This window comes from Uloborus diversus, chromosome 2 (assembly GCF_026930045.1).
Source record: "Uloborus diversus isolate 005 chromosome 2, Udiv.v.3.1, whole genome shotgun sequence".
Taxonomy (NCBI): Eukaryota; Metazoa; Arthropoda; class Arachnida; order Araneae; family Uloboridae; genus Uloborus; species Uloborus diversus.
The window spans coordinates 127,655,541-127,727,629 of NC_072732.1; the positions used below are offsets into that span (position 1 = coordinate 127,655,541).

At 32.1% G+C, this 72,089-nt stretch overlaps 1 protein-coding gene across 3 annotated transcripts; it reads right to left on the minus strand.

Moving 5' to 3' along the window:
• Positions 1-2,486: 2,486 nt before the first annotated feature.
• On the minus strand, positions 2,487-40,998 carry LOC129217328 (glutamine--fructose-6-phosphate aminotransferase [isomerizing] 2-like). 3 transcript variants are annotated; one of them, XM_054851608.1, is made up of 19 exons: positions 40,902-40,998; positions 34,936-35,043; positions 29,514-29,603; positions 27,544-27,669; positions 26,415-26,473; positions 25,367-25,495; positions 23,870-23,931; positions 23,665-23,744; positions 23,087-23,110; positions 22,680-22,697; positions 19,231-19,369; positions 19,087-19,157; positions 18,723-19,009; positions 17,926-18,046; positions 15,547-15,704; positions 14,952-15,194; positions 13,612-13,764; positions 13,360-13,536; positions 2,487-2,860 (listed from the first exon to the last, which is right to left on the minus strand). In XM_054851608.1, the coding sequence occupies exons 1-19, from the start codon at positions 40,906-40,908 to the stop codon at positions 2,816-2,818; spliced, it is 2,097 nt and encodes a 698-aa protein (XP_054707583.1). In that variant the 5' UTR covers positions 40,909-40,998; the 3' UTR covers positions 2,487-2,815. The 3 variants fall into 3 exon arrangements, with proteins under 3 accessions (XP_054707583.1, XP_054707584.1, XP_054707585.1); XM_054851609.1 differs by lacking the exon at positions 22,680-22,697 and having other exon boundaries at positions 2,488-2,860; XM_054851610.1 differs by lacking the exons at positions 22,680-22,697; positions 23,087-23,110 and having other exon boundaries at positions 2,488-2,860.
• Positions 40,999-72,089: the final 31,091 nt, after the last annotated feature.

Consider the following 72,089-nt stretch of genomic DNA (forward strand, 5'->3'; position numbering starts at 1 on the left):
TCGTCATTAAGGCAGCAAAGTAATTCTTTTTTGTTTTATATTCATAAAATTATCAGTAATGTTAAAATTTTAATTTTTTTAAAAATGCCTAATTAAATATTACATGTTGGTCGGGAAAAAAAAAAGAAAAGAAATGTCTTATGACTGTGCAGTGACAGATGCATATTTTTATTTCTGAATCATATAACTGCGTAAAAGTAGCTAATAGAAGAAAAATGAGTAAAACAGCTAATGCTAAATTAACTCCATTAAATTTGACAAAAATGTAAAATGAAATACTATACATAAATAATGACAGTTCCCTTAATTTTAAGTTTACATATTGTAATAATAATTTAAGAGTGATTTGAGGATGCATTTACTATTTTAAAGATTTAAGTTTGTGCTGATTGAAAATATCGGATATATGTCAAAATATCTGATCTATATCAAAATATCGGATATTTTCGATATTTTGGAAAATATCATATTTTCGAACCCTGAATAGCAGTTATAAGAACAGAGCTACCTTTAATGGTGTGAAAGGGAGAGATAATGTCCACGCCCCCTCATTGGCATCATATTGATCTTTAACTGATTTTAAGTAAAATGTAATGGGAAATTCAAAAACTTCCTAATTTTTCTCAGCCTAAAGCATTATGCTGTATTGATTTTCCAAAGCAAAGATTTCACTTCACAATGATCACTTGTTCAGTTTAAGAATCAGCTAGGTTCTCTTACTTTAAAATCTTAATTGTCCTTAAAGAGAAAAATAGCAAAGCAGGGGATCGAAGACACTCGGGCAGAGTTTTCAACTGTTTACAATTGCAATAATAATTGACATTGTTACCTAAGAAACTAACTAATAAACTAACAATAATTTTTGGGGTTTTTTTTATATCAGATAACCCAACAATTAGAGTAGTAGCATAATGAAACTTCTTTTGTCTTAAGATGTCTAAGGAGTCGCTGAAAATGGCTTATTCTTCAGAAAGATTAATGAACACTTTATAGAATATTCTTCAACTGTTACTTTATTTTAAAAAATTACAGAAATAAGTATGCATTAACCGTGCTGTTAAAACAAACTATCAAAAGTATGTAACAACAGTAAACAGGGCTGCCACAAAAGTTCAAGAATGAAATTCCCCCACATTTTCAGGTTTTCCATTTGCTTTTAGAAAAAATTTCAGATTAATGAATGCCGACTTATGTTATTAAATACCAATACAACATATTTTTAATGTAACCAAACCTCCTTTATGAATTAAATGATGCTTTAAAAATATATCAATATCACTGTAATCAATATCTAGGTTAAGATAAACTAAAAATTTAATTACATTGATTAAAAATGCTTTAAAAGATCAGCAATTTCCTTTTTTTTTTGAAAAAGGACTGAAATTTCAAACGCACTAAGCAGTTTTCAGCAAAGTCAGTTTCAGTGTCGGCATGTTTCAAAAAAAAAAAAAAAAAACAAGTTTCAACCTATAAAAGCAAAAATGTTGAGACAAAGAAAAAAAATGCAGAATGAAGGCTATTAGATACTAATTAGACAATGCATTGCAGAAAATGCTAGTAATTTTTAGCTCTAAGCATGGCTAGATTTTTTTATTTTTTTTTTCTGAAGAGGCAAAATAAAATGTAATAATATTAAATCAGAACTTTATGACTTTCATATGGATATTTCTTTTTACTTATTTTTATTTTTCAGCCTTATCCAATACAGTCTTCAAAAATGAGCTTGAATTTTCTTTATTTCAACCATCAGGAAAATTTACATGTCCAGAACGCGACATCTACCGTGAAGCAGCGTCTTTGCCTGAATGGCGCATCGGTTTCATCCATCAGATGGAAAAATTGGGAAGGAATTCCCTGATATTTCCAGAAATTCCAACAATTTGTGATATTAACAGACATTTCCCTGACTATTTGAGATGATTTTCATTTTCCCTGACAATTGAGAGTTTTCCTTGTTTTCCAGGTGCACGGCAACCCAGGTAAACAACGTAGGTATATCAAGCACAAAGATATTTATTTCATTATCAGAAATATGGTTTTTCTTTTATATTGAATTTTTACTTCCTGTTTAAATTTATTTTATTTTCCCTCCAGCGTAATTTCTGTATGCCTAAGGAGTAACTATATAACTTAATTCGGCAAGATGTGTACATTGAATATTGTTTTTTCATCAAAATAAAAAAGGGTTTTGAAAATATTTGTTAAAATTTGCACAGTTATACAGTACATGTAAGTGATTTTGCGAGAAAATGTTCGGTGATAGAAGTCAACAGATTCCGTACATCAACATTATATAAAATCATATCTTTTATTTTAGGCAACAAACAAAAAGTTTTACTTGGCAGGCTCATGTAATTAACGTGTGCACCATGCTGTGTATGAACAATTGTTTTAGTGTATATTTATTATGTTAATAAATAAAAAATACAAATGATTCTTAGCAAAAAGATTTCAGTTTTTAATTTACGAATATTTTAATGTTTAAAATTCGACAAGCTTTCAAAAATACAGCTCACATTTTTAAAAATATTTTTAATACATTTTTTGAACAGGCTTTACAAAATTGAAGAATTTAAACTTAAATATAACAATAACATAACAATTTAAAAATATTTTTCCAAACTGTAACATTATAATAAACATTTTAACTTTGTGAAAAATTTAATATTTAGTTAAACAGAAATAGGAAAAAACAGATCAGCTTAAATTCATTTTGATAAAACCATATTCATAAGAAATATTTAGGGTTCTAATATTTTAAGTTAATAATAAAAGTGTGGAATGCATTTTTTGTAAGTAAAATAGCAATGGAGCTTCATTCAACAGTAACAGATTTGGCCAAATTTCTTGGGCAATCAACCTATAAAAGGAAATATAAAAAGATTGAAATTGTTTCTCAAATTAAATTCAAAATATATGCGAAACATTCAATTGAAATAATCAAGAACTCTGAGAAAAAGCTAGCTTCCAAACAAATAAGGTTTCCAACCTTAACTAGGTTCAATGTTTTACGCAAGACAGTATTCTACTAGATGAAATAAATTTGAGCATTAGCAACTCATATAAATTTCATACAGTTAGAGAAAACACAGAAATCTTTGTCTCCTCATTAGTCTTTCTGTTATTTAAAAAAAAGTTTCTAAAGTATTTTGGATTTTTTCATTTTTTTCATAGGTAGATGGCAAGTCCCCTGATCTATCGCCACTGTTCAAAACATTTTCTGAAAAATATTATTAAATCCGTGATGAGTTTTAGAACTGTATACTACAGAAAAATTGCTTTTACTTTAAGTGTACAAGTTATTAATTGTACAAGAATGTGATCAAAATTAAAATATTTGTTGATTGTAAATTCAGACAACACTGAAAATGCTCCGATAACTGAGAAATTCAGCAATTTTTATCCTTTTAAATGTAGCCAAGTCATCTTTACCACAATGAATAAATATGTATCAATGTTTTTCCATATTCACAGAATTAAACAATTATTGAATAAAATTTGAAACAGTTATCTTCAAGTTCTCAAGAACCCAAATGTCCCAGTCGAGTGAGTGAAGGAACAAAAGCAGTCATAGCACATTAATGTGACACTTTCACTGCAAGCACCCATCTTACAGACTCATGCAATCTCCTCTCCATTGCACAGAAATAGGAGAAAATGTGAAAAGTTGTTGTTTTGCATAAAATTTTCTCTATGTTTCTGAAGAGAAATATGTCACTGCTTAGCCAAATGTAGGTGCATAAGATGGCCAGTTGTTGGATTACAATTAAAGTCACCTCACTAGTTTAAATAGATTTTATAAAACGGTGACGAGATTTCAAAAGAGATTGTTTGGGAAGAAAAAGTAAATGGTCTTTCAACAAGTGCTGGTGGATGTTGAAATGAAATAAAACAGGCTATGTGTGAGGTATTCATTATTATTTTTTTTAAGGCCCATGCATGCCATTTTGTATGACATGTAACATCATTACAATATCTACCACGGAATCAGGGTGGCACGAATCCAAGTGGTTCAATCAAAATACGGACTAATGACACAACAGGCCCAAAATCCATACAAAATAGTAAATTTTTGTGGATACATTCTTATCTGGTATAGGGTAACGGCACCAATAACAAGACAGTCATAAGTTTGGATTTAAATAATGAGAAATTTAGGCAGGTAAAACTGATGTAGCTGTGCCTCATGAGTACAATGCAACCATCTAGTGTTATCAGAGTGAATTTTTTGAGCCAGTTGGTATTTACAAGGCAGTGGTGGAAGGTTATGAACAGCAACTATCAGGTCAGCTTTTGTTTCATGTTCACTTGAATTTAACAAGGCTTTAGTTCTAAAAATGAAAAACTTTTGCACATTTTGAAGAGAAAAAGGGAATTTTCTCCATTATTCATCATATCCTCATCCTATCTATTACTGGGTATCATCAGATTTTTCGGTGTCTGTTACTGGGGGTCAGACCTTTTTTCGAAATTGAGCAAATAAAATTAGAATTAACTAATTCAGAGGATCCAGAAGAGTGAAACCTTACAAGAGATGTGACAGAAAAATAGTTTTAAAAGTTTAAATAGGTTAAAAGGCTTAGAAAATTGAGTTAACCTGAGAGTGATGTCTTAAGCATGTCTGTTATTGGTGCCATTACCCTTCCTGATGTCTGTTGCTATCATCCTATATATGGCTGTGAAAGGCTACCGCATCAGCCATAAAATGAGCACAAGATATGTAACACTTGCACAAACAAACACTCATTTTGATAGTAAAGTTTTATCATTTGGAAGTGTTGCTCAATCTTGTAACTTGCCATGGTGATTTGGCATTAGTGACTGAATAATAAACAGCAGAGTAGACAGAGGTCATCCAAACAACATAGCCGCCAACATCTAACTGTTCCAATCGGAAGACCCTTTAAAGTTAAAATTCAATACAGTCAGCTCTAGATAACTTGAAGGCTTATAACTCAAATATTCTTTTATCCCAAAGTTTTCATTGGGTACAAAAGTATTGAAAAGGTTGCAAGAGATTCCCACAACTCGAGTTACCAATAAATTGAAGAATTTAGCCGGTCTCTTGGGGCTTCTAGTTATCTAGTTGACAGCATGTAAAATAAAACTATTTTCAAATAAATGAAAAATAACTTATCTTCTCCTCCTCTTACACTTCGCTGCTGATGTTGAGAGAGAGATTGGAGATATTTACATTTCATAAAGACAATTTTGTACTTACAAATAATTAACTACAAGTAAGCTCTAAGAATATCTTTAAAAATAACTCATGTTAATAGTCTGTAATGTTTGCAAGTGGTTATCAGTCTAGCATTGATGATGCTGGCATATGTCATTTTGACAAACATTAACAGAGTGCAAAAGTAGAAAGAAATGGTGAGTGGGAGTGTAGAATATCTTGGGAGGCAGAGAGGATGGACAGTCTTGTGAGTTTAGCCTAATCAAAAATTTGTGTAAGACTCCCATTATCGGAGGTGTAAATTAAAAACACAAGTAAGTGTAAAGCAGGAGAATTTTTTCTAGCAAAACTGACTCGGTCACTCATTTACAGGCATATGGAGTGTAGGTGAAAAAATCGGGTTTCAAATAGTCAGGTTTCGGTGACTGAGGAGAGTTTGATGTCTTTGGGAAAAAAGGGAAAGAAAGAAATCAGAATGTCTGAAAGTAGATCTTGCACATGTTTAGTTAAAATAAGTATTTTCTATATTCAGCAATATATAAACACAAAAATAAATAAAGAAAAAATAAACAATAAATAAATGCATCAGCAATAATATCCGCCTGCGAGTAATTGGGAGTTCATTGTTATCATTTGCTCTAACCTCGTTAATGGATCGTCAGCAAAGTATCGTATCAGTTATAGTCAAAAATGGTTTTCTGTTATGATTGCAGACTGAACTAGCTATCATAGCTTATTAGCTACAAAAGCTGCTAAATATTTTATTTAATTTTTCTATATTATTCTATTTTTACTATATTTTACTATGTTAATATAGTATAATGTTACTAAGCTTATTAACTGTGCCTTAATATATTTATTTGTGCTTAAAAGGCAATCATTGAGCCTTTAAATACAAATTATCAATGCTAAAATGTAAAATAAGTTTAGTTTGTTTTGAGTTTTAAAAAAAAACATCTGATTATTCGGACAACATTGCTTATTAGCCTTTCAATAAACACTTCTTTTTAATCAACATTTATTTTTTTATCACAAAATATACCATTAACTAATTACTTGTCTCGAAACAATGTTCATGACAAAAGCATCATCGTTAAACATAGTCGTGTCAATATCGGAACAACTTACCCCACCCGCAGAACAACTAGCCCCAAGAAGGAGCAAGTGGTTCCTTCCCGATTTTTGGTACGATAAAATTAATTATAAAAAAATCTTTCGAAATACTGCACAAAAAGCAGCTGTTACATCATAGAAGCACATATTACTATATTTTAATCTAAAAATAATAATTCTAGAACTACATTTTCATAACAAATTTTGAGCTTGCTTGAAAAATGGAACTTCTAGCCCTCAATCTCCCCTATTTAAAACCCACTTCTTCTCTATTGCCATTAAAAATATGGTAAAATATTAAAAATTTCTAATCCAAACGACATATTCACTTATGTAATAAGACATAATTATGTAAGTTCCACAATAACTTTTATTCTCTTAGACCATTTTTAAAGAAATTTCAATGTCATCTTTTCTTTTCAGCCATGCTTTTTAACATCCAGCACCTAATGGCAGGGCCTGACTAAGATATTGTGGGACGCTAGGTCAAATACTTTTTTGTGGCCCCCTGCAGGGCTGGATTTAGGGGAGGGTAGACGGGCCCCCACAATAATTTTTTTACAAAATATCCTAACTTTCACGGGTCAAAAATATCAGATATATACATATATATCAAAATATTCGGATATATATCAAAGTATCGGATATTTTTTCGAAAATATGATGATCTTTTTGAACCCTGATTAGGGGCCTCCACTCCTTCCTTGCTCCGGGGCCTCCACACTTCCAAATCCGGCCCTGGCCCCCTGTATTCAAACTTTGCAATTTTAGCCATAGACAAAAATAGTTTTAGCCATTTGAGAGCCCCTAAGTAGAAGGGGCCCTAAGGCATAGCCTAGTTGTTATATTCAGTAATCAGGCCCTGCCTAATGGAAGATACAGTGAAACCTCTATGAACGATCACCTCTATACAGCGACCACCTCTATTAACGACCAATTTTCCATGGCACCGATTTTCCCCCGTATATACCTAATGTTAAAATACCTCTGGGAAAGACCATCGAAACCTCTCACAACGACCGGCATATCGAAAACTTCAGCTGTAACAAATGCTAGGAATTTTTCGTTAGAAACCAAAAAAGAGAGACAACAAAAAGCAATAGAACATTTAGTTGACACACATATCAGTCTTCTCTTGTTAACAGAAGTGGAAAGAAACCAGAATAAGGGATTAAAATCTATTCTCCCTGTGGTTTCAAACACGTTCCTTTCTTGTCTTCTCTTGTTCTAAACCTCAAAAATGTCACAAAAAGGAGGGCGTAATTTTTCGAACCCTTGGGAAGTTAAAAGGTTGCACAGGTATATCACCAGTCAAGTCAGGTGTGCGTCCCCAATCATTCAGGAAGGGTGATAAGAATAGAAGTTCTCTAAAGGATTGCTTCTTGGAATTTCTTGGTTACTACCGGAGAGGGGTGTTGGAACGGTCCAATCCTAGGTCATTAGAGTGAACAAAATCTACAGCTCATTCGAATAGCTAAAGTATTTTTTTCAGTGTTGCATTGGATCTGCATTTGATCAACATCACAGTAAAAATGTCAAAAAAGCGAGTTGATCTCACGCTCGAGAAATGTATTGATGTTATACATTTAATGAAGGTGATGAAAACGTGGGGTTGACGGATGCTGTACGATCAAGGCTGTCAGCTCAACAAACTAACAGAGATAGATAATCTTATGTTGCACTCAGATTGCACTAATAATTAGGACATTAATAATTTATTTTTACAGCTAAAAGCTAAGTTAGAATCTAAAGTTGTTTCAGACGAAACTAAAAGCCTGAAGCAGGTAAATCTCTTTACATATTTTAACGCTACTAAATAGTGTTTAAATGTAAAAATCATATAAAAATTATGTTTTACATTAAAAATTTCAAAAAAAAAAAGAAGTTTCTTTGTTTAAACGTTCTTATTCTATTGCTTTTGATTATCCTGCAGGAAGAATATGAATAATTTCCATAGGTGCTATATTACCTTTGCATGTTAAAAAATAACCTAACGACCTCTAAGAGCGACCAACCTCCATTAACGACCACTTTTTTCAAGAACGGAGAGTGGTCGCTCCTGAGAGGTTTCACTGTATTCAATACACGATTTCAGCAAAACTGTGCACATTATAGTCCAATAATTAACTGTTTCATTATTGCATAGAAACTCAAAGCAAACAACATATTTAAGTGTTTAGATAAATGTTCCACTGGCTGAATTGCATCTTGCAACTTTTGATGTAAAATTTTTTTTAAAAAAACTAACTTTGAATTGTGACAAAAAATATACAATTCAGTAAAGGCATTAATTGAAAACTAAACATTAACTTTACAATAGCCCTTCGTTTCCCTCTTTGTTATGCGTACTAATATGCAATTTTTTTCTGTTTTTTTAAACTGATAAAAGTTTGTAACAAATGCATGATGATTTTTTTAAGAGCACTAGCTATAATGCAAGAAACATAAATATCAACGCAGTTTTAATATCAATCAATTGCACTAAAATTGCTGATTTTATTTTACTTTATTTTTATTTATTTTACTTTATTTATTTATTTATTTGTGGCAGTTCAAAGTTGTTTTGACTATACACAATTTAGAGTAATGAAATAAAGCAACAGCTAACATTATGAATCTAATTCAATGTAAGTGTTGATAAGAAGTTATTATTCATCACAAATTCAACCTGAATGGTTGATGCATCTTTTAATGAAAGGTTAAAATGAATCAATGCAAAATTAACAGAATTTCAGCCTCTACCCTTACAGACATTATTTAATAGATTATTAAAAAATAATATACATAAATTAATTATTTGTTGAATGCAGTGGTGTACCAATGGGGTCTAGCGCACATGGTGAACTTTAGTATTAGCACCCCCTATTTCTTTTCCCATTGAGAGTTGGAATGCTGCCCATTCCCAAAAAAAAAAGAAGGAGCATCCGGGCAGACGCAAATCCAGAATGGGTGTCGTACCCCTCCCCCCCCCCCCCCTTAAATGTGCAAATACTGCCAAAAACAGCATTTTGGGGACTTATATTTTGAAATATTTGTACCAGACCCCTTATTTGCACCCAAAAATGACACTATGGCCCTTCTGGAACTGACCCCCTCCAAAACCAGAATCTGCACTTATCATTGCCTTATTAAGCCATCCCTATCCCATCTCAGATAGGCCACTGCTCCATTGCTGTATTAAACCATGGCCCCACTAAATAGGCTTACGGGCCTTGACAATTTTTGACTTTTCTGTGTTAAACCGATGCAGCTCATGCATCCATCAATCATTGTCAACGTTTCAAAGCAGCTCATGCATCCACCAATCAATGTCAACATTTCAATGCAGCTCATGCATCCACCAATCATAATCAATGTTTCAAAGTTTATTTATATTTTTGATTGGACCTCACCCATTTTTACCGCAAGAGGTGCTACTGGAAACCTCTTTATAATCCAATCAATGTCAAAGTAATGGAAACAGGGGTGCTCTGTAGCACCAACTTTGTTGCCATGGGTTTCACTGATTGCCACGGCCTATAAGAATTAAGTGGGGCTATTATTAAACTGACCCAGGAAATGTTCCACACATGCAAAGCCCCTTTTTTTTCTGGAACATTTGGGATAGTTCCTCCCCCCTTCCCCCTTTCTAGCTCTATCCTTTTTAATTTTTATACAGAAAAATCATTGAAGTATTTTACTTAAAAATAAAAAAATAAAAAAAAATTGGATAATCTTGGCAAATTTCCGCCCTTCTTGCTGTTGTGCCTCTGATAAGAGCTACTCCGATTAACCTCTTAGTAAGCCACAGGTTGAAGGTAGCATAAAATTTTGTGAGAAGTTTTTGAAAGTTCTTCAGATAAACATCTTTTTTTTTTTTTTTTTTCCAATGCATAAAAGAAAAAAAAATTCTTGAGGGTAGCATAAAATTTTGTGAGAAGTTTTTGAAAGTTCTTCAGATGAACATCTTTTTTTTTTTTCCTTTTTTCCAATGCATAAAAGACAAAAAAAATGCTTGAAAGTAGCATAAAATTTTGTGAGACATTTTTGAAAATTCTTCAGTTGAACACCTTTTTTTTTTTTTTTTCAATGCATAAAAGAAAAAAATATATGCAATAAGCAGAAAATTCTCAATGTAAACAAGAAAAAGATACATTTTGCTGCTACTTTTTTCAGGGTGGCGACAGGAACTGTGAGAAAAAGTTCCCTGACTTTTCCCTGATTTCCCTGATTAAGTTCACGAAATTTCCCTGATTTACGTTACCAATGATAATGATTTTCTTTCTTTGCTCTACTTGAAATCCATTGTATGTTTGTATAAAATGCAATATTTTAAACATTTTAAGTTGTGTAAAGTTGTTGAACTAAAGATATATTTTTAAAAAATGCTACTTTTTTAATAAAATGGTTAAAAAAACATATCAAGTAAATTTTTTTGGGGAAAAACTTTACTTCCAGAAACCACTTAGCATAAGAATTTTAAGAAACTATTAAAATTACTCTTAAAAACATATGTGTATTTATGATAGAACTAAAAAGAAATTGAAATTATTTTGAACTAAGTTTTCAAACAGTATAATAATTGTTGCAAGAATAACAAGTAATAGTGAAAGAATAGAAGTAATGTAGTTATTCTTATATAATTAATTGACATATTTATGCAAAGCAGATGAAACCATTTGACATCCATTCATAGGGAGCTTTTCTCTAATCAAGAACATAGGTTTTAATGAATGAATACAGCATTTTAACAATAAAAAAATAAAGATATTTACTTAAGTACACAAGTTAACTCTATTTCAAACGATTTCAGTATGTAACGAAAAAAAATCTTAGATTGCTTTTGTAACAAACAACTTTGGAATGCATGAAAAAAAGCAATTAGTTAATTTCAAAATATATAAAAGAAGAATACAACTTGGTTATAAAATTAAAGAATCACTTAAGTCTGAAGAAAAGAAAACATTCATGATCTGCGGTAACAACAAATAGTATAACGGCAAAAAACAAAGTTTTTTTTATTGAAAGTTCAATTTTAGCAATTAAATTAAAAACACGAAAAAGTAATAACTTTTAAGCTTTTATAGTATTAATTCAAAAACCAAAGATTTCTTCTTGAAATCGTGATTACAGTACGCTAATTACTTCGAGACAATGGAATAAAGGCAAAGAAGCTAAGACATTAGTGAAGGCTTCCTCTTTGCCTGTATGGTTGTTTATTTTACATAGCATTGAAAGCGTAAAAGGAAATTTTAAGCTAGGTAAAATAAACAACCTAACAGACATGAAGCAATCTTAGGAAGTTCATCCTGTGGTTAATAAGTAAGATTCAATACTTTGACATTGAGGAAAAAGACATTGAGATGCACAAATATGCGGCAGTGTATAATCGCACCTCATTAATTTTTTTTTTTTTTTTTTTTTTTTTTTAACAGATAATTGGCTGAAAATGCATAGGGAATCAGAGTACTTAATTTTGTAAAGCAAAAAAAAAAAATTTTTTCTTCATAAAATCAATTTTCCCTGATTTTTTGTAATTTTTTCAAAATTCCCAGATATTTCCCTGACTTTTCCCTGATCTTCCTGATTTCCATGATCTGTCGCCACCCTGTTTTTTCAAGTTCAACTTCCTTACACCCCCTGATACCCATTTCAACTGTGACCTAAATATCAAGTTTCACAACTGTAGCACAGAGAATGTAGAAAATATCTTTAAAAATTCTGCTATTTACTCTTTCGCCCCTATTTTAAAACTGCGTTCAAAAACTACGGCTTTCCATCTTCTAAATGACATCTATTTCACGGTAAGAAACTAGTAATTAATTTCTAACATTTAAACACTTAATAAATGAAAATCAGGGTTTGTACTCAATTTCGGAAATAAAATGAAGGAGTTTTGAAGGAGTAAAAAAAGGTTTTGAAGGAGTACTAATGGGCTGTCATTAAATGATGTCACACTTTTTTCAACATATTTAACCCCCTTTGTCACTATATGTCACACTTCACCTACTCCTCCTCTTGTCACATGTCATATTTTTTGTAAACATATTGTTACAATAACTGTGTGATGTTACATATAGTTCTACTCTCTTTTCCTCTTGTCACAATTTCATGAACCCGTCTCCCCCTCAAGGCATGACATCACTTGTGATAACCTTTTTATAATATCATAACTGTGATTCACTAAACAATTGTCCTTTTAACACAATCACCTAATACAGTACATCTACTTATGTGTTTTTAAATAATTAAATAATAATTAAAAACCTGATCTTTGCTGCTGAGAGTGTGGTGGAGGGAAAAACAATAATCATAAAACTTAAAAAATAGCCAAGCACCATTTGAGCATGTTTTACTTCACTTATGAATTGTCTTAATCCATCTAATAATATATTCATTTTCAACTTTTATGACTTCTATAATCAATTTGTAAATCACATCTTTATGAAAAAGATAAATAAACAAATTACTACATTAAAATTGCCCTTATACCTTTGCCCTTGTGACGAAGTTAAGTTGTCGATCGAAAAATTTTAAGTTACTGTCATAGAGGAAGGTTGTATTTTATGTAAAAACTAGTGGCACCCGCACGGCTTCGCCCGTAATAGAAAAATTAAAGGTCTTTTGGTTCGCTTGTATATTTACAAATAATGTATGGTGAATTTTCTCGCCAATTGGCTTGTACCAATGTTACGGTTCCACGTTACGATAATTTCGTAATTTATGATAGTTTTTTTTCTTAAAATTGGAATAAAAAACGAACCACATCGAATTTTCAAAAAATCGCTTCGAGGTGCACACCCCCATGCTACAAACTAACTTTGTGCCAAATTTCATGAAAATCAGCCGAACGGTTTAGGGGCTATGCGCGTCACAGACATCCTACAGATATCCTACAGACATCCTACAGACATCCAGACATCCTCCGGACAGAGAGACTTTCTGCTTTATTATTAGTAAAGAAGAAGGAGTATTGAAGGAGTCTAAACCAAAATGAAGTAATTTGAAGGGCCCTTCGAAAAAATTTCCTAAATGAAGGAGTATTGGAGGAGTTTTGAAGGAGCGTACGAACCCTGGAAAATACTCACATTACATCCTCTTAACACTGCAATATGGTAAGAAAGAAGTTGAAGCGGAATCACAGTTAATATTCCTTGCAAGCAATCAACTGTGTGTGGAACCTCCAAGAAGCTGAAAGCATGTTTCTGTGTCTCGCTGTCTCCTTTATCACCAATTATGATGGGTTTTCCTCCTCGTGCTATGACCTGTGAAATAACTCAAAATGTAGCACACACACCTGAACGCTTTCATAAAAATCAATTCATGAATCAAGCAGCTACCTGCTGAAGTGCATTCATGCACTTTGTATAAACTGGATCTTTTGTAATAATCATTATCACTGGCATAGCATCATCAATTAAAGCTAAAGGTCCATGCTTCAATTCGCCAGCAAGAATTCCTTCTGAATGCATGTATGTAAGCTCTTTGATTTTCTGAAAAATGAACGAAATTCACATTAAACAGGCAAGTGAAAAAAAAAAAAAAAAAGATTTAGCAGAAAAAAGATAAAATGAACAACTAAAAGCCAAAAAATTGAGTACATCAATGCAACAAGCAGTTTATGAGCTTGATAAATTTACTCAATTGCTATGAACTAAGTTTGTACGAAGTGGTGACCACACTTTGACATGCACAGAAACTATTTTTTCCCTCAGCGATGTCATGTTCACTCTGAGCATGCTCTAGTCTGGATGACATCACTTTAGAGAAAGCATATTACTGACTTGGTATGACCCTGTCTAAACCTGTTTTTCTTACCTTGGCTCACAAATTGTTTAATACTTTTATGTAGATTTAACAGCGAAACATTTCATAAGAAAATTTCAGCAGAAAATTCATACACAATATTCTTATCAAAAAAGTTGCATATATTTTTTTTTATTGAATCATTTGAGGAATAAAATTTAAAAATTTATGCTACAATGAGTTACAAATGCACATGTGCAACACAGTCAAAAGTCTACATAAAAATATAAAAGTATTTTTTAAGTATTAAAGTATTTTTAAGTTATTTAAGTATTTTTTTTTCTGCTACGCAAAGAATTTAGCTATAGAAGAACAGAGAGGATAGGAATTTAATAGAATAAAAGAGAATTTGTAATCTGAAAAAAAAATTTAAATTACAAAACAATTCAATAAATACCTTCAATATTTTTCAAATAACAGTAAAATATTCCACCGTCCTTAATTTTTTCCAATAAATATTTATCAGTTTTTTTTTCTTTTGATAATGAATCTAGGTTTTCTAATGGCAATTTATTGAAGTAATTTCTTATTTCCTTTACAAAACATACTTCAAATAATAAGCGCAAAACTCATTTACTTGAAAATCAACCATCTAACTTAACTATGACTTTTATGAGCAACAAAAAAAATTAAGCAAAAAGTGTTTCTAAAAAGTGTAATTTTAAATTAAAAATGTGAAACTTAATCAAAATAAAGTAGTGAATACTTTTATTTCAACATGTATAACCAGTTTAAATCCATGAAACATCTCTAAACATTAAATGATATTTAATGTTATAAACTATTTTAGCTGTCCCGCTGCTACAATATTCATTTTAATATATTTAGCTGTTGAGAAAAAGTTAACAAAATGTCAAACAAATTTAATTCTTACCAAGGCACCTTCCAGGCATGTAGCATGATTGTAACCACGACCCATAATCAACACTGATTTTTGTTGATATAACTCTTTCGATAACTTGAGAACTTCATCATCGAGTTTTAACACTTCCTCAATTTGTTTTGGAAGACTACGTAGTCCTCTGATTATTTCACTTCTTCTTGACTGCATGGATATTCTATCTTCTGACATAACTAGTGCAAACATCACAAGGGACAAAAATTGACTCGTATAAGCCTATAGAAAAATATAACAAATATAAAACATTAAATTCATTTTTTTTTAATATTACTTGAATGAAAGAAGCTCTCTACATAAAAATATAATGAAACTTCAGTTTTAAAGGCATTTGTTTCAAATCCTAACTGAGACGCATTGCAATATCATAAGAGATCATGTATTGACTAGGTCAGGCTTCAAAAGCAAATTACTTTCTGATTATTTCTTCAGAGGCTGTCCATAAATGATGTCACATATTTTCAACATTTTTGACTTGACCCCTTGCCACAAAATGTCATATTTCATCTTATCTCTATCCTAAAATTAAAGTGCAAATCAATGACAGAATTAGAATTCAAATCAAATTTACCTTACTGGAAGCAACCCCTATTTCGGGCCCACAGTTAATGTGTATGCCACAATGACTTTCCCTGCAAATACTTGAGCCAACAGTATTGGTCACTCCTACAATCAATGCGCCACGCTGTTTGCAGTACCTTAAAGCTATTAAAGTATCTGCAGTTTCACCTAGAGGAGAAAGAATTGATTTTTAATGCAACAGTTGTGATTTCATATCATTATGCTATATGATTTTCATCCAATATAAATAAATTTGAATAGAGGAATGCGGGGCAAAGTGAGATAGTTTAGATAAATTACTTTTAAATTTTTTACCTTAATGAACAAATTGGAAGCATTCCTGGTGTGTGATATATGATGTGTACGGGACAAAGTAGATTTTAAAATATTTTCTATTTGATGATTTAAAAAATGAATGAATAAAGAAGGAAAAGAATAAATAATAAAACAAGAAACAAATAAATAAATACTTGAGAAAAATAAATGAGTGAATAAAATAGTGAAGGACTGAATAAACCAGTGAATTAATAAACAATATAATGTAACCCTACTAGCAAAATTTCTTGTATCAACCTTGACAGATCTTGATATTATACTAACGGTGTCAATATTGACATGTTTCATACTGCATAAAGGTTGCATAAAAATTAAAAAGCAATATTGCAATAACAACACGTTTGCAACATTGCATTTATCTTAAAATACCAATATTGATATTATCTTACAATATCAGCATTGCATACATGTTGACGTTGTCAAGATGGTATTGATTTCATGCTATCACCGCCGTCAAGGTAATTAGTGCACAATAGAACAGGTGGACCTTCATCGATACTTGCGCATGCGCACAGTTCTTTATACCCAGAGTCCCTTGCATTGCTGCCATGTTATCTTCCTCCTTCGACACAGTCAGTCTAGGAGCTCCATGCTGCATGTGGAGTTGCATTCTTTATTAGGCTTCGCTAAGTTGGTTGCTTGGTTATTAGTGTGGAATAGTATTGTTTTAGGAATAACTAATGAATGATTGATAACTGCAGTTGTTTATTTATATAGTACTAGACAAGCTATATCGCACATGATGTGCAATCAATGTTAGAAATGGCCAACAAAAAGGTTTTTCGTCCCTAGACTTTGAAACAAAGGACATGCAACCCAGAATTTCGTATTATCACTTCAATCTCACGAGTAAGATTAATTTTTTTTCAATGATTATTTATGTTATTCTTGAAGATAAATTCATTGGTCCAGGAGATGTTTTCAATGCTGACATCCATTCAGAAATGTATTTTATTGTATCTATTTATTTATTGCTATCTTTACTCTTGAATGTGCTATAAAAACTTCCGTAATTATTCCTAACCAGGCATTTTATGTCAAGCACAAATTTCAAAAATAAGTCAAATATTATGAAAAACAAAGAAATTTTCATTTTTTGAATTAAATTGCGAGTACTATTAATATTTTTATATGAATTTCCGATCAGATGACAGCTTTGAGAAAATATTCTTAGGCTAGAAAACTAATCAGTCTTGAAGAATAACAGAAATAATTAAAGAATGAAAGTTAATTCTCGAGTTTGAAGTGAAAATAATACAAATAAATAAACAGATAAAACAACAAACTTTCAAACGTACTGATTTCATACTGTCATGACAATGTATCCTGACTTTTTCCTGTCATATCAATACGTATGCAATATTACAAAAGCAAGGTCATCTTGCCTACAGCTTGATTTCACTGTCATGACAACATCTTGATATTATCCTGTCATATCAATATGTATGCAGGATTACAAAAGCAGCCTACTTTGATATTTTCCTGATATTATGCTGCATACACCTTGTCAGTCAATAGTGTGGCAGCCTACTGACAGCATACATACTGAGGCAGCATTAATGCAAGGTTATTTTTCTTGCATGTCAACTTTTATGCAATATGAAGGCAAGATATTTTGCTTACTGGGAAATGAATGAATTAACAATTGAATACATAAGTGGATAAAAAAAAAATGAACTATTTCACTTTGCCCAGCATGCACTTAACAAATTATACTAAACAGTTAAAATCAAAACAAGCATTATAAACTAAATAAGTATTGCAATAGAGATCAGTAGATCTCAAAAAAACATTTTAAATGTTAATTACAAAAACTTATCATTTCGCACTAACAAAAATTATTTTCAAATGTTACAATATCAGAGTCAAATTTTAAAATTGGTTTGTACAATTATAAACCTTGATCTTTAGAACAATTGATTATCTGAGTGAAATCAACTATATGTTTAAGAACATAGTTTAAACATTGCTAGGTTGGTGGTGATACAAACTTTAAAAAAATTTTAACATTCTACCTAGCCCCGATATTTCACTTTTATAAAGATTTTCTTACCTGACTGAGAAATAAAGAAGCAAACATCATCTCGAAAGATTGGAGTATTTCGATCTAGAAAATCGCTTGCTAGCTCAACCATCACAGGCAATTCTGTAAGCTCTTCAACAGCTTGTCGAGTCTAAGGATAAAGTTTTTTTGACATAATGATTGTATGATAAATGAAATAAATTATGCATGAATGTTTTCATGCATATTTATATCATTAGAAGTGTATAAAACATCTACGTCAAGCATTATTCAGAAAAATCGAAGATTTACATTACAAAAAAAAAGGTTAAAAAAGTTTTTAAACAAGGTAAACTTTTGCATGCTTTTGAAATCCTCCTTTCAGTTTACATTGAACTTGTACATTGAACTGTTACTAGAGTGCATAACACACACAAAGATAGCAGCCACAGATCTTAGCAACTTGGGTATATTGTGAAGAAATGTGCACATGCCAAGTCAAATTACACTCTTCTCGCCCAACTTGTCTACTGAGCTTAGTGCAATCTAAAAAAGTATGAGAAAAAGAAAGTCTCATACAAGAAAGTATGAGAACATAATTGTTTAATGCATACTATATTTTAGCATAAACAGTCGCAATAGAGCCCCAATCTTGCATCTGCCAGGAACAACATGAAAGTTTTTTTTTTATCCTATGTCAATTGGGCTGACAAACAAGAGGGCTAAAATACAAAAATGTAATAAAAACAAAAAATACGTTTATTATGGTTAGATGTTTCTTTTCTTTTTTTTTAATATTTCAGCAAAATTAAGAGGTTTTATGACGTCAGAAACATAGATAAACTTACAGCAACTGCACTATGATAACTTGTTCCACATCCAATCATTATTATTCGACGACAGCGTTTTATTTCAGGTATAAAATCTTTAATACCACCAAGGACAACAATTTCAGCATCTAAATTGACTCTTCCTCTCATAGTATTAATTACAGACTGCGGCTGTTCAAATATTTCTTTCTGCATAAAAGTAGAAAAACTTCCCTTCATAATTTCTTGAATTGCCATTTTAAGTGTAATAATTTCTCTTGCAGTTGACTCATCAAGAGAGCGTTTCAGACGATGAATGGTCAGATCTTAAAAAAAAAAGAAAAAATAAGAAATAAAAAGAGATAAAATATTTGCCAAGAAAATATGTAGCTTAAGTACTTACAGCCATCTTTCACAGCTGCTACATCATCATCTTCTAGGTAGATAACACGATTTGTATGTTCTACAATAGCACTATGAGAATAATTAAATTTAAAAATGTTCACATAAATACAGCAAAAATAAATCTCATTATTTTGAATTATACCTTGCATCAGATGCAAAAAAATATTCCACTTCTTTTGTGTCACCAACCGGATGAAATTCTGTTGTTGAATCAGATCTGTGGATTCCTTGAGCTTGTACAGTACTGATAGGTAATGGACGTGACTGATGAGCTCGCAGGTCTTGAAAGAAAATAAATGAAATTAGCAAAAAAAATCTACTGAAATGCATGCAACATAATCATGATTAAATGTTATTTAATGATTATGAAATGAATAATTAAATCAATATTTTTAGTCTCTATACTTTGGAAAATAATTAAGGGTTTTTTATTATTATTGTTTTTTAATCAGACTAATTTTGAAGTGCAGTATAACTTCAACTTAACGATACCTCATTTAACAATTTCCTCAATTTATTGAAACATTTCACTTGTCTGGATTTAAATGCATTGAATGTATGTGCTCCTTGATTTAAGGATATCCTTGATTTAACGATAACTTTTCCCATTCCCTTGACAAACGTTAGATTGGGGTTATACTGTATATCCAGTCCCAGATGTTGAAATTCATTAAGTCTTTTTAATCCATTTTGATAAGAAATTGGTATATATGATTCTTGTCCTATTTACTTTTTAAATTATTGTCATCTTGTCCTTTTAACATATGATTTTACATTACTTTAAATGTGGAACCTTATTTCTAAGTTCAATATTTACTACAACGTCTCTGTTTTTTGATTATATTAAAAAATACATTTACTTTGTTTACTTGCTGACTCATAATGTGTTCCAAAACCTGTGAGACCTCCTTTTTGAGTATGCTGCTTCCACCCACAGAGAAAGAAGTAGCTTAATAGTGCTGATAATCTTATGCTTATTTGTGTTCTTTATATTGTTTGTATACCTATACCTTTTCTACTGTGAAACAGAATGAAAGAAGTTGGCTATGTATTACTTTGTAGCAAAACATTTGAAACTTTTTTTTAAAAAACTATATTACATATGAGGCAGTGAGAAACAAAGTGATATAAGTGACAAGTTAAAAATTTGGCGATAACACGTACAAATAATAGGAGAACCTCTCCTCCACTGAGCAAGAAATAGTACCAGTAGCCCTAGTAGGTGCTGCTGTACAGCATAATTTAAAGACAAAAATAAATATGAAGGCCTACCTAGGATCTGAACTTAAACAGGATTTACTCAAAACCTTAAATAGTCCACTTACATCCCTTTGCTTCTCACTGCCTCATATTATTATCAAAATAAAATTTTCTGTATAAATTTATTATGCTGATAATTAAATTATATTTAGAAAATTTTCAAGAGCAAATAACAGCTTTGGAGAAATTTTTACCAACAAATGGAGAAAATGTTTCCCAGTATCTTAGATTTAAAATCTATCACACTAACATTATGCTGTAAAAATGACCAACATATTGTGTAAGCAGTTTTTATCTTAAAAACTTTCTGTGTGCATGATACTTTAAAATATAACAAATATTTTACAGACAGTTTTATCAAAATTTTATAAAACAAATAAGAGTGCTTTAAGACTGCTTTCAAACATATTATTAAACATGCAAAACTAAGAAATGGAAAAAAAAATCAATTCAAACAAGAAAACATCAATACTAAATACAGTGGACGCTGGGTAATTGAACCAGTGATTAATTGAATCCAGCCCTTTAATGAATCAAATTGTCAAAAACAGAATAAAATGCAGCTTTAGTGAATTAGTCGCTTGATTGAATCAGTCGCTTTATGGAATCAAAACTGTTTAGAACAAACGTAATTCATACAAGCGGCGGCCACTGTAACTTAATACATATAAAACATAAAAGAGATCATGAAAAGAACAAAAGTTAGAATTACTCAGAAAAATAATATATCAAATGAAGTATTAATTCAATAAATGATGAAAATTAAAAAAGAAATACAACAGTTATATATCATACCAAGTAGGCATTTGAAAGCAAATTCCAATGAAATAAGAATTAATAAATTAGACATTAGAAACACACAGTAAACTCCTGATTATCTGCCGGCAGATTATCCATGACCTTTCATACATTCAAAAAAAAAATCATTGATGATTAACTGAATGTCGATAAATGCACACCTTTTAACTTAACAAGTGCAAAATTTATTTTTAGACATTCTTATTGCTTTCTTCCTCGTCCCTTCCAATGACATTAAACCTTTTAAGGTCACCAAAACCTGACTAGTTGAAACCTGATTTTTAGATTGACACTGCTTAATATTTATTAGACTTACCCTACTTGCTGATTTTTTGATCGACACTACTTAAGTGTGTAAACGAGTGATCGGACCTGTCTTGAAAAAATTACTTTCCCTTCACCTTTGCATGTTTAGTGACCCCCGGATTAATCTGTTACAGGTAATCTGCTTGCAGGATTTATTTGTGTATGTATGTAATCCATTTGTAATAAGGAGTGATTCTTTTCTAAATTTTAACCCTTAACAGGGGAGGTGCGGTCTCACAGACTGCTTGAAAGTTCATGGGATCACCCCTATTTCATTTTCACTCCGATTGAATGGTTTTTCCCGATAGCTTTTTGTTTTGTGACCTTGAACACCCTCCTTGCTTATCAGTAGCTTTAGTCAAGCGCATCTGGTTAAAATTTCATTGCATTCTTTAGCAGCAGTCTGAAATCGCACCTTCCCTTCAGTGTTACAACTTTTGGCAGTATTAGACATGGCTCTTATAACGTTAGATCCGGAGACATAGGTTCATTCATCTTATCCGTGTTGTGCGGAAGAGATGCAAAATATTCTAAATAAGGTTGAGACGTTACACAATGATGTTTTAGGGATAATGAAGGCTTAATTATTTCTCGAAATACGAAGCGAAATACTAATTGTTCAAGCGCTGTCAATATTTTCCCGTAACGTGATATGATCAATTTTATGGGACTAAAATGTTCTGTATATATTAAAGAACTAAAATGAAATCATCAATAAATAATAGATTCATTTTTATTACAAGTAGTTAGTTATTTGCTGCAGCATATGATTTTCTCGAAAAATCTTAGCAAAAAGACTCTAGCAAAATTTTCTTGGAAAAGGTGTATTTTGATTCAAAATTCAAAAATATTTTTTCTCCATGCTAATAAGAGTTCAAAGAACATCTAAGGGAAATTACAGGAATGTATCTTAATGACGCGATTTTTAAAAAATTAGTAAATAGAGCGGTCTGAGACATCACGTCCCCTGTTATGTCCTACTTTTTCACCTTCCCGTTACGGGTTAAATACACTCTTATTGCTTTAGATATAGTTTAAAAGTGTGCAAGTGTGATCTTTTCAAGCACTATTTCATTACACTAGCATCGTTTTTATCTAATTCACGGATTATCCTCGAATTTACTTATCCGGGGTTACTGTGCTACCCTATTCCGTGGATAATCGGGAGTTTACTGTGATTTGATTAGTAAATATTTCACTGTGTGTAAATGAAGTAAAATTGAGTACCTGATCCCTTATTGTCATCTAGATAGGGATGCAACGAAGGAAGTCAACATGCACAGGTAGGGAAAAGCAAGGGATCACAGTCAGAAACAAGAAAAACAAACTTGTAAAAAATTTGAAAATAAAAAACAGACAGAAAGCCATGAACAATGAGATCACATTAAATTTGAAATCAGTTAAAGAATATAATAAATTGCAACATACATTTGAATGGAAAAGAAGTAATGTAGTATAAGATGGTAGCATATCAGTCTGAGAACTTTTGATACGCTGTTTAATTATTAGTTGAGAAATAAATTTAGTGATTAAAAAAAAAATAGATTAACATATTCAAACACTCAAAAAGTTTTAACTTTACTGATCTGGCATTTAAGTTTAACAACAAATGTGTATTATAAAAAAAAATGTACCTTGCTTGTTCTGATTTTCCAAATCTGAAGTTGCGAGCATAGATGTAGAAAAAGGCATGCATGGAAATAAAGATCACATACACAATTAGAAATGCAAAGAATTATTACAAAAGATGAATTAGGGCAATACAACGTTTTATAAACACACTTTAAGTGAGATAAAAACAAGCAGGCCCGTCATTTGGGCGATCAGAGAACATTAATTGATCCCCCCTCCCAGGATTTCAGAATCATAATGAAAGTAGGCATTTCTGTACATACTTTGTTGTTTTTTCTCTATAAAGTGTATTGAACACAAAACTTTCACCGTCTCACCCCCCATACCCCTAGAAAATTTTGAAATGACGGGCCTGAAAACAAGGTTAATGACTTGAGAAGTATCACAAAAACAGTTATACTCACATTATTTTTAGTTAAAACAAATTACAAAGCACACTGAGAGATAACAGAGAAGCTATGAATAAATATTAAATATTCAGTAATTACAAATTAGTTTCTTTGCAATCACAAACTTTAAATCAATTTTTAATATGCTTCAATAACAGCAGCTAAACATAAGTAAAATAGTGAACCACTACCTTTACTATACAATACAGGAATATAATCAGTAGTCAATGTGGTTTGACTTTTGAAGCCTACGAGAAGAGGACTTCCTCTCCTGAAATAAAATGAGTCTTTGAAATATAAAAAAGCATTAATAACAGTTAATACTCTCAGTTAAAATAAATCAACGATAAATGTCAATTAATTTATTCATTAAAACTAGACATGATATCTATTTACCGAGTTGCTACACATTCATTGGGGTACTTTGAGCTCTTGAACACCAAAGCAAATGCACCTTCCTGAAAGCAGTGAAAAATATTTTATTATCTCTCATTTCAACTACATTTTAGCAGTGGCGGCGATTTGAGAGACAAGAAGGGGGCAACTGCCCCCACACTTTTTTCATCATCAAAGTTTTCCTCAATGTTAAGATTTTAATTTCAATCCATTCTGTGCGAGACTACCCGAATGTCACCAAATATTGTTTAAAATTTCAGTTTTAAAACTTCAATTTTCAAAATTTTTCAGGGGAAAATCTCCGAGTGCACTCCTTCCTTCCTTTCAAGTCAAAGATGACTTAAATTTGCATTATAAAGACTCCAGTTCGAGGGGGGGAATCAGGAAAAGAATCCCCTTGATAGCGTAAAACTGCGTTTTTACAACTTCAATTTAGAAAAAAAATCCAGAGATTTTTTTTTTCTGACGTCCTCAAAGGAAGCTCAAACTTGAGTTCTTAGGATTTCATCAGTTCAAAAGAAAACAAAATAAAATGCTAGAATTACCTCTGAACGTTTTTGTTTATTCTTAAGTCAATAAAAGAGAAGTCTGAAATAATGTTTTAAAAGATGTTTAAAAAGCGTTTTAAACTTGGTAAAATTTCTAGGAGCGAACCCCAAACCCCTTGCTCTAAGTTAGCTAAAGATGGCTTTAATTTGCATCTTTAAGACATCAGTTTAAGATTTTTTTCTGGGAAGAGTCTTCCTTATCTTTGCATTACCAAAGACAGTCCAAACTTCTTCGGTTTTATTATTAACTAGTGGTACCCCGCATGGCTTTGCCGTAGTAGAAAACTAAAAGGTCATTTGGTTTGTCTCTATATTTACAAATAATGGATGGAGAATTTCTCACCAATTTGCTATGTTAATTTGGTCACCCATATTATGGTTCCACATTAGGAAAATTTGGTAATTTACTAGTCCACGTTATAATAATTTGCTCAGTAAAATGTTCTTAAAATTGTAATAGGAAAAGAACAAAATCGAATTTTCGAAAAATCCCTTCAAGGTGCACACCCCCAAACTAATTTTGCGCCAAATTTCATGAAAATCGGCCAAACGGTCTAGGCGCTATCACATCACAGAGATCCTGACAGATAGAGATCCGGACATCCAGACAGAGAGAGATCCAGATATCCAGTGAGACTTTCACCTCGATTATTAGTAAAGACAAAGATAATAGTAACTAACTTTATTTTTAAAAAATACATTACAAAGACAACTCTGGAAACTCCTTTCAGTACCCTAAACGCTGACAAAACTCTACAAAAACCACGTTTTTAAAAATCCAATTTCATAACATGTACGCGAAAGAACATCAGAAGCCTCTATAATAAGATAGCCTAAAATAGGTTTCAATTTCCTTTAAAAAAAATTCCCCCGCACTTATAAGCCCCACTCGCCACCGCTGCATTTTAGTGATCAACATCAGAACAACAATTATCAAAAAAATATTTACCAGCTGTTGTATCACTTGCTCCACGAGTTCTCTAAATGAAAGATCAGGGTTCATATTATGAATATGTTGGATTAATTTAGGAATGACTTCAGTATCAGTGTCAGATTCAAACTTGAAACCATGGTTTACCTGAAAGTAATGAATAATTTATCTCAATGTTATTTTAATGCATGGTAAATTTTATAAATTATTTGGCAATTTGATTTTTTTTTTACTTCCAGGCACTAATGCTACCAGATTTTTCTCCAGGGCAGTTACTTCCTAAGCTCTCCCCCCCCCCCCCCCCAAATGCATTCCAAACTTCCTGGCCATTTATATTGCCAGGAAGCATTTTATATAAATTTTTTAAGTGGAATACAACAAAAGACCGTTATAACGCACACCGCGGGAACAGAGCTTTTGCGTTTTACAGGTTTTGATGCTATATAGATCATTTCACAAATTAAGAAACTAATATTCAGAATATATTAGTATATGTGCACTTCAGAATACGTTTCAACTGCTATGAGTATTAAATCCCTATTTACACACTATAATATATATATATATATGTATATATATATTGTCATTCACAATCAAAGATGTTTCAAAATTTAAAAAATGAATTGTTCCGCCCTCCTGCAACGTTCATGGTTTGCATAACAGCTGTATTTTCAAGAGCGACATAGTATTATTTTTTTTACTGTAAATACAAAGTTTCATTTAAAAGCTTTGAACTAAGATAGAGAGATGAATAACTATTTGAAAATATAATATACTTCACAATTTTCATGTTTGCAAGTAAAAATTAATTATTTGAATATTAATTCCTTCAGAGAAAAAAAAAACGCTTCCTTCCAGCATAAAATGCTTTAGCAGCATAGCTTTAAAACATCTTTTCCCCCAAAAAAAAGTAAATGTCATAGGAACAACTGAAACATTTTGATATGTTAGCATTAAACGAAACAAAATTTAAATACAAATTTAAAAATACGAATAAATTATTCATGTTTATTAGAGGCCTTTAGAAAAGAAGTTCAATGCTGAAGAATTAATAGCATTAACTTACCAAAAACTTTTTAACATCTTCATAGTTAGTTACAATTCCATTATGAACAACAACAAATTCTGGAAAAAACATATATTAGTCACCAAAGAGAGGTTACAATTTTTATGAATAAATTTACATGTACTTAGCATACAAGCAAAAGTATCTAAGTCTACAAAGGCAATTGACAGAGAAATTCAGTCAATTTCCGACAATTTTTTTTAAATGAAAATTAATAATACAATAATTAGGTTGGGTTAGTAAATCTACTGTCAGTTCCAACTAGTTTTTCCTAATGAAAACTAATTATACATTTATTGAGTTGGATCTTCTGCAGAATTTAAAACTCTGAAATAATTTTTAATTTTTCATTAGGACTTAAGTTTAAATTGACTGAGATATTCAGATGTTTAGCATCAAAACTAGTTCAATCTATTTTTATAAATTTTACAGGAGAACAAAATCATTTTAATCTCTGCACACTTAGCTTTTTCCAAGAAAATGTATTTGTGATAGAACAACCTTAGGTGTAGAACTTTTATTTTTCTCTTTTAAAAAAAAAAATAAAAGCATTGAACAATTATTTACAGCTAAAAGTTATTGGAATTGAGAAAAATTTTGAAAAAAAGGGACTTTTTTTCCCATTTTCATATTCAAATTCAGTTTAAATGATGTGATTTTACCCTTTGTAAAATCAAAAAGAGAGCTGATTAAGCAATTTATCATAACAATGTTTATGTTTTACTGTTATTTTGAACATAAGAGTCACATTAAATAAAATTCTTTCAAAAAATAATGAAACTTCTTGGGTCCAAAAAATATAGCATGCTACTGGTAGCAGTTAATGAAAAAATTGAGCTCTATAAACTCCTTTGGATTGGAATACAATTTTACCATAATAGTCTTTAAGTAAAAACTTAAAGCTAGAGATACAAAAATAGTTCAGTTGCTATTATAAGCCTTATTTATCAGACATTATGATAAGGAAATGTATGACAAGGAAGAAATCTATCATTGGCAAATTTTAAATGAAAATTTTATTTTAAGTTTTTGAATCAATAAGGAATAGAGCATTACTGCCAATTATAATCAGAAAAATCATTTACAGTGTTAATATGAGTTTAAAAAAATAGCAAGTACCAATACTAACCATTAGTTGTATCAGATCTTTGAGGGTGACTGTTATTAGCACTTGGAGCTCCATGAGTAGCCCAACGAGTGTGAGCAATACCCACATGCACGTCAAACTGTTGATCAAAATCAATTTCCTTGGAATCTAAAATTTAAAAATTAAGAAATATTTAAGTTTCTTAAAATCTGATGTGAACACTATATAACTCTTTTGTAAGTAACTCCTCTTTACTCCAATAAAATTATGTACCAATATATAATAAATAAAATCGTATCAAGTTTAAGCAATAAAGGCATCTAATTTAATAACTAACACTAAGAATTTTTTAGAAATAAAAAAAAGCTTCTTAAATTACATAGAACAAAATAACGAAACAATAGGAAGAACTTGTTGCAAACACTAGCACAAGACAAATTCACTTAATATTAAACACTTCACTTAATATCAAAAGATTCTGGGCTGCTGTGCCATGGTCTAAGTGTAGTAATTCCAAATGTTTCGACCGCATCTGCAGAGCTAAGAAATTGCTTCATCCACATTGCTAATGAAGATGACCGCCTCAGATGTGGTCAAAACAATTGGAATTACTACACTCAGACCACAGCACAACAGCCTCGAATCTTTTAATAATATTGACACCGGATGTGAAAGCCTTCACTCTTACATTGATGCACTTATCTATAGAGTTGGATTGAGCAACGACTTTGAAATAATATATTGATGAAAAAACGTGAACTCAACATTGATTTGCCACAATAAAAAATAAATAAATAAATAAAAGCAAGACAGAACACTTTTTTTGTAAATCCGATTGCAATCAAAATGGTAGGTGTGTAAGATAGATTTAGATATTGTACGTCCTACACACAAAATTTAAACCTTATAACTAACAACTCTTGAGTTATACAAGATACCTACAAATATATATACATAAATACAGGTACAGACAGGTCCTGACAGTCATATCGGGTTTGGGTCCTGGTCCATAGTTCAGAAGGGCCTTAAAAATCACTACCAGTAAAATAATTTCAATATGTTTATTTATTTATTTATAGATTGATTTATTTAACAGAAGCTAAAAAGATGAGTAATACACACATCCAAATATTCATATTTTAATTTTAATTAATATCTTAAAGTAAAGTAATAAAGTAAAACAAACCAACTAGAAGATAGGGAGTTTGTTGGAGGGGGGGGGGAGCTGAGCAGAGGTTCAGGATCTGGTCCAAAGTTCATTATATAGTCTAACCTTGCTTACAGAAATCATGAAGTAACTAATTAAAATAAATTTAGGGGTGACCAAAATGGAAATTTGCATACATGCTGATATCAAAGGAAACTAGTCAATGTTAAGACCCAACTTTAATTTTTGAAAGCAATTGGGCATGAATATGATTTGGTGTCACTACACTTCATTTATTTTTTGACTTCAAATAATGATTTTTTCAAAAAAAAAAAAACGTTAATGAAAGAATAAGAAAGTTTCGAGTAATTCAGAAATTTTAATTCATATGAATGCACTGTCTAAATCTGAAAAAAACACTAGCAATTTGACTGCCAGTTCTAACTATAAATTGACTCACGTAAGTTGATCTTATTTTCATGTTTAAAAAAAAAGTCTTTTCTTCAACAAAATAAAGCATTTATACTAATTTTAGACTTTAGACCACTATCAATACAAGAGTCTTGAAAATGTATTAATATTCTGTTCTGATTTAAAATTCATTCATTAAAAATCTTTTATCTGTTTAGAAACAAGCATAATGTAGAGATAATGTAAAGTATGAGTTTCGTTGAATGTGGAAAGGAAAAATGATTAAAAAAACACTACAATCCTTAAAAACAAACAGTTTACAATTATTTTTTTTTCCTGCAATAATAACATTCCCCCAAAAAACTCAACCATAGAAAGATAGTCAAGTTGATTTTAGTTTAAAAAAAATACATCAACCAAAATTTTAATCATAACTTAAAATCAAAATTATTACCAAAGATTTCTGATTCCAACATTTTTACTTTGCCACTTTGACGGATTATTTGAATTGCAGCTCCTTTAGAATCATTGTCAAAAGCAACACCTAAAGAAATAAAATGGAGATATAACTCAATATCGTGACTCACTTTAAAACACAAACTACCATTTTTTCTGAAATTTAAAAGAATTTATTACATTACAACTTTTAGTATCAAGAAAACAGACAAAATTAAAATAAAATTACTGAAAAAATTTTGAAACATCATAAACTTGTTTAAGTAATTATCAAAAAAATTCTAAAGTCATTCAAGAGATTTTGTCGTAATGCATTACAGGGGCTTTAAAAGCAACCACAAAATTGAGTATAATTGACCTATAACAAAACAGTTCTGAATCCTTACCACAGATACAAATATACAAAGTGAACCTATATCTCCATGAGGGGGGATGGCATATTGGTAGAGCCTGCATGTGGTGCAGTCTGGATCATAGGACAGAATCGTGCTGTTATAGTACCAGGACCATAGTGGAAATGGACTTTTAAAGTGAACGGCAGCAAAATAAAAAAAAGTAGAAAAACCTAATATAATTATGAGAAAAAGTGCAATTGTCTAAAATTTACAGGAGCAATGGTTCTTTCATTTTGGCAAAAGTATTAAAGAAAAATATTCCCTTGATATCTACTGTCTGGGGTGCATTGGTACCAAAACGCACTAGCTCGTTATTTGGACTTCCTTTTCAGAAAATATTTTCTTAACTATTATAAAGTTAGATTTAATTAAATGCTTGCCCTAATTTTGATTTTATAATCACATATTCATTGCTTTTCATTTCCATACATACCATTTGTACAAAAATGTATGGGATTGTAGAATAAAAACAGAAGACTAATATCATTCATCAGTAAAAGAAACATTGAGTTTTCAGTTTCTGCAGCTACTTTTAGTAATGAGAATTCTAAACTTAAAAGTTCACCTTTGGAGCCTACGAATGAAGAAAAATGTAAGCGCATAATTTAATACCTTAATAACTTATAATACCTTAATAACTAATAATAATAACTTAGCCATTTAGTTGCCAAAATGAATGATTTTGTAAAGAAAGAAATTAAGAAAACTGACAAAGAAGATCAATAGTTTTGTCTATGTAATTAATTAATTAGGTATTCATATTGTTTTCTATTATCAAATGGTTAGAAATGTACATATCAAAAACTAGATTATCAGCTCACCTATTACTAAAACATTTTCAGATATTTTTTGAATAGAGTTAGCCTACTGAATGTTTTATTTATCAATGCAAGTTCAGGCCAGGCCTTTCATTACCAACTGGATATACTCATGCAACTAAAAGCAAAAAAAAACATGACGCTTCACATACAGTGCAACATCATCTATCCAGACTAACTAGGACCAAAGGCAATCAAAAATCTGGATAATCCGGTCAGTCTCATTATGACAAAAAACTCTTGTTTGTAGCAAAATAACACAGAATTTCAGTAAGTTACAGCACTATAGCCAGGGCTAAGGCAGAAATACGTGAAATACACCACCAACTCCATCAATTTCAGCCGAGGACTGCAGTTTCATGCTTATTAGCACTCATCAGCCCGGCTTAGGAAGTGATTGAAGTAGTACTGGTAGCTAATTCTGCATTAGCTACCAGTACTACTTCAATCACTTGTTTGGCTCTCTTGGCTTCCTTAAGAGGTTTTCCACTTCCAGCTCAATCACTTCCTAAGCCGGCCTGATGAGTGTTAATAAGCATGAAACTGCAGTCCTCGACTGGAATTGATTGAGCTGGCAGTGTATTTCATGTAACACAGAATTGTTTAAAAGACATAAAAAATTTCAAAGCATTTTTTTCTTAACATGTAAAGAATTGCTTCACTGCCATCTGGTTCAAGCATATGTGTTATTTCAATAAAGCACGGCTACTCTGACGCAGTGGCGTTTGTCAGAATACTATAATTTATCATTCAATCTAAGCAGGAGCAGTAAATTTAAAAAGCAAAAAGCGAATGTTCTGTGTACTTTTAGTTACCTTCTTACTATCATAACTTGAAATTATCTGCATGAACTTTTTTTAAGCTTTAAATTTGATCCAGATAAGTAAGGTTCTGCAGTACATTGATTTCTCAAAGCTGGGGGGCAGTCGCCCCCCCCCTTGACCGTCCTAAATGATAGGCCTCCATTAATTTTACTCTCAAATATCAGGATTTACTTTTGCTTCTCTGAAATTGTGGAATAATGAAGAATATAGGGGAATGTGGGGCAAAGTGAAATAGTTAAGATATCTTACCTTAGAAATGAACAAATTAGAATTTTGTTTTGAAAATTCCAGATTGTAAAGAAAGAACAACGTATTTTATAATAACTCTGGCACTGAAATGTAATTTTCATTTTTTGGAAGTAAATTTACACCTTGAAGAAAAGTGAAGTATGTTTCATGGGGCAAAGTGAAAAATTAAATATTTTTCAAATGAAATATTTTCTATTTTATTATTTAAAATATTTTTGATTAAATGAGTAAATAAAAGAATATATGAATAACTGGATAGATAATGAAGCAATAAACAAATAAATTAATTAATTAGTGCATGAGAAAAACTAAATGAGTGAATAAATTAGTGAATGAATGAGAAAATGAGTGGATAAATGAGAAAAGGGGTGAATTATTAAATGGAGGAACAAACATAAATTAGTTTATATATGAATACATAAGTGATTTAATAAATGATCTAATAATTAAACAGAACGAGCTATATTACTTTGCCCCATCCTCTTTGCCCCGCTTGCATTTGACTAATTGTACCATTTAAAACAAGCTAGCTTGTTACCAAAATTTTAACAAGCTTAATATAAGTAGATAAAGTATTGCACCGAGTATTAGTGGATGTCAAATAATGTTTAAAATGTTAAAAAGAACTACTTTATTATTTTATTATAACAAAAATAATTTTTGACTAAATATTACAATATAAGTATCAATTTTGAAAATTGCTTGCATTATCATATGCTTTGATTTTCTGAGGGAATTGTGTTCAAACAGGAATCGACTTACATGTGTTACTACATACCGCATTACCCTGAATTAGCCGGCATACCGCATAATTCGGGGGTCACGATATTTTCAGTAACTCTTGCCTGGCGCTTTTGGGCTTGCCGAAAAAATAGAGTTAAAGGAAAAAAAATGCTATAAAAAATATATGTTCAGCTTAAAAATAAATATAAGTTCTATACATATACTATTAGAAAAGAAAACACAGTTTAATTTTGTAAAAATATTTATTTGCAATGTCATTTGTTATTTTAACAAGAAAAAAATTGTTAAATAACAAATACTTTCATAAAAATGAAATTAAAACTAAGCAAGCATTTAAGCAGTAAGTTACCGCCCCTAAACCAGTGCTAAAGAACTTACCATAGCTATTCAATAAATAAAAATTCAACTAACCTCCCTAAAAGGAACCTAAAGTAATTTTAAAAAATTATGAACAAATCTCAATATACCAATGATTGTTTCTGAATTGATTACTTTATTGGCATATACACTGGCCTCAAAAAGTTAAGGTACAATGGGTTTTTTGCGTCTTATTTGTAAAGGAATGAACGTAGAAACAAAAAATTTGGAGGAAATATGCATTGAATGGTTTTTTATTGAATGCGTCATAGAAATTTATATAAGTGTATTGCAAAAACGATTTATAACACAAAAAGCAATCTTTACGGAAGAGTCCACTCTTGAAGAAAACAGAACATCACAATGTTATGTAGTAAAATGTCATAGAAACAATACAAAAATGAGTTCTAATAAGGAATGTGTCCCCCCCGAACTTGAATTCATTGATGGCATCGATTTTCCATGCTGTTTGTTAAGTTGTCGGACACCAGAATAGGAAGTGAAGACCAGACACAGAGAGTACACCTTGTTCCAGCTCACATATCAACCTAGGAGGAGGATTTAAAGCATCAACCTGTTTGCCAAGATCGGCTCAGAGATATGTTCAATCAGATTCACGTCTGGAGATCGAGCTGGCTATCTCAACAGTCAAGATACTCCTCAATAATCCGAGCTCGGTGAGGTCGCGCATTATAATCCATCAGAATGATGTCATAACTAATAGCAACAGTATATGGGCGGAAATATGGATCAAGGATTTCATCCCGATGTCTCAAGCCAGTCAGAGCTCCTCCATGGGGCACATGCAGGTCAGCGAGACCCCTGCCCAAACCATAATTTTACCACCTCTATAACTGTGGTATTTCAACAGTGTTGGATTGACAGTATCTATTGCGCTGTTCCCTCCAGATCAGTAAACACTCTGAATCACTCTCCAATATAAATCTGGACACGTCTGTGAAGAGTGCATAAGCCCATTGCTGCTGGGTCCAGGAAACATGTTCTCTTGCCCAGTGTAAGCGGATCCTTTGCTGTAGTCCGTTGAGGGGAACACACACTCGTCTTGCATACAGACCTGCATTGTGAAGATGATTTCGCACCGTAATAGCAGAGATTCCTCTTCCATATGCTATAAAGTGGTCTGCAACGAGCTGCGGCACAGTGGTGGTTCTTCTCCTTTGGGCCAAAAGAACTAAAAAAATGGTCATCTGCAGATGTTGTAGCTCCTAATCGGCTTGGAACAGTCTTCTAGACACAGAATCTTTGGATTGGTATCAATACTGAGTCGCTGAAACAACACTACAAGACACATTGAAAAGTCTAGCAAGATTAGCCTGCAACAATCCCATTCCCATTAATGTAACTGCCTTCCTAACAAGTCGGGTAAATGACGTCTCTGAGGCATTTTCTAAACTCTATTGACTATTGTCACCCTAACTGCCAACAACAGTTTAAAATCAACACAACTTACACAAAAGTACAAAAGCTTGATATTTGCATATTTTTTTCTCACTTATAAAAATATGCTCTTTTCTATAAAATAAAAGTAGTAGCAACTTTCTTTTCATAAATAGTTTTAAAGTTCGTTATCATTCATGCAAACTATACAGTTTCTTGTTACTGCCATTTTCTTTTTATGGTGAGCTTAGAAAAATATGTTGTACCTTAGCTTTTTCCGGCCAGTGTAATTAAATCTGTTAATATTGACCTACCATAAATAACAAGCACATATTATATGCAATACACAATTTTTTTTTAAAGAAGATTACTTTCGGGACTTTTTTTTCCCCTTACAGTGGTTTGCTTTCTGATTGGAACTGAGTGGGAAAATTTCTTTTGTTGCAAAATAAATCTCGAATTATCCGGCATACCAGGCTAAAAAGGGGGTAATACGGTAGTTAAAATATTACTAGGCAAGTAGCACTGAACAGAGTAAGTATTTCATTATTTCACTTTGCCCCACATTAGCCTACAAGAATACTTATATTTTTAAATCAAAATGGGTTGATAGAAGTAATCATAACTAAACAAACCTGCAGAATCATATCCTCTGTATTCAAGTCGTTGCAAACCTTTGATCAGAAACTCTAAAATTTCTCTCCTGGATCGAGGCTCCAAATAATTCAGATATGCAAATATACCTAAAAATAAATTTTTCAAATAAATAGTCGCTGCAAAGACACTTTATTTGAAGGTTTAAAGATTCAAGAAAAAAAATAGTGAAAGTGACCAGCAATTCAAAATAAACCCAAGAAGAGAAGTTTATTCAAGGAGACTATTGAGAAAAATACATATTGTGTGATGTTTAGAATGATGAAATAAATTTTCATTTCAATAAGTGATAGAACCTAATATAGAATGAAGTATTTTTCTCGAAAAGTAACCAGGTAGTTTTGCAAGTGTAATTTATCTTTAAGCATTTTCTAAATTCAGTTGACTTAAGTAATGCTACATTTGTCAAGAATTTGTGGCAATTTTTACTAACTCAAATAATAAAAATCTGTTTAATGTATCCTTTAATAAATTATGCTAAAAACTGAACAACTTCCTATTTATATTCAAATCAAATTCAAATATATCAATTGCGAAATTAAAATATTGCAGTTGCAAAGTTTCTATTTGAAAATTGATCCTTATGTTAAAAAAAAATATTCTAGCAAATAACATGCTAAAAGATTGAACCCGAAAAATTTACAAGTTTTGCCAGCACTAAGTTTTATTATTTTTGAAATTTTAATTTAATTTAATGTATATATTATTCCCATACTATTTTAGTGGAAAAGATAAAGGGGGGAGATGTATGAGCACTGGCGGCGAGTGAGGCCTATAAGGGGTGGGGGCAAAAAAAAATTTAGGAAACGGGAGACTATTTTAGGCTATCTTGAGTGACTGGGTGCTTTTGATGTTCTCTCGCGTAAATTTTTCGGAATTGTAGTTTTAAAAACACTGCTTTAGTACAATTTAGTCAACAGCTTGGGAATGGAGAGGAGTTTTCCTAGGGTTACAAATACAAATGTGACGACCAGCAACAGGCTCTGGGCCCAGCTAGGCTGGTCATAGTCAGTTTATAAGTCCACAATGAAGATCAATGGCCCGCTTAAAGCTATTCAACCCCTTGCTCATTACCACCTCTTCCTATAAGCTATTCCAAGTGCCCACAACCCTACTAAAGAAGTAATTTTTCTTAATTTTCAGGTTAGCCTGAGTTTTGAATAGCTTAAAAAAATGTCCCCTTGTCTTGCTTTCTGTGAGAAAATTTAACCCGTTAACATCTTTCATTTTGATAAATTTAAGCAATTGAATCATGTCCCCTATGGCGCTCCTTTGTTCCAGGCTATACATATTAAGCCTATTAAGTCTGTTATCATAGTCTAAATCCAAAAGTCCTCTTACTAGTTTAGTAACCCTTCTTTGAACCCTTTCCAACACAGAAATACCTTTCCTGAGATAAGGAGACCAAAACTGAACAGCATACTTTAAATGAGTTCTTACTAAACTCCTATATAACGGCAGAAGAACCTTCTTCGATTTGTTTGAAACAGATCTATTGATAAACCCAAGTATTGTATTGGCCTTGCTACTTGCAATGCTGCACTGTTGACTCAACTTGAAATCCTGATTTATTAAGATACCCAGATCAATAATGTTATCTGCTTGACTAATGACAAAACCCTGTAAATAATAACTTGTATGCTTATTTGCATGACCTTAGTGTAGCATTCGACATTTCCCTACATTAACTGCCATACCCCACTTATTGCCCACCCACTTACTAATATGATCTAAATCTTCTTGAAGCTGTTTTACTTGCTCCTCATTCTCTACAATCCCCATAACTTTTATATCATCAGCAAAACAATACATGTTTCCAGAAATATTTTCATCAATCTCATTCATAAAAATAATAAACAGAAGAGGCCTTAAAACTGATCCTTGAGGAACCCCGCTTAAAACATCACTCCATTTAGAATGATTTCCTCTTACAACTACTCTTTGTTTTATTCCAGTCAGCCAAGTCCTAACTCAAAGTAAGGTTTTTCCTCCTATTCCTACATTAGCTAGTTTGCTGAGAAGAGCAACACGCGATACCTTATCAAAAGCTTTTTGAGAATCAATATTAACAACATCCACACACTTTTTGTTATCTAAAGTCAAGGTAACCTTGTCACAGAAATGCAATAAATTTTTAGCACATGATTTACCTTTCCTGAAACCATACTGAAAACTAGTCAACAGATTATTAGTCTCTAAGAAATTCATAATCTTAATTTCGTCCCCGTTACGTTGTCTCCGTAATGTTTTTTTCCCCCAATTAAGTCTAATTAATAATAATGAAAACGAAGAAGTTTGGACTATCTTTGGTAATGTAAGGAAGGATAAGGAAGGCTCTTCCCTGAAAAAAAAATCTTAAATGATGTCTTAAAGACACAAATTTAAACCATCTTTAGTAAACTTAGAGCAAGGGGTTTGGGGTTCTTCAAAAAACTTTGTAAAGTTTAAAACATCTTTAAAATGTTATTTCAGAAGGAGGAAGGAAAGGGTTTGTAAGTTCTTCCAGTAAATTTTTTTTTTTTTTTTTTTTTTTTTTTTTTTGAACTTATGAAATCCCAAGAACTCAGTCTTGAACTTCCTTTGGGAACTTTAGAAGAAGATCTCCAGACTTCTTTTTTTTTAATTGGAGTCTTAAAAACAGTTTTACGTCTAGGGGAGTTCTCTTCCTGAATTTTTTCCTCAAATTGCAGGTCTTTAAAACGTAATTTTTGATCATTTTTGAATTTAAAGAAACAAAGGAGTGCGCTTGGGGATTTTCTCCTCGAAAATCTTTCAAATTGAAGTTTTAAAATGAAATTTTAAACAACAGCATTTTTTGATAGTAGTGTTCGGGTTATATCACCAGAATGTTTTGAAATTGAAATCTTAACGTTAAGGCAATCTTTGATAATGAAAAAAGTGCGGGGGCAGTCCCCCCCCCCTCCCCAATTTGCCATCACTGTATATGAGGCAGTGAGAAGCAAAGGGATGTAAGGGGATGTTTTGAAGTTTGAGTAAAATGTTTTTAAAGTTCAGATCCCAGGTATGCTTTCATTGATTTTTCTTTTTTTCCTAAATCAAGCTGTACTGCAGCTCCTACCAAGGACGTCTATATGCAAAATTTTAAAGGAGGGGGCTCAAAAATTTTCTCCATGGTTTTAGCAGAATATTTTCCCCATGGAAACCGATTTCAGTACAGATTAGAGATATTAAAATTTGACATTTTTAATAACTTATTCATTTATGTCTAGGAAAGAAATTTTTATACATTTTTGCAAATAAAAAAGCACTTAAAGCAAGGAAGTTCTCATTTCTAAGGGGGGGCTTGATCCCCCACTTGCCCCTCTATATGGGCACCCTTGGCTCCTACTACTTGGCACTATCTCTTGCACCAAAACAGAGAAGTTCTTCTACCATTCATACTGGTTATGCCCAAATGCTCAATTTTGGCATCCCTTTGCTTCTCACTGCTTCATGTCAAATGAAAGGTGCAAAGAAAGCACATTGAGAAATGAAAAGAATAGGGCAAGGTACATTAAAAGTTCCCTTAAAGAGATGGGGGAAGCCTCCGAAAAATGCTTGGGGGTGCTGGGACACTAATCTGAAGATTTTTTTTTTTTTTTTTTAACATTTCAAACTATTTTGAGAAAAAAATCTTTCTATTTCCCAAAATAATGGGGAGAAATTGATAACTATATAAACAATGAAACAATGTTATGTTTTAAAATATTTATTTTTCTAGAATTGAAATGAACGAAAAGGGGGCTCAACTGAACCAAGCACTGCGACCAGAGGTTTATTGTATTGGTCCCCAAACAGAAGTCTTAAAACACACCAGTAGCTGAAGCAGATTCCACAAACACCTAAAAGGAATATCATGAACCTTGCATGTTTCAAGTAAATGATGACCATGGTGTTCAAACCCATAGGTAGAAAACACTTCACAATCACACAGGGTGTGAGTAGTAGTTTCCTCCTTAAAGAGGTAACCTCTGCAAATTGGATCATTACTGACACCCATTATAGCATGGTGCCGCTTTAAGGTGTAAAGTCCAAAAAGAAGACCAAAAGCCTTCCTAATGCAGTCAAGTCCCGACTTACGCGAGGGGTGCGTTCCAAGACTCTTCGCGTAAGTTGAAATTTCGCGCTGTAGAAAAGGGTATGTATACAATTTTTTTTGAAACATACCAAATTCTTTAAGACACTTATAAACACCCCTCAAACTGCTTTAAAGCATTCCTCAACAAAACATTAAAGTTTCTTATAATTAAGAACTATACTTTTACTGTAATTAAAACATGAAAAAGCCACTTCATTCAACATAAAAAACTGTTAAGATGCACAAAATAAATGATCAACCTCTGCAAATTGGATCATTACTGACACCTATTTTAGCAAGGTGATGCTTTAAGGTGCAAAGTCCAGTAAGAAGACCAAAAGCATTAATAATACTATTTTTGTTAAGAAGCCTACTGCATTTTCAGCATGTGATCCTCAGAGAGAATCAGGTCTGTCCTCCTTAAAAAGAAAGACACGCTGAATATGTTCAATATCATCGCGAGATAACCTCTCCGACGGGAAGGTTTCTCTCACAAAAGCCATCTTAAACATATGCACTGCTTGAGTATAGGACTGTGGTTAACGTGTTCTTACTCTTTAAGATGAAGCAGTTTGTGCAGGGGAAGGAGTTGAAACCTCTGATCAATGACGTTTGGTTTCTCCTACCTTCTCGGGAAAGGCTGGCCCAGTGGCTTTTGCCTTCTGTAACAGCCTCCCCTCTCCTGCCTGCGCCTGTTGCATTTTTATACATAAATAAGTATCCCCTGCCCCCCTACTGCAGTGTCGGTGGGTTGCAGGCCTGCACCCTTCACCTCCTCCAGCAGCAAGGTTGCTGGCTCTTTCCTTCAAGCCAGTATCCAGCTAAAAAGGAGCTGGGAAGTGGTAAAAGCTCAACACCAGCACAACCACCCTGTACCAATGAGGTTCTGCCCAGTTCTTCGAGGGGACCGCTTAGACATCATACAACCCAGATGCCATCCATCCATCAGCACGGTGCCTCCCACCTTAGATTGGGTATCCGTTTTAGTCGCCTTTTACGACCCGCATGGATTACGTTGGGACTATTCTGCTCTGGTCACCACATGGAGTTTTCTAGAGTTACAACAGGAGGACTGGAAGAGGATGAGCCAAGGGTGCCCATATGCAAAATTACAAGGGGGGGGGGGGGCTCAGATATTTTCACCATGGAAACCGATTTCAAGAAGTTATTACATTTTTGCAAAGAAAAAAGCACCTTAGGAAGTTCTAACTTCTAAAGGGGGGGCTTAAGTCCCCACTTGCTCCCCTATATGGACACTCTTGGTACGAGCTGCTAACCTTAAGTATGGGCAGAATAAAAATTTAATTTTCGAAAAAATGAAAAAGATTGACAGTTTGAACAATACATACAGCATATAAAAGAATGACAGGTAAGAGATTATCAATAGAGGTATGTCTTACACAAATCATAATGTGTATCTTTTTTCTTTTTCACCAGCTTATTAAATGATTTACTACTGAACGCATATCAAAAAATAGCAAATTTGAAAATTACTCAAAAACTGTAGTTGGAATCCACTACCTTGGAAAAAAAGAATAATATCTGCAAGTTAACTAGAAAAAGGAGAAAACATCCTTCATTATAATTTTTGTAACAAGAACAAAAAATTAAAAATCAAGTGTAATAACATATGCTCTAAAATTTTCATCAGTTTCAAATGTTTAGTTCTCAAGAGTTGGAGATTGGTGCAGAACTTATGAGTGTAAATATCATTTCCAAAATGAAGTAATCATATTCTCCTTTAAAAAAATAATAATAATAATAATAAATCGCTCAGTTAAAATTAAAAGTGTGCTCTCTTTCGACGCTAAATTTTAATTTAAACAAATTTGTCGGAGTGATACTGATTAAAATAAATTCTTCACCTACCACACATATTTTCCTTTGAATATTAATGCCACAAAAAGGTACCAGCACCGCCGGAACAACCTGTTTAGAAAAGAAATTCTACTGAAGTGACAGCTAGCAATAAACAACAAATCAACTTTTCCACATAACTTCACGCTGATTGGTCTACTAGTACTAAGGCTCGGTTACAGTCGAGAACTGCGACTGCTTCTCATTCATGCAGCTGGATTCATGGAGCTAATAACTACATGAGCTGAATCAGTTCTTACTACGACGACAAGAATGTACAAAAAAAAAGAAAATTAATTTTAATTCTGAAATTTTGAATTCAAATTATGTTTTTCGCAATCACGAACTGAGATAGGACCCTACTCATTGGAAATATTGTTTCTAGAAACGGCTCCTGTCCCCCCCCCCAAGTCTGCCTCTCCTCCTAGGCGGTTACTTGTGCATAGTTGTGTGTGTGCGTAGACCTGTGTGTATGCACGTAGGCGTGTGAGTGTATGTGTGTGAAGTCGTGTGTGTGTATGTGTGTGAAGTCGTGTGTGTGTATGTGTGTGAACGTGCGTGTGTGCAGGACATGGACGCCTCCGACCAGGAGAAGCGGATAGCTCAAAACAAGCCCGGGTTGGGCATGTTTGACCATTCATCCCTTCAGTGAGTCGATAAAATCAGTGCCAAGCGTACTTGGGAACCAAACACTGGGGGATCGGCAACTCTGTTTCGGGAGGAACCCAAGTGCTTGCATTAAAGAGACTAGCCTATCTCATTGATTATTTTTTGCTAAATATGCAATTAATACAAAGACTTTTATGCTAAATAATAGTTATTGCTAATTATTAATTAAATCAGTTATGCACCTTTTGGACCCGATCCCATCCCGAAATGATGAAATGAATAACATATACAAATTTAAATGTGACGACCAGCCTCAGGGCCCAGCTAGGCTGGTCCTAGTCAATGTATTAGTCCCGAATGAAGATCAATGGTACTCTTAAAGCTATCCACCCCCTTGCTCATTACCGCTTTTTCCGGTAAGCTATTCCAAGTGCCCACGACCCTACCAAAGTAGTAGTTTTTCCTGATTTCCAAGTTAGCCTGATATTTAAATAGCTTAAAACAATGACCGCTCGTCCTGCTTTCCGTGCAAAAATTTAATCCACTAACATCTTTCATTTTGACAATTTAAATAAATGAATCATGTCCCCTCTGTCTCTCCTTTGTTCCAGGCTATACATATTAAGCCTATTAAGTCTGGTATCATAATCTAAATCTGAGAGTTCCCTTACTAGTCTAGTTATCCTTCTTTGAACCCTTTCCAAAACAGAAATATCTTTCTTCAGATAAGTTGACCAAAACTGGACAGCATACTCCAAATGAGGTCTTACTAAACTCCTATATAAAGGCAGAAGAACCTTGTTAGATTTTTTTGAAATAGATCTATTGATAAACCCAAGCATTGTGTTGACCTTGTTACTTGTAATTCTGCACTGTTGACTAAACTTGAAATCCTGATTTATTAAGATACTCAGATCAATAAGGCCATCACAGATAGCCCAAAATGTATTTTTAAAACTCTAATTTCGATAAATTTCCACAGGGATGGGGTCACCTAACCTTTTCACCCTCTCCGAAAATTGTTACCAAAGTTAGACCGAAATTGCGTCTTTATAAGATTTAAATTCGGAAACTTTCTCAGGGACAGCCTTCATTGACGTCCCTAAAGATAACTTAAAATTTGCATTCTTAACATTACTATTTCAGACAATATCTGGGAAGAGCACCAGACTTCCTAACTTCACCAAAAATAGTCAAAAATCGACTTCAAAAAAAATTGGTAGGGCACCCCCATTCTCCCTTTCCTATAAAGTTACGAAAAATTGCCTTAAATTACCATTTTCGACATCAATTTTGAAAATTTCTCCGGAAAAGTTGAATAGGAAGAAAATCCTACCCATCCCTTCCCCTAATAGCACAAAACTTATTAATAGCACAAAATAGTGACTGAAATTGTTTTTAAGCCTTTAATTTTCCAAAATTTTCTTGGGAGCTCTCCCGATCTCTCACATTCGTCCTTTCTCTGGACATCACAAAAAACACACCTAAAAATCACGTTTTTCGAACTTGTAACTTGTCATTCTTGATATCTTACCATCCAGGGATGCCCCCCCCCCCCCCACGAAGGGCAAGGGTGCACCCTCCTAAATGTCGCAAAGACCCTCCCCTCCCCAATCAAGTGCGCAACCTCCCAAAAAAAATTAATACCCATCAAAACACCGCCCCCCCCCTAAAAATTTCAATGGCTCAGTCTGCGCCATGCCCCCCCCCCCTCAAGGTGGGCACCCTTGTTGCCATCTAAGCAATAATTTTCACTTTAAGTATTCCTCAATGTTAAACTTATTTCAAGTTTCATAAATGTACCCCGTTTCTTGCTTTCTTCTTCATTTTCTTTTCAATTAAAACTCGATAATAGAAATTTGAAAAAAAGAAGGGTAAGGGTGGCAGTTTCATGTCTTTTTGCCCAGTCTAAAAAATATCGAAAATCTGCCTTAGTCAATGGCAAAGTCATCAAACCGGATTTGAGCCCAATGGTAAAGAAAAGAAAAGAAAAGAAAAGAAATATATTTTAATGATTTAGATATTTACGTTTAGTGAATTCCAGTGTTTCGATTTTGAGGAGAATGGGTCATGTGGAAGATGAAATGGGTGGAATCAGATCAGGGCCCGACTAACTAAATGAGACCCAAGGCACACAACAATTTGGAGGCCCCCTTTCTACTCCGCCGCTTCTCGTCAAAGCAGAATCTGGGGCCGCTCGGGAGGCCGTGCAATCTGTGCAGCCACACAGGGCTCCCCGTCAAGATGTGACAGATGAAAATTCTTTCTACTAGAGGTGCGATATCGATGGCAAAACAACGATGTTTCAAAACATCGATGTTAGAAATTAAAACATCGGTGGTATTGATTCATCGATCAGAAAACATCGATGTTTTAAACATTCATTTTTGAATACACTACACTAATTTAAGCAATACATAAAAAATACGTATCTGACGAATATATTAAAAATACTGAACCTCAAATCATAAACATAATTTAATAAGAATAATTTCGCAACATCTTCGTATTATAGTAGGACAAAAATTGATAATAAGACAAGCACCAATTAATACAAACTAGTTATAGTAATACGGAAATATTTTCAAACTGAACGAAACTAAAAGTAAATTTACATCAAAAAAGAATCTAAGAAAAAATGTATCATAGCACTTACCGTCAGTTGAATGATGAGAAAAAGTTGTGGTAATTATTTTAAAAATACAAAATTAATTCTAAGAATTATTTTTAAGAGCAAGAAATATGTGTTGTACTGTTAGTTACACTACTAGCAAAATTTCTTGCATCAATCTTGACAGATCTTGATTTTATACTGACGGCGTCAATATTGACGTGTTTCATACTGCATAAAGCTTGCATAAAGATTAAAAAGCAAAATTACAATGACAACACGTATGCAACATTGCATTCATCTTAAAATATCAATATTGATATTACCTTACAATAACAACGTTGCATACATGTTGACGCCGTCAAGATGTATTGATTTTATGCTGTCGCCGTCAAGGTAATTAGTACACAATAGAACAGGTGGGCCTTCGTTGATACTTGCGCATGCGCACAGTTCTTTCTACCCAGCGTCCTCGCATTGCTGGCACATCTTTCTCCTTCGACCTGCGATTCTGTCGGTTCACGTGGCGTTGGCATTGCGTTCTTTAGGCTTCGTTAAGTTGGTTGCTTAGTTATTAGTGTGGAATAGTATTGTTTTAGGAACAACTTATGAATGACTGATAACTGCATTTGTTTATTAATATAGTTCTAAACAAGTCATATCGCAGACGATTTGCGATCAATGTTAGAAATGGCCGAAAATAACTTTTTTCGTCCCTAGACTTTGAAACAGAGGACATGAAGCCCAGAATTTCGTATTATCACTTCAATCTCATGAGTAAGATTAATTTTATTCAGTGTTTATTTATGTTATTCTTTAAAATAAATCCATGTGTTTTGTCCATGGGATATTTTCAATGCTGACATCCATTTGGAAATGTACTTTATTGTATTTATTTACTTATTTATTATTTTGCTTTCTTTACTCTTAAATGTGTTATAAAAACTTCCGCAATTATTCCTAACTAGGCATTTTATGTCTTTGTAATACAATTAGAAGCATGAATTTAAAAAATAAGTCAAGTATTTCCAAAACGAAGAAACTTTCATTTTTTAAATTAAATTGCGAGTACTATTAATACCTTTATTTGAATTTCCGATCAGATGTCAGCTTTAAGGAAATATTCTTAGTCTAGAAAACTATCTTGTAGAATAACAGAAATAATTAAAGAATAAAATTTAATTATCGAGTTTAAAGTGAAAATAATACAAATAAATAAATAGATAAAACACCTTGCAAACGTGCTGATTTCATACTGTCACGTCAATGTATCCTGACATTTTCCTGTGATATCAATACGTATGCAATGTAAAGCAAGATCATCTTGCCTAGACCTTGATTTCATGCTGTCATGACAACATCTTGATATTATCCTGTCATATCAATACGTATGCAAGATTACAAAAGCAGCCTACCTTGATATTTTCCTGATATTATGCTGCATACACCTTGTCAGTCAACATTGTGGCAGCCTGCTGACAGCATAAATGGAGTAACATAGCAACATTGAGGCAGCATTAATGCAAGATGATTTTTCTTGCATGTCAACCTTTATGCAATACTGAGGCAAGATATTTGCTTACTGGATAATAATTAAACACAAATTGTAAGTAATAGAGGGACGACTTGGTGGGGGTACTGGAGCCTTGAAATAGACTACATAGTAGGGGGGCATACTACATTCCGTGGGAAATTTCGTGAGGAAATTGTGAGACCAACTTTAATATATTCCTTATGGTCTGTGTAACTATGCCTCACCGGGTGTTTTGCTTGAATTTGTGTCAGACGGCATGTATGACGCCATCAATCCAAGATGGCGGCTTTAATGAGTTTTTGCAATTATGAGTTATTTTTTGGGTATTTTGCGATAATTTTCTGGTGAACTTACTTGATAAATATTCCATTAACCTTCTTATCATAAATTAAAACAAAATATTTATTTTTTTTGTTTATTAACTCATTTTAAAAAAAAAAAATCTGATAAATCTTCTTTTTTCACTTTGGCTCTCAGAATTAGCTGTTTTAAAAGAATTTCGGGTGAACTTTCGCAGTTAAAAATACTTTTAATTGTCAGGCTAAGATCACTAAACATTAGTGCAGTCGAGCCTCGTTAATTCGAACACGATTACAACGAACTACTGCCAAAGCGAACTACATTTGCGATCCCCGTCCTTCTGTTGAAAATCACTTAACACACCTAACACTATTGTTTTTTGGGTTAAAACGAGTTACTGTTGAGACAAATTCACTTTGAAGGTCTTTTTGAGTTCGATTTAACGAGGTTTGATTGTATAATCGTTTGACAGAATTCTAATAACCTGTATACCCCCTGATCCCCTAAACTCTTTGATGACCAGATATGAATATCGTACATTGGGGATGCTCTTAAGGAATTTGTAGGGAGAGTAGAAGAGAAAGCTTCTGTGTAGAGAAAGTATTGTTTGTCGGTTCGTTACGGTTATTTTTTCCGTAACTTATCACTGCTATTTTATTCATGATGTCTTCTCTCCCAGAAACTCATTTACAAGTTTTTTTGCCTCCATCTTCGAAAAAAGCAAGGCTACAAATTAATTTTAAACTATTTTTTGTCAGATTAGTGCCCATTAGTTAAACCCATTGGTTATGATAAAATGTTAGAATGTATCAAGAAGAGAGTAGAATGGAATGACAAAGAATATATACATTACTTACTAAACGATTAACGAATGTGATCGTAGAAGAATTGAAAAATGAAAACCTCATCATGGCATGCACGATGCTAAGAGAAGTGAACTCATAAAGCAAGCATGGACAGAAGTAAGAGATTTCACGATATGGATAAGAATAAACTATATTCTTCTACTTCCATTAATGAAGACAATGTTGTAGGCTACACACAACAAAATCCAAAATTGTCGTTGGTAACAAAAATAAGTGGTTTTTCTGCCTCGAGAAAAGGCGGTGTAAGAAATAAATTGGTGGCGATAAAAAGATTCTACCGGTCAGCAATTTAAAAAAGCCATTGAAATTTCAAAGAATGTAACTTGCAAAATTAAACTCAGTGACTGTACAGATCCAGGAGACCCTCATGTAAAGAACATTTTACACCATAAATATTGCTGGACAAAACATGTATTTAATGTTTTACAAAAAAATTGCGATCCTGATGTAGTAACAAAGTCACAAGACATTATTTCTAATAAAGCAACAGACGTAGAATTCCTGTGTGCATTAAATGATTTTCTTGTTCAGGGAAATGTTACTACAATAGCAGACCTTGAAATAAATTTTCAGTCAATTGCAAATAAATATTTAGGAAAAAATAAAACGCGAAAAGAAATTAAAAATCTCATTCAAGAAGAAATTGATGACGCTATATTTAGTAATCCAAAAAGTGTAAATGAGTCGCAACGCAAATCTTTAAAGGAAACTGCAGATATTACCCTATCTAATACTGAACATTATTTTATAGACATTTAAAAAAACATGAGAACTATCTTTGAAGCTGCAAATATTTTACGCAAAGCAGTTTTATCTGATCAGAAATGGACATTTACAGGATTTTTTGAACAGAATTAGATAGTTGATGCCGTTCCAATCGAAGTTGATCAGTTTTTTAAATGGTGCTGCAACGGAAAATTCGAAATTAATTCTATTTATGGGGTGCACGACAATATCGTGCTTAATAAAGCTAAAAGACTGTCACACATATTCATGTACAAAATACTGTCTCCGTACCAAGCTTCGAAAGAAACTGTTCATTGACATGGCCGAGATATGCCTTTGTAAGATGGTGTGGGCCTTACTATGTACTCTGTTACCCGAAGCAAATATATAATTGATTTTTTACGTAAACTAGGTGTTTCGATTGATTATGCTAAAGTTCTGCGTTTGGAAACATAGATAGCAAATGGGTTAATAAGGCGCATGGATGATAGTGACGGGATGTATATTCCTCCTGATTTGAAAAAGGCAAGATTTTTATTTTGTGCTGCAGATAACATTGATTTCCTTGAAGACACATCTTATGGGAAGGGTACTTTGCATGGCATTGTAATGGTACTTTATCAACAGAAAAAAGACTCGGATAGACAAATTGCATGCAAAGACTAGTAAGCCCAAATGTTCAGCATATGGGGAAGCATTAAAAGATAAGAAAACACAAAGAGAGATATTAAAGGCATTATGACAGCATTAGGACCAGAAAAAACTCAAGGAATATTAGAACTCCATGCTCTATCAGGATTTGATACAACAGGTTCACTTGCTAAGAAGGGAAACCATCTTTTTGAAAAATTTATAAGAGGGCAGACAAAAATACTCTTGATACTCTGAGTCATCCGGGGTCAACCGAAGAATTCAATGCAAATGATGAAGTTGCTATTGAAGGATTTATTTGCTCTTTGTATATGCCGCTGACCAAGATTTCAGATATTGGAGAACTTCGTTGGTTCATGTTTTCCAAGAAGTAGGCTCAAAATGAAATTTTGCCTCCTACAAGAGCATCTTTGTCCCCATATATTTTAAGAGCGCATTATCAGGTATTAGAGTGGCGTCTTGCTGACCAGCAGCACCCGAATTCACCATCACCGTTAGACTTCGGATGGAAAAAGAAAGACAACTTCTATGCTTCAGTTATGTGTACTCCCTTGTGCACCTGAATCCATCTTGAAATGAGTTCGATGCAGCTGCGTAAAGGGCAAATGCATTGTTTCATGCAAATGCAAATCTTAAAACATTGCAAGCACTGAACTTTGTATGTGTGGAGGTGATGAGGACTTATGTGAGAAGCACAGTCAACAAAGCGATATTGATGACACTTTAAGTAAGACCTGTTTGTATGCTTTTAAATTTATATTTTTGAATTAAAATCAGAGTTTAAATAATTTATTCATTACTTAGAGCACAAAAAATGTAAATAATAAACATTGCTTCTGATATTAAGTAACGGAAGTTGTAAATTTTTTCTACATTAAAAAAAAGGCTTCTTATAACCCCAAAAACACGTGTATAAATAATTTTACAGGTTTTTTAGAATAATAAATTTGATCGTACAAGCTTATTTTTTATCGTACAAGCTTTCCAAAATATTTTTAACTGCTATTGTTTACTAAAAAAGTTCATAAAATCTGTATCGAAAATCAAAAACAACAAAATAAATAATTTATTTTATACAGATAATTTGTTTTTAAATTTGAAATATAATAGTATTAAAATATTAAATACATAATAAAAGTAGAAAACATTTCATAATATGCCTTAAAAATGAGTCAAAACCGAAAATTTTCATCAATATCTAGTGCAGCCGCCATCTTGGATTAATGACGTCACACAGGCCGTCTGACACAAATTCAAGCAAAACACCCGGTGAGGCATAGTTATATAGGCCATAAGGAATGCATTAGAATTGGTCTCACAATTTCCTCACGAAATTTCCCACGGAGGGTCTTTTACTCTAAGTATGCAACTGGACTAACAAGTTCTAGCAGAAGACTACCAGTGCCAGGTTCTCTCAATAGCTTTGACCTCTTCCTCACTCTCTTGTAATCTTCTACTATCTTGTAGTCTTCCCAAAAAATCATCCTCTGCACTGAAAAATTAATCTTATAAAATGGGTGCAAAAAAAAAAAAAAAAAAAAATTTCTTTTGAGCAATCACGATTGCTTATTGTTTTCATTTGACCGTCCTTGATGTTGTGGTTCCTTTTTCAGCTTGGATCAGGGACACCAGCACCACGACCGCCCACCGGCCTCTGCAGGCACGGCTCCGAGCACTGCCTCCTGGAATCAGTTTCTCTTGGTCGATGCGTCCATGTCCAACACACACGTGCGCTCACACACACACACACACACACACGCTCATACCACACAAGTATTTACACACATACACACACGCCTACGTGCATACACACAGGTCTACGCACACACACAAACCTACACATGCACGCACGCGCGTTTAAACATGCACACACGCCTGCACACACACATACAACTATACACACGTAACCGCCCAGGAGGAGGTGTAGGCTTGGGGGGACAGGAGCTGTTTCGAGAAACAATAGCCCCCAATGAGTAAAGCCCTGTCGCAACTCGTGATTGCGAAAATCATAATTTGAACTCAAGATGTCAAAGTTCAAATTATCATTTTTTTTTTTTTTTTTTTTTTTTAGCAACTCCATAAGTAAACTTAATTACCTAGCGAGAAAATTGGAGCAAATTTTATGATAATTTTCATTAAAATGCAAAAACATTTGAGCAATCACGATTGCTTATTGTTTTCATTTGACCGTCCTTGATGTTGTGGTTCCTTTTTCAGCTTGGATCAGGGACACCAGCACCACGACCGCCCACCGGCCTCTGCAGGCACGGCAGTAGGGGAATAATGAGAGTTCTGCAACAGGAGGCGGTGGCGGTAGTATGCATCTGCAATCCGCCTCCCAATCCCCCTCTGACCTTGGGTTGACCCCCCTCTGATCTCATGGCTACGCCTCCGTGTAATCTTTGTAGAAGATTACGGGGGTTTTTTCGCGCATTTTGTCGTTTTTCGCGCGTTTTCGAACTTTGTCATTTTTTCTTTGTAACCATTTACGAGGGTATTTTCGCGCATTTTGTCGTTTTTTCGCGCGTTTATTGAACTTTGTCATTTTTTTTTTTTTTGTAACCTTTTAAGAGGATATTTTCGCGCATTTATATCCCCCCCCCCCGCGTTTTCGGACTTCGTCACCTTTTTCTCATAATCTTTTACGAGGATATTTTCGCGCGTTTTTAGATATTTTGCCGCGAATTTTATTTATTTTCGGTCATACTGGACTTAGTTGTTTTTTCTCACAAACTTTTACGAGGATATTTTCACACGTTTTGATTTATTTTCAAGCATTTTAGAGTTCGAGGATTATTTTACCGTTTTAGTCTTAGACTATTCTAAAGTCTTTTAATCTTTGATTATTTTCTTACTCTCTTAGTCTTTCACCATTTTTAATCATTTCAGACTTTGAATATTTTTCACAAGTTAGATTTTTCTTTCATGCATTTTTGGACTAGAAATTTTTTCACATCCATACATTTAGGATTTCGATTATTTTTTCTAGTTAGGTCTTTGACTATTTTAAAGCTCTTTTGTCTATTTTTAGCAATTTGTAGACTTAGTTTATTTTTATACCTTTTGATTTCTAATTACTTTTTCATCTTTTATTCATTTACAAGTGTAATCGACTTTATCATTTTTCCAACTTAAACTATTTTTTTCATCATTTAGGAGTTCAATTGTATTTTCATACATATTTACACTTAAAATATTTTTCGAATTTTGATTTTCTTTTTCATGCATTTCAAACTTTATCATTTTTACAACTTTGATTCTTTGCACGAATTTCAAAACTTGCAATCAATTTACTCTTAGTAGTAATTAACACTTATCATTAACAAATTTTCACGAATTTTAAAAATCAACTTAATTAATTTTTTCCAGTAAGCAAATTTCGCACTCAAGTTACATTTCATCACTACATATGCTTTTCAAGAGATTCATTTAATTTATCACATTTTATTTAATCAACTCCAATAATTATTTTTTGATTAGTATTTAACTTAGTCATTTCATCGCATAGTATTTTACTTTATTATTTTTTTTCATACAAGCACTCTTGTTAGAATAAAACAAAATTTTCATGAATTTGAATCACTTTGACTATTTCATTTTCCCAATAATATTTTATTTTACTTTAACATATTCTCACGCGTTTTACTATTTATCATTCATTTACCAAAGTGATGAAAAATGTTCCCGCTATTATATTCAAAATACAACTCTTTCAATATAGTTATTTTCCAAGACGAAAGTTAACAAGTTTTTCTAAATTATTACTTTACAGCCAACTAATTTCATTAACAGAGTTTTCAATACAATTTATAAATTTCAGTTTTATTTATTAATTTTTCATTCGCATGCAAATAAATTCAAAGTCGCAAATTTCATTCAAGTCGGCTTCAATTTTGTATAACTGAAGAAGCTTCCAACAAAACACTCCCACATCACAACCAAGACTTACAAAAGATATTTTTACAAAATTTCAAATCATTTCAAGAATATACACACTCATAGAAAATCCCCAACAAAATAAAATAAAAAGTTGGCTTAACACAATTTTAGACCTATCACAAGTACTATATTTGCTCCTTTTAAAGAATTTTCATTAAACTTCGAATTAATTTAATGCTAGTTCATGATCAACATAAACAGATAGGAACAGACACACACAATCTTCGTGAAAAAAAAAAAAAAAAAAACCCCGGAAACAATAGTAAATTTATCATACGAAGAAAAAAATATTTTAAAGTCAAAAATCCAACCTTTGTAGGAAAAGACTCCTCCAATACTTATGCATTGATGCATTATTGAAGATAATGAATAATATTACAAAATATGCGTCGATTTTAAATTTAACAACGGCATAAAATGTAATATTATCCAAACTTCATTTCCATGCCTTCCTAGAATGTTCTGACTGCAACCAACACTCTCTTCGCTAAGCGTCCATCCACATCGAAAGCACAATGGATAATGAAAGATGAAACATAGGCTTATCTCAGATTTTATCTTATCATAGTGAGTCATGGAATTCACGTGGTAAGATTTCAACTCAATACTAACGGCTGTAAACACATGTGACCTCTTTTATCGCTGATAAATGTTAGATATCACAACAAAACCATTTGTAATAATCTTATCGCCCAAAAACTTAATTAAAGAAGATACATCGATTTAAATCTTTATTTGAAACTAATTTCCTAATTAATTTCAAAACCACTGTCGACGATTTATTTATTTTTTATTTTTTCCCGAACTTGAACTGTCTACAAAGTTATTCTATTCTATTCGTTTCTCATGCACACACACACACACACACACTTAAAGACTTAATTTTTTCTATTCGCAATCATTCCACCATAACATTTTACATTTTCAAAAAGACCATAGTTATTACTTTTTTAAACTGAGTTGTTTTCCAATGATTATTTCACTGTGGAGATTATTTTCAGTGCGTTCTTATTCTTTTAATAGTTTTCACCAATTAAGCATTACAATTATTTATTCTTCCAAAAACATAGCGATTTTCACATTTCCAAAAAATATTTCTAGTGATTTTATTTTTACAACAGCGAATTCAATTTCCTTAGAAATTTTCGAATGTATTTTGTCATATTAAAACGAATGCATTATTCAAGTTATACATATGTACATGGTGTAGCAATCAACCTTGAATGAATAATTGCAGGTCTTAACATATAAAAAAAATTTCAACTTGTAAGAATATTTCTTTTTTTTTTTTGTTTCAAAACAATATTTTTTCAAACTTGTAATATTTTTCTACTTAGAAAATGAAATCAAATATTTTTTTTTCTTCAATTATATAAAATGTTTTTAAGAATTAATTTCTCAAACTTGTAATGTATTTCCACTAATTAAAAAAAAATCAATTTTTTTTTTCAATCATATAAAAATAAATTTTTAATCTTACAAAAATAATTTTTTCCGCAAAAATATTTTTTTCAAAACAAAAAATAATATTTTTATAACATATTATTTTTTTTCTTTTCAACCTTTTTTCACAAAACTATTTTTTTTTTCATTTTTTTTTTTCAAATTTACAAAAATAAATTTAATCAACTGAATCTTCAAACAGAATGATTTAATTAATTTTAAAACTAGCAATCACTTTACTTTTTGTATTAATAACAACTATTGTTAATCCATTTACTCTTTGCACTCTCAGTATTAATTAGCACACATGCATTACAAATAATAGTAATGTTTAAGATACTTATAAATCATTCACTCAAGCTTTCAAATATCCAATTATCATGTTATTGTTCAATCATGTGAGGGAACTTGTAATGAAACTTTACTCATCAATCGAAATTATAAGCGAAAATATCACATTTTTAGCAATTAATATAATCATACAATTAACTTTGAATTTAAGAAAATTAAAAACTCTTATACACTTAGTAACACATAGGTCGAAATGGTTTACGATCAGGTGAGTGTCTTTTATCAATTGAGAGAACAACATAGTTGAGAAAGAGCGCTCACATTTCATATTAGAATTTATAAGTCTTTAAGGTATTTCTCCAATATTGAATTCAGTATTAATACGTATGAATTTCAACATGTGAATGTGACTGTATATTATTTTTCAACCCATTAACTTGTTTAAGGTTCACTATCATAATTTTCAACTTTTTCTTAACATATGTTGAAATATTTTATGTGTGTCAATCTATTGAAATATCACAAAAATCATATTCTCACTCAAACTTTATTACAATACCATACAGTGAAACAAACAAAATACAGCCATTCTAAAGCTTGCTTACAAGAAAACGCATGTAGAAATATATGAAAGATTAATTTCAAAGCACAAATCATCAACTATATACAACGCAAAGCAATAAAACAAGTTTAACTGCCTTAAAGGATAACAGATACATTTTGAAGGATAGAGGTAATTCATTTATAAAACTTATTAATTTACTACTTAGCTAAAGGTGCGTATTTCGCAGTCTGAACTTCCACATTGACAATATGATCCAACGTCCACCCAGATCCAAGTTGTATAAACACCTCTAAGGCGTTTTCAACCTGACCAATAGCATCATTCAAATGTTCTAAGATAGTGTCCTTAACAAGTTCTATTCGCATTACACTTCTAAAATAAGAAGTAATCAAATTATCATCATCATCATTATCATTATCACCAACATGACGACTCAGCACTGCCTTCATTACTATGCACCATTTAATGCTTCGTTTTTCATCTATTTCATCCTCCAATATTTGAATAATTTGGGGTCTTAACTCATCAAAACACATTTTTATGTCTTGAGAATTTTGAGGAGCAGGTGTTACAAACTCCGTAGCAAAAACTCCGAATGTAGTTTGTCGAGTAGGTTTTAATCTCTTTGGGACATGAGTTTTCACTGTAACTTGCTTCACTGCACTATGCATAACACGAACGTGATGCAAAAGGGTAGATTTACTAGCAAGCACTTTTCCGCACTGATCACATGTATAGCTTCGTCCATGTATCAGGATATGCCTTTTCAAACTATCCTCTCGTTTAAACTTTCTGTCACATTTCGAACATGCAAAGGTGGTAGTAGAATTATGAATCTTCAAATGACGATTCAAAGCAGATTTCCACTTGAATGACTTTCCACATTCTTGACATATGAATGAGGGACCATGCTCCTTAATATGTAGATTCAAATGCTTTCTTTCATCGAATAGCATGTCGCACTTTTCACATCTATAAGACTTCTTTCTAGAATGTATCTTTTGATGACTTCTCAAAGTAGACTCACGCCCAAAGGAAGCATTACATTTCATACAACAAAATGGTTTCATTCCTGAATGAGTCTTAAGATGTTGATTCAAATTTGAATTTGAACTAAATTGCTTCCCACATGAAGCACATACCTGTAAAAGATATAAAGGAAAAATAAATCAAAAATTATCAGAATTTTTTTTTTTTTTAAGTCAATTCTATCATTGAAAATAGCATTTAAAACACTAGCACATATGAAGTTTCGTGCTATATACTTTCTCAACATCATTTCATCATCTAAATTTAAACTCAAATGAAATGTAAATAAATACATAAAACGTGAAAACAAAACTCCTGTTTACATCATATTCAATTCTTTTAATAAGACAAGAATCCGAAAGTTGAAATTTTATAAAAGTTCATTTAAAAATACAGCACACAATATCGTTTACTGTTCCGCTACCAAAATTCAGCATGTACAATTTTTCCACTAAACTAACAAGCTTCTTTAGAATATTAAAGTAAGATGCTTATCAAATAAGCGCAAACCTTCAAGTAAGCACATTCTATGAAAATATTAATCAATTTTCATGAAATGAATATTTCGTACTCACACTTTTGAAATAGAAAAATTGGTGAAATCTTTACCCAAAATCATTTATTATATTATTTTCATACTGCTTGAGCCCTCAAATATTTCAACAAAAGAATTATCACATAACACACTCAAAAATAAATACTTACATGTGATGATAAAACATCTTCACGACTCACACCACCATCAACAATATTCGAGTTTTCCCTATGATTTTCCATTAGAAAAGCTCTAAAGAAATTCGAAACACCAAGTTAAAATTTTCAACTGTTCGAAAAAGTTTTTCGATAGAAGTTAACTTCAGCACAGAAAACCTCCCGTCACGATCGGAATGGAATCCAAACCACCAAATGATCTTTCGAAGTAACCACATCAAATTTATACTTTCGAAGGATGCGTTAAACAAAAAGGTGAAATTATCAACCAATGAGAATGCTAAATGAAATGGATGAGAGAACCAATGAGCTTAATGCATCTGTTTGAATACAATCCTTTCACAACAGTAAAAAATAAAACAAAATTAACAAATAAATACAGATAAATTCAATCCATATGTGACCATCAAGATCTTTCTCAAAATTTGTCGAAGACAACTCAACTCCACTCAGAGTAGTCTTCGACAAATTTTGAGAAAGATCTTGATGGTCACATATGGATTGAATTTATCTGTATTTATTTGTTAATTTTGTTTTATTTTTTACTGTTGTGAAAGGATTGTATTCAAACAGATGCATTAAGCTCATTGGTTCTCTCATCCATTTCATTTAGCATTCTCATTGGTTGATAATTTCACCTTTTTGTTTAACGCATCCTTCGAAAGTATAAATTTGATGTGGTTACTTCGAAAGATCATTTGGTGGTTTGGATTCCATTCCGATCGTGACGGGAGGTTTTCTGTGCTGGAGTTAACTTCTATCGAAAAACTTTTTCGAACAGCTGAAAATTTTAACTTGGTGTTTCGAATTTCTTTAGAGCTTTTCTAATGGAAAATCATAGGGAAAACTCGAATATTGTTGATGGTGGTGTGAGTCGTGAAGATGTTTTATCATCACATGTAAGTATTTATTTTTTGAGTGTGTTATGTGATAATTCTTTTGTTGAAATATTTGAGGGCTCAAGCAGTATGAAAATAATATAATAAATGATTTTGGGTAAAGATTTCATCAATTTTTCTATTTCAAAAGTGTGAGTACGAAATATTCATTTCATGAAAATTGATTAATATTTTCATAGAATGTGCTTACTTGAAGGTTTGCGCTTATTTGATAAGCATCTTACTTTAATATTCTAAAGAAGCTTGTTAGTTTAGTGGAAAAATTGTACATGCTGAATTTTGGTAGCGGAACAGTAAACGATATTGTGTGCTGTATTTTTAAATGAACTTTTATAAAATTTCAACTTTCGGATTCTTGTGTTATTAAAAGAATTGAATATGATGTAAACAGGAGTTTTGTTTTCACGTTTTATGTATTTATTTACATTTCATTTGAGTTTAAATTTAGATGATGAAATGATGTTGAGAAAGTATATAGCACGAAACTTCATATGTGCTAGTGTTTTAAATGCTATTTTCAATGATAGAATTGACTTAAATAAAAAAAGTTTCTGATAATTTTTGATTTATTTTTCCTTTATATCTTTTACAGGTATGTGCTTCATGTGGGAAGCAATTTAGTTCAAATTCAAATTTGAATCAACATCTTAAGACTCATTCAGGAATGAAACCATTTTGTTGTATGAAATGTAATGCTTCCTTTGGGCGTGAGTCTACTTTGAGAAGTCATCAAAAGATACATTCTAGAAAGAAGTCTTATAGATGTGAAAAGTGCGACATGCTATTCGATGAAAGAAAGCATTTGAATCTACATATTAAGGAGCATGGTCCCTCATTCATATGTCAAGAATGTGGAAAGTTATTCAAGTGGAAATCTGCTTTGAATCGTCATTTGAAGATTCATAATTCTACTACCACCTTTGCATGTTCGAAATGTGACAGAAAGTTTAAACGAGAGGATAGTTTGAAAAGGCATATCCTGATACATGGACGAAGCTATACATGTGATCAGTGCGGAAAAAGTGCTTGCTAGTAAATCTACCCTTTTGCATCACGTTCGTGTTATGCATAGTGCAGTGAAGCAAGTTACAGTGAAAACTCATGTCCCAAAGAGATTAAAACCTACTCGACAAACTACATTCGGTGTTTTTGCTACGGAGTTTGTAACACCTGCTCCTCAAAATTCTCAAGACATAAAAATGTGTTTTGATGAGTTAAGACCCCAAATTATTCAAATATTGGAGGATGAAATAGATGAAAAACGAAGCATTAAATGGTGCATAGTAATGAAGGCAGTGCTGAGTCGTCATGTTGGTGATAATGATAATGATGATGATGATAATTTGATTACTTCTTATTTTAGAAGTGTAATGCGAATAGAACTTGTTAAGGACACTATCTTAGAACATTTGAATGATGCTATTGGTCAGGTTGAAAACGCCTTAGAGGTGTTTATACAACTTGGATCTGGGTGGGCGTTGGATCATATTGTCAATGTGGAAGTTCAGACTGCGAAATACGCACCTTTAGCTAAGTAGTAAATTAATAAGTTTTATAAATGAATTACCTCTATCCTTCAAAATGTATCTGTTATCCTTTAAGGCAGTTAAACTTGTTTTATTGCTTTGCGTTGTATATAGTTGATGATTTGTGCTTTGAAATTAATCTTTCATATATTTCTACATGCGTTTTCTTGTAAGCAAGCTTTAGAATGGCTGTATTTTGTTTGTTTCACTGTATGGTATTGTAATAAAGTTTGAGTGAGAATATGATTTTTGTGATATTTCAATAGATTGACACACATAAAATATTTCAACATATGTTAAGAAAAAGTTGAAAATTATGATAGTGAACCTTAAACAAGTTAATGTGTTGAAAAATAATATACAGTCACATTCACATGTTGAAATTCATACGTATTAATACTGCATTCAATATTGGAGAAATACCTTAAAGACTTATAAATTCTAATATGAAATGTGAGCGCTCTTTCTCAACTATGTTGTTCTCTCAATTGATAAAAGACACTCACCTGATCGTAAACCATTTCGACCGATGTGTTACTAAGTGTATAAGAGTTTTTAATTTTCTTAAATTCAAAGTTAATTGTATGATTATATTAATTGCTAAAAATGTGATATTTTCGCTTATAATTTCGATTGATGAGTAAAGTTTCATTACAAGTTCCCTCACATGATTGAACAATAACATGATAATTGGATATTTGAAAGCTTGAGTGAATGATTTATAAGTATCTTAAACATTACTATTATTTGTAATGCATGTGTGCTAATTAATACTGAGAGTGCAAAGAGTAAATGGATTAACAATAGTTGTTATTAATACAAAAAGTAAAGTGATTGCTAGTTTTAAAATTAATTAAATCATTCTGTTTAAAGATTCAGTTGATTAAATTTATTTTTGTAAATTTGAAAAAAAAAAAAATGAAAAAAAAAAAAAATAGTTTTGTGAAAAAAAGGTTGAAAAGAAAAAAAAATAATATGTTATAAAAATATTATTTTTTGTTTTGAAAAAAATATTTTTGCGGAAAAAATTATTTTTGTAAGATTAAAAATTTATTTTTATATGATTGAAAAAAAAAATTGATTTTTTTTAATTAGTGGAAATACATTACAAGTTTGAGAAATTAATTCTTAAAAACATTTTATATAATTGAAGAAAAAAAAATATTTGATTTCATTTTCTAAGTAGAAAAATATTACAAGTTTGAAAAAATATTGTTTTGAAACAAAAAAAAAAAAAAAGAAATATTCTTACAAGTTGAAATTTTTTTTATATGTTAAGACCTGCAATTATTCATTCAAGGTTGATTGCTACACCATGTACATATGTATAACTTGAATAATGCATTCGTTTTAATATGACAAAATACATTCGAAAATTTCTAAGGAAATTGAATTCGCTGTTGTAAAAATAAAATCACTAGAAATATTTTTTGGAAATGTGAAAATCGCTATGTTTTTGGAAGAATAAATAATTGTAATGCTTAATTGGTGAAAACTATTAAAAGAATAAGAACGCACTGAAAATAATCTCCACAGTGAAATAATCATTGGAAAACAACTCAGTTTAAAAAAGTAATAACTATGGTCTTTTTGAAAATGTAAAATGTTATGGTGGAATGATTGCGAATAGAAAAAATTAAGTCTTTAAGTGTGTGTGTGTGTGTGTGTGTGTGTGTGTGTGTGTGTGTGTGTGTGTGTGTGTGTGTGTGCATGAGAAACGAATAGAATAGAATAACTTTGTAGACAGTTCAAGTTCGGGAAAAAATAAAAAATAAATAAATCGTCGACAGTGGTTTTGAAATTAATTAGGAAATTAGTTTCAAATAAAGATTTAAATCGATGTATCTTCTTTAATTAAGTTTTTGGGCGATAAGATTATTACAAATGGTTTTGTTGTGATATCTAACATTTATCAGCGATATAAGAGGTCACATGTGTTTACAGCCGTTAGTATTGAGTTGAAATCTTACCACGTGAATTCCATGACTCACTATGATAAGATAAAATCTGAGATAAGCCTATGTTTCATCTTTCATTATCCATTGCGCTTTCGATGTGGATGGACGCTTAGCGAAGAGAGTGTTGGTTGCAGTCAGAACATTCTAGGAAGGCATGGAAATGAAGTTTGGATAATATTACATTTTATGCCGTTGTTAAATTTAAAATCGACGCATATTTTGTAATATTATTCATTATCTTCAATAATGCATCAATGCATAAGTATTGGAGGAGTCTTTTCCTACAAAGGTTGGATTTTTGACTTTAAAATATTTTTTTCTTCGTATGATAAATTTACTATTGTTTCCGGGTTTTTTTTTTTTTTTTTTTCACGAAGATTGTGTGTGTCTGTTCCTATCTGTTTATGTTGATCATGAACTAGCATTAAATTAATTCGAAGTTTAATGAAAATTCTTTAAAAGGAGCAAATATAGTACTTATGATAGGTCTAAAATTGTGTTAAGCCAACTTTTTATTTTATTTTGTTGGGGATTTTCTATGAGTGTGTATATTCTTGAAATGATTTGAAATTTTGTAAAAATATCTTTTGTAAGTCTTGGTTGTGATGTGGGAGTGTTTTGTTGGAAGCTTCTTCAGTTATACAAAATTGAAGCCGACTTGAATGAAATTTGCGACTTTGAATTTATTTGCATGCGAATGAAAAATTAATAAATAAAACTGAAATTTATAAATTGTATTGAAAACTCTGTTAATGAAATTAGTTGGCTGTAAAGTAATAATTTAGAAAAACTTGTTAACTTTCGTCTTGGAAAATAACTATATTGAAAGAGTTGTATTTTGAATATAATAGCGGGAACATTTTTCATCACTTTGGTAAATGAATGATAAATAGTAAAACGCGTGAGAATATGTTAAAGTAAAATAAAATATTATTGGGAAAATGAAATAGTCAAAGTGATTCAAATTCATGAAAATTTTGTTTTATTCTAACAAGAGTGCTTGTATGAAAAAAAATAATAAAGTAAAATACTATGCGATGAAATGACTAAGTTAAATACTAATCAAAAAATAATTATTGGAGTTGATTAAATAAAATGTGATAAATTAAATGAATCTCTTGAAAAGCATATGTAGTGATGAAATGTAACTTGAGTGCGAAATTTGCTTACTGGAAAAAATTAATTAAGTTGATTTTTAAAATTCGTGAAAATTTGTTAATGATAAGTGTTAATTACTACTAAGAGTAAATTGATTGCAAGTTTTGAAATTCGTGCAAAGAACCAAAGTTGTAAAAATGATAAAGTTTGAAATGCATGAAAAAGAAAATCAAAATTCGAAAAATATTTTAAGTGTAAATATGTATGAAAATACAATTGAACTCCTAAATGATGAAAAAAATAGTTTAAGTTGGAAAAATGATAAAGTCGATTACACTTGTAAATGAATAAAAGATGAAAAAGTAATTAGAAATCAAAAGGTATAAAAATAAACTAAGTCTACAAATTGCTAAAAATAGACAAAAGAGCTTTAAAATAGTCAAAGACCTAACTAGAAAAAATAATCGAAATCCTAAATGTATGGATGTGAAAAAATTTCTAGTCCAAAAATGCATGAAAAAAAAAAAAAGTTTTGTGAAAAATATTTAAAGTTTGAAAACGCTCGAAAATAATCAAAAGAACGAAAGACGTCGAATTAGTCTAAGATCTGAATGTTAAAAAATATTCGAACTCTAAAATGAATAATCGAATTCATGAAAAATAATCCAAGTTCATAAAGCATTGAAATAATCAAAAAATAATTAAATTCGCGAAACTTTGGTTGTCTTGACAACCATTCGTCGAAATTATTCAAAGTCCAGAAAAAAATACTCAAAGTCACGATAGATGGCGCCATGTGCATTTACCTCATGTGAAAATTATATTGAGATGATAATTAACGTGCTTACACTCAGGTCTTAGTAGCTTGGTCAGTTTGCGCGTGTCTAAATCTGACAGCTACTAAGACCTTTTGGAGATCGTGTGTTCGATTCCCAGCAGCGACACTCTGTAAAAATAAAAATAATTAAATTCGCGAAACTTTGGTTGTCTTGACAACCATTCGTCGAAATTATTCAAAGTCCGGAAATATCTCAATAGATGGCGCCACCGACGTTAAACATAGCATAAGTTAAAACATAGCAACAAGTGTTGCCAACCGAAAACTAAAAACTCTGGTTGTCATGACAACAAGTGTTGCCATTCCAAAACCGAAACTCAAACAAGTGTTGCCATCCAAAAAGTAAAAACTTTGTGGATGCCATGACAACAAGTTCAAAATATTCTAAGTCCGAAAACGCGGGAAAAATATATAAAACGCGGGAAAAACCCTCGTCACCTTCTACGGGTTCTCGCGGCGGCCCCGGTCGTGGGGAGGGTCAACCCCAAGGTCGGGAGGGGGTGGGGAGGAGGCGGTGGGAGGAAGAGTGGGAGGGGGATTGCAGATGCATACCACCGACACCGCCTCCTGGCGCAGAACTCTCATAAGTACCCTACTGCTAATAAACTGGGGAAAATTTCTTACCATGAAATTTCGAGAATTTATTCAGTTTTTTTTATTGTAACATAATCCATTAAAACTAAAACATTTGTCAAATAGGATTGCTTGCTCACTAGTAAGTTCTAACGATAAATCAGAACTTGACATGGTTTTCTTTCCTCACAGTACATAAAGACGAATCTCAACCCTACTTTCGGCTCGATAAAGGTACTTGTTTGTTCGCTTTTGTTCCGATACTTCACGTATTGACAACTAGCTATCAAATCTTTAAGAAACAGCCTGCAGTTGGCTGTCAGATATGTCTAGATGAAGTTCGCCTATAAAGTTGTACGATTGTTGCATTATTGTTGTGGTAAAGTCTTTGGTCTACTCTGAAAGAGATGAGACAGTATTTTTTCTGCCATTCACTTTTTTCTAACCTTCAGAAAAAAAGACTCATCTATCAAAAGATGCCATAACTAGTCACGTGTTTTTTATAAAGCTAGTGTTAAAAACGAGCAAACGATGAAATGATACTTTAAAATAGAAGTGGTTTTTGAAGCAAAGCTGGAAGAACATCATGTTTGGCAATTTTGATTTTTTTTTTCTACGAATGGTAAGGGTCTGTGCTTTTATTTATAGTAAACATGGTCTGTAGTTATTCTGAAATAAAATTTTTGAACCGAATTAATAGCGGTTTCTGCAACTGGCGTAGCTCGCGGTATGAATTTATAACATACAAAAACTAGTTTTTTTTCTTTCTTATGTCGTTTTATATATGTATATTTATAAATAAATAAATATGTTTATATATTATTTCAGTAAAATCAGAAAACTGTTGCGAATGAATTGCGCTAAATTATATTTAAACTCAAATCTTCACAAAGGCAGGAAGCATGTAGTATTATTTGGAAAATCGCAGCTAAAATGAGAAAAAAAAAAGTTCGCGAAAACACCCTAGATATGACGAACTAAGAAACTTTTGACGGAATCTGTGAAATAATAACATGGTTGAGCTTTGAAATGATAGAAATTACTAATATCATCGTGCAGTTTATTTTGAGTACAAGAATCATGGTGTAATGATGATAATAAATACTTCTAAAGAATTGAATGTAAAATAAAACCACTTTTGAATTCCTACGGAATCGCCAATTAAGAATAGGTGAAAAATAAGAATGAGCAAAGAGTATTTGAATGCATATCGATACACAAATCTTCTCTATAGACGAAAAACATAATTTAGAAAAATAAAATAAAAAATGCATGAATAAAAAACACAAATAAAAATAAATTTAAAAATGTTATTTTAAACGGGGGAAAAGGTTAATTTATTAAAAATAAGAGAGAAAAGCAACTGCTCCCTTCTTTTAACATTATTCTCTATTAACATAGTCCTTTTTTTGTTTGGTAGATTCATACTCCTATTATTATTTTGTTAAATGATCTGTCTGGATGCATATCTGTCTTTCTGTGTTTGTTAATTATTGCTAACATGAAGTGACTTAATTTAATTTTTTTTATAAGTTTGTAAACTTTATTGTAAACAAATCAACTGAAAACTTGTTATGGTTGGCAAATATGTTGAAAGTAAAAATCAGAATTAAACCATCTCTAAACTAAATGATGCAATATCGTAAGATAATTAAAAATGAAAAGAAACAAGTTATCTAATTTCTTAAGACTGAACTCTTACAAGCTAATGGAATAAACCTTCATAAATTGATTATTTTTCCTAAAAAGTACTTAACTCTTTAACATTACAGTTACTTTCGGAAGCGTAATGCACAGAATGTCAATAGAAGAGATAACGCGTAAAATTAAATTTTATAGTCTCGCGTATTGATCTTTTGAATGAATCGACGGTTTTTTTTCTCACCCACTTTGTCAATTTTGTTTTGCCTTTCATCTTTCAGGTTACATAGTGGGCATTTCAAATTAAGGTAAAAGAAATGCATTAGTAAAATCTGGTATTTGGTGTAAATTTTACGAAGTGTAACACAATATAAAGTATTATTGTTAAAAAGGTCCATGCCCAGAATTAAAAAAAAGGCCTAATTACCCTTGTAATGGCACGAATTAAAAAAAATTAAAAACCGCATTGAAATTTTTATATTTATTCATAATATAATTATTCTTGCATATAAAGGATGCTAGGAACGAGAGGGTACATATTTTAATCTAAGTCTTCAACCCTTCGATTTTCTACAACCAACAATTTTTTTAACAAAAATTACATGTTTAAGACATGGCAGAAATAAGACTGCGTGTGGTACTCACACAGTTTATATATATATATATATATATATATATATATATATATATATATATATATATATATATATATATATATATATATATATATATATATATATATATATATATATATATATATATATACAGGGTGAGTTCGATTGAATCTGCCATACGAAAGGGGGTGATAGAAGAGCCCAAGCGGAGCATAGAACCACCCATTATCGTGTCCAATCCTTAACCGTAACCGAGTTTTGGTAAATTTAAGGAAAATGAGTAAAAAAACAAAATTCTGCGAAAACGACTGATTTCTGAAATTCCTGTAGGACCTACAAAGAAAATAAGTACATATTTGGAAAGAGCAGACTAAATCCTACAAAATGATACCTTTCGCATTAAGATAGTCGCATTTTACTGAGAGCTACAAGCTTTGAAACATTGGACACACTCAGAATTAAACTGGTGCCAACATTTTTAATCGACATTTTCAAAAACAACCGTAAGAGCTAATATCAGGCAAATCTACCAAAAACTGGCCCATTATATTGGCTTTCAGATGATACAACAACAAATCATATTGGGCTTCAAGTTCAGCTGAAAGTCAGGCTTTTGTTTGAAACAGTGTAAAAATCTGCATTCGTTAAAAAAGGAAAACCAGCAAAGAGACGCACTTTTCTGTTTTGAATTTTCTGTTTCACGACAGCATGTTGCTTTCTTTGTTTAAGAAAATGATATTTTTATATAAAAATCATAGTTTTAACATTTAATTTAGAGAAAAAACACATGAGATAACGATTCGTAGAAATAAAAGAAGCATTACTTTCCCGTGCTTTTCACAAAGTGAAAATCAATAACAAAAAAATGTTACACCAACATCGATTAGTACATTTAATAAACCTGCAAAATTTACAATAGCTGCTGAAATTGGTCGCCGCCACATCTGATACACGCTCTTGCCCTTTTGCGAACGGAAACAACCGTTGCTCTTAGAGAAATTTCATTCCTTAGTTTCCCTACTGCTTCAATAAGCCGGTCGCTCAATTCTTTCAAACTTGCTACTTCTGTTTTGTAAATTTCTTGTTTTAAGAATCCCTAAACAAAGAAGTCCACTGGCGTCAGGTCTGGGGATCTAGGGGGCCAAGGGATGGGGCCTATACGACCAATCCATTGGGGATACTGTTCAGTTAGAAATTCCCGAACGGCATTTTAAGAATGTGCAGGGGCTCCATCGTGTTGGAAAATGATTTCTGCCCTCTCCTGAACAGGAATAGCATCAAGAAGGTCAGGCAAATGATGTTCAATGAACTCTAAATATGTGTTTCCTTTTAGGTTACCTCAAAACACATACGGACCAATTAAATGATCTCCTCTTACGCCAATCCAACATTTATGCTGAATCGAGTTTGGAATGATGAGTTTTGGGTTAAGAAAGGATCATGTTCAGTATAATGATGCCAGTTATGCAAATATATGATGCCCCCTCTAGTGAACAACGACTCATCTGTCCACAATATCTTTCTTAGTAAATGGTGATCTTCAGTGTCTCGGGCTAGTAGCCATCTGCAAAATGTTACCCGCTTTTCTAAATCTGAACTGCGCAGTTCTTGTACTAGAGTAAAATGATACGGGTGATACTTGTTTTGGTGCAATGTTTTCATTACTTTACGTTGTGATAGTCCACCTTCTATAGCAATCGAGCGTGAACTCACACTTTGGTTTTCCACCACTCGGTCCAGCACATACTCCTCAACATTGGCAGAACGGTGATCCTGGCCCCTCTCGAACAACGTACCAAATGAACCTGTCTCTCTGAGCTTTCGATGTATAGAGGCAAACACATCTATTAGATGCAGAACGATTTGGGTAACGGAGCCGGTATTCATTCTCGGCTCTGAGAGCATTACCATCACAAAATCCGTACACGAAATGCATATCAGCATACTCTTCGTTAAAAAATCGAGACATACCAAAAATCGAGAAAAGAATATAGCAATTTATCTTTAGAAACTTTAACGAAAACTTTCAAAAACTAAAAACACACTCTCTACTGACTTACTGTAAAAAGAATCATAATTCTAGCAATTTTCAAAACACATTTACAAAATATCAGAAAGAAGCAAACGATACATAAAATAGTATGACAAATGAATAATTCTGTTTAGTTTTTATCATTAATTGTTTTGTTAAACAAATGCTTTTTATTTTCAGACGATATTTTTCACAATCATAAATCGCAATCGGAAGTCTTTTGATGGGTCTGTATACGTTTTAAGGTCTTATAATGCAGGAAGCTCATATTTAGAGTTCATTGAACATCATTTGCCTGACCTTTTTGATAGTATTCCTGTTCAGGAGAGAGCGGAAATCATTTTCCAACACGATGGAACCCTTGCACATTCTTCAAATGCCGTTCGGGAATTTCTAACTGAACAGTATCCCCAATGGGGTTACTGGGGTTGATTGTATGGGCCCCATCCCTTGCCCCCCCCTAGATCCCCAGACCTGACGCCAGTGGACTTCTTTGTTTGGGGATTCTTAAAACAAGAAGTTTACAAAACAGAAGTAGCAAGTTTGCAAGGATTGAGCGACCGGCTTGCTGAAGCAGTAGGAAACTAAGGAATGAAATTTCTTTAAGAGCAACGGTTGTTTCCGTTCGCAAAAGGGCAAGAGCGTGTATCAGGTGTGGCGGTGACCAATTTCAGCAGCTATTGCAAATTTTGAAGGTTTATTAAATGTACTAATTGAAGTTGGTGTAACATTTTTTGTTCTTGATTTTCCCTTTGTGAAAAGCACGGGAAAGTAATGCTTCTTTTATTTCTACGAATCGTTATCTCGTGTGTTTTTTCTTTTTATTAAAATGTTAAAACTATTATTTTTATATAAAAATATCATTTTCTTAAACAAAGAAAGCAACATGCTATCGTGAAACAGAAAATTCAAAACAGAAAAGTGCGACTCTTCGCTGGTTTTCCTTTTTTTAACGAATGCAGATTTTTACACTGTTTCAAACAAAAGCCTGAATTTCAGCTCAACATGAAGCCCAATATGATTTGTTGTTGTATCATCTGAAAGCTAATGAAATGGGCCAGTTTTTGGTAGATTTGCCCGATTGTAGCTCTTACGGTTGTTTTTGAAAATGTCGATTAAAAATGTTGGCACCATTTTAATTCTGAATGTGTCCAATATTTCAAAGCTTGTAGCTCTCGGTAAAATGCGACTATCTTAATGCGAAAGTTATCATTTTGTAGGATTTAGTCTGCTCTTTCCAAATATGTACTTATTTTCCTTGTATGTCCTACAAGAATTTCAGAAATCGGCCGTTTTCTCAGAATTTTGTTTTTTTACTCATTTTCCTTAAATTTACCAAAACTCGGTTACGGTTAAGGATTGGACACGATAATGGGTGGTTCTATGCTCCACTTGGGCTCATCTATCACCTCCTTTAGTATGGCAGATTCGATCGAACTCACCCTGTATATATATGTGTGTGTGTGTGTGTATATGTATATATAAAGTTAGGGTTATTCGGACAACAGCACTTCCATTGAGTTTAGTAGTCTTCAAGTAGTAGTTTTAAAGTTGTAAATATTCCAACCAGGATCATATCAGTGTTTCCATGGCCACTAAAGTAGTAATAACTACGCGTAGCATTCATTCCGAGCAGAACTTGTTGAAATTGCATTGTTGTAAAATATGGTTAGAAAAATCATTCGATGGTACAGTCGAATGATTTCATCCGCTTAAGGGTAATTCCATATCAGTTTGACCTAAGCATTTCCGATTTTCACGATATTTGGTGTGAGGGACACATATGACAAGATAAATAATCCTGCTAATTTTTAGAATTCTACTTTGAAAATTTGTCAAAATACAGGGCTGTTAAAAGACTGAAGAAGTACGAAAGCAACGAAAAATTGTGACACACAAATGACTGTAACTTCTTTCCTAATTTTAGTAGAATAAAAATTCAAAAAAGCATTGTAAAGCTAAGATTCAGAACTTTCTATTGATATAAAACATGACTATTTCACGACAGGTCTGTTTCAAGGTCATTCACTGTGACTTTTGACCTTGAATACCTCAAAACATGCCCCCTTTGATTTTTTTCTGAAAAAATATATTTTTTAGCTCTAACACTATTCTTTCACTACACCAAAACTCAGACTGGGATCGCAATGGCAAGGTACTGAAAAAAAAATCATGAACGTTTACATGTTTTACATTGTGAAATTCCATGCGTCAGATCAGTCACCTTTTTGTACTCCTCACCATTTCCGATTTTAATGAAATTTCGTGTGAAGGACACATATGACAAGATAAGTAACCCTGCCAATTTTCAGAACTCTACTTTAAAAATTTTACGAAATACAGGGCTGTTGAAAACTTAAAAAGTGCGAAATAAACGGAAAGTTGTGACATGCAAATGACTGTAACTTCTTTCTCTATCCTAAGTAGTAGAATATAAAATCAAAAACCATTGAAAGGTAAAGAACAAAGCTTTCAATACTTAGTGAAATAGGAAATCTCTAAATTATAAACTAAATTATCTATCTGTCCACGGGCTTTGGTTGACTGTTTCAATTAGCTCTCACCTGACATGCAAAGGATTTGAACGCAGGTGGTTACTTTCCAGTTTAGAGACCAATAATTTTCAATATCTGTTTTATTAAGAATTACAATTTCGGCCATTACAAAATAATGAAGGAATTCATTGTTATTAGTATATAAATATTGAGCAAACATGGGGAATAAAATATTTATAATTACTGAATGCTTTAATTCTGAGTATTCGTTGCATAAACTAACAATGCGTTTTGCGTAACTATTGCGATATAAAATTAAAATCACATTTTAAATGCTATTTAATACTGGATTTAATTTATAGGTGGTTTCTTCAAAAAAGATTTAATTGAAAGAGATTTTTAGAAATAAATTAGGGACAGCTATATTTCATTGTGATTTGCTGGAATTACTAGATTTCAAGTAACCTCTTAAGAATGAAATAATTTTTTGGAGCAAAAAAAGTGTTTTTATTACTCGTATATTTTTGAAACATTTATTACGTTTAAAGTTTTTTGGAAGAGATTCATAAATATTAGTTGCTGAGTTCCGCTAAAAGCTCTGAATAACTTTAAACATGACTCTTCTCTTTAATGCTCAATGCTGGTCTTTATGACAAAATTATGTTTGAAGAAGAGTAAAATAAACAAAGTTAGTTAAAATTTTAACATTAAAAAACTAAATTACTTAATTTTCTACTTTGCAAAGCTATACAGCGCTGATACTTCGTGCGTTCTTCAAAACATTTATTTAAGAGACAGTTTCCGCAGCAAAATATTTAAGTTGATTTCCCTGGCAATTCCGCACATAATTCATACAATTCTAAAAACGTACCAGACGCAGTTTAACAATGATAAAAACAAAGCACATTAAAATTGTAAACACTTTGACAGATGCACAACGTGCATTGCACATCCGTGGTATGGAACCTGAACTGCACCATTGTTATTAATTTTAGTTAGCTAAACCGCCCGGCGTTGCAAGGTGTACCTTGAAAAAAAAAGTTGTGTCAAGAGACGATGTTCAACAATCAGACCTATAAAATTAAAAAAAAAAAAAAAAAAAAACGTGCAATTTCCCATAAACGAATAGAAAAGAGCAATTTTATGACTTAATATATATATATATATATATATATATATATATATATATATATATATATATATATATATATATATATATATATATATATATATATAAGGGTGGTCCTTATTTTTGAAGTTGTAGATATTTTACGCGACGCCCCCTCAATTTGTTCCATCATACAAGTAAATGATCCATGCAAAATTTAAAGTCAATCCATGAATATTAACCCGTGCCCCTAGGGCCCCTTTTTAGAGTTTCGAAGAAACAATTGCGGATTTTCTCATTTTTGTGTAAAAATATTCTTACGTCTCATAATAAAAGTAATTTTGAACCTCAGTAGATGCTGCTACTTCCAGACCCAACCGTTCTCTCACTTTCATTCCGTAAAATTTTACATATTACATAGGGTACATGTACATTGTACACCAATGGCCTTGGGGCAGACATACCGCTATTCACGCTAGTTTCAAACCAAGTGGCAGGGGAACATTTCTTTCCACCAAGATGGACACAAAGGTTTCTAAAGGCCATTGATGAATGATCTTTGTTAACAACAAATTGCCTCCTCCAGGCTTTGGGGGTGATGATTTAGAACATTTTCTGTGTATGTAATAGGTATGGCAAATAGGGTCGCTAGGTTTCAATGCTATAAATATAAGTAATGGCAATGATATTTTAATTCGATTTTCTTTAGTTATAAATATACTTAAATGTTTATGCCTTCTTAAAACATAAATTTTGAAAAATTCCAGATCGGGATAATGTAAAAATTTATACTTTAAATTGCCTTCTCTATTTCAGTACATAGTCCTTTTTTATCATCAAATTCTTCTTGCAATTCACAAGATTTAGAAACCGAAATGGGTATTTATCCTAACCTGTTGAACCTTTTTTTTAAATCTAGTCTACCACAACGCAAAAAAGCTTGACAACTATTGATATCTGCTCGCATTTCATCAATGTTAGACAAATGCCCTATTACGGACAAAGATGATGTTCATTTATTAACAACCTATGTCGATGCAGTAAATTTAAATCCAAATGACCTTATGATCAATCGTACATCCCTTAAGAGAGCAAGAGAAAATCTTCGAGAGGTAAAATCAGATTTCATGAACTTAAATTTAG

What these genes read in the sequence shown, in the direction of transcription:
- LOC129217328 (XM_054851608.1), bottom strand. An exon ending in GTTGGAATCAGAAATCTTTG is followed by an intron (nt 27,670 to 29,513) that starts GTAATAATTTTG and finishes TTTAAATTTTAG; the next exon opens with ATTCCAAGGAAATTGATTTT. An exon ending in GCATGAATGCACTTCAGCAG is followed by an intron (nt 13,537 to 13,611) that starts GTAGCTGCTTGA and finishes GTTATTTCACAG; the next exon opens with GTCATAGCACGAGGAGGAAA.